Below are 72,089 nucleotides of genomic sequence, written 5' to 3'. Positions count from 1 at the left end.
GCACTGTTTATTTCCTTTCTCCCTCACTTCCAGTGGCCTGCTTGAGCCATTAATAGATAATCATACTCAAAAACATAGCCTCCCTCACCCAAAATACTCAAATTTTAACTAAAATGCTCCAACCTGTCATATAACTAAAATGCACATAAGGCCAGGGCCATTCAGTCAATTCCACTTGCTCTCCAACAGATGTCAGCAAATAGCTCCCTCCCCAGTGGAGCCCTTGCACATCTGCAGCTCTGGACCGCTCTTCCTCAATTTCATCAGTAGCTGTTTTGCTCTCTATGGTTTCACGCCACAGAGTTTACAGTAAGAAGTATTCTAGTGATTTTAGATGAGGTCCAAACCCATGGGCGCAATATTGTTTAACTTTCAACTTCAAGAAAAAATAAAAATAGCTGAAGGGTTGTCATTGAGAAACTAAACTGTAAAAAGAGTGAGTTATAGAGCAAGAATGGTGGCTTTTGTCTTGGATAAGCCTTAGTAGTACTCCAAGCCAGGAGCGATGGAAGCTCCCCAAACGTGGGGAGGCCACCAGCGTCTCAACCATGGCCCCAGCCCTGTGCCACCCCTTCCCCCTGAGGTCCTGCGCACTGCACTGTCCCTTCCCCCTGAGACCCTGCCCGTGCACTGTCCCTTTTCCCTGAGCTCCCGACCTCACGCCTCCCATTCTTCCTGAGACTCTGCCCTTGAATCGCCCCTTCTCCCCAAGTCCCCACCTTACACTGCCCCTTCCCCCCAACACCCCGCCACCTGCTCACTCCTCCCTGCCCCCCATCACTTGCCTTTGTAGACAGTAAAAAGTGGTGGGGCCCTTATGGATCTCTCCAATCACCATCCAGATGTTTGGAAGGTAGATATAATGTTTCTAGGTGGTTTGGGCCTTTAACTGTTACTTCACAAGAACACAGATATCAGCAAATTTTTAGGCCGTTTATCTGCTAAGTGTTGATAACTGGACTAAACCGGCCTCAGATGCATGGCTTTTCAGCCTTTGGGGGTGAATTATGCTGCCCCCATCATGCATGTTCTCAGTGCTGACCCTGGCTACCCTAGCCAGATTGTAGGAACTAGATTTAGCCATAAAGTAGAACTCTCTTAAATTACTTGCCACAGCACATTGCTTGGTGTTTTCTACCTATCCATATTGTATTATAATCTCAAATTACCCTGTAACTAACAAAATAAATATACATTCCAAAGTAAAAATGTCTTGCAACAAAATTGCAAAATCTGAATTTGCCAAAGAATTACACAACACACATAATTCTAACAAGTTATAAGAAAACACCGTCCAAAATCTTCGACTAAGTAGGTTATACCAGAGATGAATGTGGTATTATTTTCCTATATTATCATCATCACCTGAATATAATAGATGCACTGTTGTGTAATCTCGCTAAGACTTGTATTTTTATTTCTTCATTAATGAGAGAAACTTTAAGACTGTAGAATAAAACAAAGAATCCTACCCTTTCATACAGTTTGGGGGTTAAGGTAATCCAATAAGCAGGAACAGCTGTGACTTTAATCACATAAGAAATAAACCCTTTCATTATGTCCTGCTGTATAGAGAGAGACAGAATGTGATAACTAAACACCAAAAGGCAGGAGGCAATCAGTGGGGTATTTATTTCCTTTTTTTTACGTGGTATCCTAATTTCCTTTAAATTTTTAATTTATTGTTGACTTAGAGGCAGATAAATATTCATCAGCAAAATTCTAATGAGTATTTTTGGAACATATAAAGGTTAATATCTTATTCTTCTACAGAGTTTTAAAAACCTATCTTCCCTTTTAGTTCTTTGTACATTAATTTAATCATTTTCTGTACCCTTATTTGCATGTTGTTGGTTACAATGAATGAAAAGAGAAAACACTTAGGTAAATGGAATATGTTCTTTGGATTTCTTCATGTTAAACCTTAAGTGGTAAAACAAATATGCCTCTCATTAGGCTGAGAGAGAAGAGAGTGTGAAATGTTCACAAATACAAAGCCAGGTCCTGCAAAGGCTTGCTCCTGCTTGTATTTCTTACAAATGTGAGTAAGTAGTCCCTTTGAATTTGCTGGGGCTACTCACGAGTAAGGACTTGCAAGATGTGACCCATAAATTGAGAAATTACTAGGTGTGGTGGAAAACCTTTCCTGAGAGAGAGAGAGAGAGAGAGAGAGAGAGAGAAAAGAGGAAAAAGGAAGATTTGAGTTTATGGAGTTGGGTGGTTAGGATGTGAAAGGGGAAGCATGTTTGTTGGGGGTACATGGGAAATAATATAAATAATCATGATTCTTAGCATTGGTATATCACTCTTCATGAGCAGATCTCAAAGTACTTTACTAAGGTGGGTAAGTATAATTATTCCCATTTTTACAAGTGGAAAAACTGAGGCACAGAACAATGACTTGCATAACATTGCAAAATGAGTCTCTGAGAGTGCTAAAAATAGAACTCCTGTCTTTTTTCTGATGTTTTGCCATTGGAGTCCACTTTTGATAATACTGAAGAAAAGAGCATCAGATTGTAGGGCAGTGGTGGGCAACGTGCAGCTCGCGCTGCTTACCGCAGCTCCCATTGGCCAGGAATGGTGAACCACAGCCACTGGGAGCTGCGGGCAGCAGTGCAAATGTAAACAAACTGTCTCACGGCCCACCAGTGGATAACTCTGATGGGCTGCAGGTTGCCCACCATTGGTGTAGGGAGTTACATATAATGGGCCAGATCACTGGTACATTCTATCTGTAAAATACATCCTATCAACAGATCAGAACTTTCAGCTGAGTCAGTTCAGCTCTCTTAGCTTGTCAGTAGTTACATTTTTAATCATAATATATGCTTTTAAGAAGTTGCCTATCTTTCAGGCCAGTTGGCAACTCCTACCTTGTACATATGCACTTAGGGTAAAATTGTCAAAAGCAGCTATGTGATGTAGGAGCTCATCTTAGCTAATTATCCTCTCACAGTTTGTATGGCAACTTCCAACTTATCTATATGTATATATATATATATCTTCTTACTATATGTTCCAGTCTATGCATTCGATGAAGTGGGCTGTAGCCCATGAAAACTTGTGTTCTACTAAATTTGTTAGTCACTAAGGTGCCACAAGTACTCCTGTTTTCAAAAGTTACTTAGGCACTCAGAAGCCAGAATTTCAAAAAGTAATGAAGACAGGGGCCCACCATGATTTTCAAAAGAGACTAGGTGCTTCTGAAAATCCCACTAAAGGCCTGTCTGCACCTAAAAATATCTTTCAAAATCTGGGCCCTAAGTACCTATGGCACTTTTGAAAATTGGATTTAAGCTACTATGTCATTTAGGTGATTTTGAACATTTTATTCCAATGTCATGAAACAATCTAGGACATTTTTTTTTCCAAAGACATGTTTCAAATGGGAGTTGAGATCCCAAGGGATTCTGAAAACCAGTGTTTGGTTGTGCCAAAATTGTCTGAGAGCCTTGGGTGGGAGGTTAAGGCCTGCTGAAGTTTGGCCCACCTATCCCCCATTATGACAGGGGGACAAAGGGGCGCTATGAACTGGTGAATGAAGGACAGGCTTGCTCCAGCCTCCCTCTCTAGACTTGCTCTTCCTCCACACTAGATGGGTGACCCACCCTTGGGGAAAGCCATGGACAAGTAAAATAGTCAGAGACAAACAGAAAAATCATGGTATCCATGGTATGACATTTTCACTCATGATAAATCTGCAGTCCTGCCTATGAATAGGCAATGGCAACACCAAAGTCTACAGGAATTCTATACCATGGATAAAGAAGGGCAATTTTTTGTTAGACAAATAGATTATTCAACCAAAAAATGCAGCTTCAGTTGACCTGAAACTATTAGCAAAGTTGACACAAATAATTTCAGCCATTCACAAAATGGCCAGAGAAGAAGAGGAGGAGAAGTTCATAGTGGTTTTACTGCTCTCCCCTACCAAAAAAAGCCAAACAAAACCAAATGAAACCAAACAAAGAAAATGCTTCTGCCTAGTCGTTAGGACACTCACCGTGGATGTGGAAGATAGAGATTCAAATCCCTGCTCTGGAAGATATGTAATGGAATTTTTTGAATTAAAATTCCAAAAAAGAATAACTATATCTATATCTATATAATGTATATTTCTTTATTTATTGGAACTGCCACTGACCATAAAATAAACTATTCACCCAGGTCTAGCCATGGAAAACTTTCCATCTGCATTCCACACATTTCCCACTGGGCAGATAAAAGATAGACAATGCAAGCTATGAAAATTGAAAACTGACTTATCCCATTATTATGTTGACTGCATGATGCAAAGATGGTTTTCAGAGCTGTGATGGCTAGATACCGAGTATAATGGCATGACTCCTGTATCCCGCTATTATCACTCCCAGAATTTACAAGCCAAGCTCTAAACTTGGGCTTTGTGTTAGAAGAGAAGATTTTTGAGTGCCTGAAAAGCATAGCAATTATATAAAAGAAAATTCCAGTGGCCAGGCACCTAGCTGAACATGAGCACCCAGACAGCATGGTCACCCAAGAATGAGGACAGATCTTCAAAAGAAGTTCTATTCACATTCTGATTTGACAATGCTCATTTTTGTCTAAGTGTTCAAAACTTGAGCTTCCAAATCATCTGCCAAGCACCCAAAAGAGGCCCTTTGAAAATTCCACCTGTAGGTAAATGGCTATCAGATAAAACCCTGACATAAAGCAGATTGACTGTCATAAAAGTTTCTACCACTTTGGCTCTTAAAAGCCATTTCAGTGCCTTGATGTATACAAATCTCGTTTTCCACAGTATCTCATTTCCTTTGCCTGTTAGTGTCATGAATAACCATCCTTCATCTATATCCTTGAATATTTGGCCTGTGTGAAGATTTGTGGTTCCTTGTTTATCATCTGTCTTTTCATGCCCTTCTGGGCATACACTTATTCAAGCTGAATTCTTTGCTTCTTTATTTGATGAAAATATAAACTACATCAATCAAACTGGATTGTTCCCTTGGTGACTATGCTTACAGTTTTAGGTCATACATGTTCTGCAGCTGTTTAATTGTAAATTTTGGTTTTGGTTGCCCTTTCTCTGTAGGCCTTGTTACATATAGAATTCAAAGGATTGAAGAACAGTAAGTATATCAGTTACAAGTAGTGTATCATTTTGGTAGGTTCTTTGTAGAAATGTTCTCACTGAAAGAGTTTCATCGGGTTGCTTTTAATAATTCTACAGCAATGTAGTAAAAGAAGTTCATTGTTAGATTTGTAGAGCTGGGGAATCCATTCAGAGACTGGAGAAAAATCTGTCATGTACTTTGTTGACTGACATGTTTCTTTTTTTTTTTTTTTGCTAAATGTTGGAGAACAATGTTTTCTTGTACACTTCTGCAGCAACTCTACTACACTTTCAGAATCCTCTGCAATGTTGTAGGTGTGACAGGGCAACTTCCTGCAATATCTTTGGATAACCACATTGTATTAAGTGTATGAATGGTTTCTGTATCATTGTGGGCCAGGGATTGTATGCACTCCACAGGGGAGGGTTACCACAGCTCCTCCAGAAAGTGAAAACAGTAGGAGATGGTTAAGGCAAATAACTCCTGTTATAACACCTCCAGAGAGGCACCACTTCTCTTATTCTGGTTCCAACTAGATTCTCCAGAAACCAATAGACAAAGAAAGGACTTTTGGATAAATAGCATGAGTTTAAATTAACTAAGGGTCTTCATTCTAGTTCCTGTTCTGAAGAGTGATATGAACTTATAACCAGAGGGAAAACCTACTTGTTGGGTTTGAAGGACAGACATACCAGAACCCTATGATGGAGCTGGGGGTGAGCATGCTAGGTTCTGCTATTTTTTTATATGCTTCCTCTGTAATGCTTAAGAATAAATGTACTTGCTTAAAAAGAGCTGGGTGGTAAATTGTGACTGCTAGCAACACTCTGGTCATAGCTTACAGAGAGAAAGCAAAACATAGGCACAGGCTTTTTAGGCAGACTGGCTTGCTGGGGATATCACAGTGTAGATCAGGGAGCTGTGCAGCCTTCAAATCCCTGCTCAAAAGAAAAGGAGACACAGGAGAGATGACAGCTGGGAGCCGGAAACCTTTAAGTGGATGCCCACCAGGGATCCCACAGTGAGGGAAATACAGGTACAGTTACTCTGAAACTGTGACAATGAGGAGACTCCTCTTGGCTGTCTGAAAGTGAAGGAGGCTTTTGCTAATCACATTTGTTTATATATATTTGAGAAAATGGGCTATGGAATCGATACGTAGCCTCCACTTTCTCCCTCTCTTCCCCTTACAGGACTGAAAACCAGAGCTCCTAGTTTCTGACATCAATTCATAAATATTGCAAGCACTTTCCCTGCTGTATATAAGCCATTTTAATACCCTTACAATATAAGAGGGATTGAAAGGTGAACTGATTACTCAAACATGGAGGAAATAAGCATTATAATTGTCAGAAATTCAGGCATATATTATCCTATTACCCTTATAAAACCAAAAGGATGACAAGATCATGGCCTTTATGCCTGGTGCTCACTGTATTCTGGAGTTATTATATACCAGTACCAGTCATCGAAAAATCACAGTAGGCCTATATGGAAGGAAATAAATTCCCACTTTTTTGAGGACAAGGAATTTGATTGGAAGACATCCCCAGGTTCTCTCTGTTGGAAACTGATGTTTGAAATAGCTATATCCTTTTGTTGACATGCTGGGCCAGATCCTCAGCATGTATCCACTGAATGGAAAAGGAATAAATTGGTTGACACCATTGGAGGATCTACCCCACAGAAGTTAGTGTACTATTCCAAAGTCACTGTAAACTGCGTGGCTGCCCAGCTGCCCAGCTGCCTATTAAGCTCCGTACAGGAGTTCAGGGCTGCGGCAGGGAGAGATGCCTCTCCCCCAACACTGACCTGCCGCAGCAGGGAGAGGTACCTCTCCCGGCTGGACTCAGCACTGACCTGCCACGGCTGGAGTGGTGCCTCTCTCCACCCACCCCAGTGCGGACCTGCTGCAGCTGGGAGAGCTGCCCCTCCTGCCAGCCCCAGTGTGGACCTTCCCCAGACTTGCCACAGCTGGGGGAAGGAGCCCCACACCTGGCCCAGCCCCACTGGAGCTGCCGCATCCAGGGATGGGCACCTCTCCCCCGCCCCAGAGCTCCTGCAGTGAGAGAGAGCTGTGGGGAGTTCTCTCTCCCCACCGCAGACCCAGGACAGCCAGCACCCCAAAACCCTCATCCCCAACTCCATCCCAGAGCCCACACCCCATCCGGAGCTCTCATCCCCCCACACCGCACCCTCTGCCCCAGCCTTGAGGCCCCTCCTGCACCCTGAAGCCCTCATCCCCAGCCCCACCCAGAGCCTGCACCCCCAGCCAGAGCCATCACCCCATCTTCACCCAAACCTCCTGCCCCAGCCCTGAGCTCCCTACCACACTCTGAACCCCTCGGCCCCACCCCCACCACATGAACTTTGTTATGTCCACCAATCACCTGCATATTGGTGCACATAAAAAAATTCATTCCGCACATGGACATAAAAAAATTGAGGGAACACTGACTGTGTTTTGTCCTTGCTGGAGATTGTGGCAATAGCAAGATGGTTGTGGTGTAACTGAGGTTTGACATAATTTTTTCTGAAGTGTAGATGGGACCATATCTAAAGTGTATTAGCAGGGGAAGGCCATTTAGAAAAATACCAGCAATCCACTGCATTAGTAGCCATACTTAACTCAGTATGGAAAAGCTCCTCAGGTTTTCCCCGAATATGGTGAGAAACAAACATGATTGTGCAGAACAGTAGGTGTGAGATGGTGCCACTTTGCATTTATATAATGTATTTCATCAGAGATTATCAGAGCACTTTAAAAATATATATTAACCCTCACAGCTGCACTATGATTAGACAGGGGTTATTATGTCCATTAAAAATGAGCAAACGGAGTCACCAAGCAGTTAAGTGAACTGACCAAGGTCACACAGTAATTGAGAGGCAGACCTAGGAAGGAAAACCCTGATCCAAGTCCTTGGCTTTCCCCTTTTATTAGCATTTGCATAAATCTAAATAAGTAAGAACAAGGCATCATGCTCTGTGTGTAGTTTAGATGACTAAGGTGAGGAGGAACTGTGCATGTCTCATGAAAGTTACATCAGAAACCTGTTTTACACTGTCAAAATGTCACGTGTAGTAGCCAAGCTGTATGAAATGAGAGAACTGAGAGTTTGCATATCCCAGAAAAAGTGTTAGATTTTTGAGCCAAATTGGATCAAAATGGCAAATATAATAACTACAGTTAATATTGACAGGTTTCAGAGTAGCAGCCGTGTTAGTCTGTATTCGCAAAAAGAAAAGGAGTACTTGTGGCATCTTAGAGACTAACAAATTTATTAGAGCATAAGCTTTCCGATGAAGTGAGCTGTAGCTCACGAAAGCTTATGCTCTAATAAATTTGTTAGTCTCTAAGATGCCACAAGTACTCCTTTTCTTTTTACAGTTAATATTGTTTTATTTGTGCGACAAATTCCTTTTAAACTAATGTTACCTCTCTAAGGTATCCAAACCCCACATACAGGGCAGTGCACAGCTGTGCTGCCCCAGGAGCAGATTGGGAAGCAGTAAGTCTATGGCAATGCTGGGACTAGAACTCTGGACTCTTGGTATGATGCCCTGTTCACTGGATCACAGTCTCTTATATCCCTGCTCTATGTAGAGAGTGCCCCGAGGCCTGAAGGCTGGAGCACACAGGGAAAAAAATTAGTGGGTGCTTGGCACCCACTGGCAGCCAGCTTCTCCCACCCCCATAGTGCCTCCTGCCAATCAACTCCTCCCCCTCCCTCCCTGTTCTCCCTCCCGCTGTGATTAGTTGTTCCATGGCATGTAGGAGACAGTGGGCGGGAGAGGGATGGGGTGTGCTCGGGGGAAGGGGCAGAACTGGGTGGGAAGAGGTGTGGTGAGGGTGGGTGCTTGGAGGAAGGAGGCGGGGCCTAGGGTGGAGTGGAGAGTTGAGCATCCCGGGGCCTTGAGGAAGCCGGTGCCTGTGGAGGACTGTAAAGAATCAGAGTACTGCTAGTTTCATATAGTGGCCAGCCAGATTTCCTCTTGCTCCAAGGAAGATGTATGCTGTGCCAGACACCTGAAAAAGTGTGTGCCTCCTATTGCCTGGTGTATTAGAGGTGGAAGCTAGGTTGGATACATTCTTGAATGCTTCCTACCCACTCCCTGCTCATATGCTCATGTGGAAAGCTGAGGGGAGACAATTATGTAGAGGCTATTCATCTCTTTATGCGGCTTCCCCAGTATGGATAGCTGGCATAGGGAAAGAATGCGGCATCTCATGCCCTCTTACTCCTCTGGGTCAATGTACAGGATGGGTCACAATCAGGCTCTAAAATATAAGCACAACCTATTCTAATATTTTTTACATAGCATACCTGGGAAAGCACTGACTCCAAATAACAATGAAAACAAAGATGTCTTTGCAGAATTTTTAATACCACTACCATTATACTTTAGACATATTATTTGAAAGGGTTTTCATACAAAAATAGCATTGTTTGCTATTGTTAGTTAACTCTGTTACTATTTATGGGCAGATACATCTGTATGCTCCGGCTGCTTTCCACCACTCCAGCATCTCTAAGTAGCCATAAAGTCAAAGTTAACTAGCTGGTTATTACTGCTGCTCTGCATTACCAGATTAGTTCAAAACAGCCAAAACATACACAAAATGTAGATATTAATGCTATTGGGTTATATCCTGAGCTAATGTAAACTAATGTGTTTCCACTGACTTCAATGGAACGACAGCACTTCATACCAGCTGAGCATCTATATGGGGCCACCTAATTTCGAATTAGACAAAATCTCAATGTAGCTTTTTGGATAGATGTATCACTGTATGAAGGACACCAAATTCATATTAACTAGTTTTACTTCAGTTTAAGGGACTACAGAGTGTATAAACTAAGTTCTACTTTATTACCACTAATTAAACATTAAAAGAGATAATACAAACCATTGGTAGAACACAGTGATTAGAAACAATTCAAAACATTTCATTTCCAGTTCAAATCAAAAAAAGAAGAGAGTATAGGTTATCAGGGCATAAAACCTATTCAGCACATTAGATGAAATGCATCCTAGAATACTCAAGGAGCTGACTGAGGAGATATCTGAGCCATTAGCAATTATCTTTGAAAAGTCATGGCAGTCGGGAGACATTCTAGAGGACTGGAAAAGAGCAAATCTAGTGCCCGTCTATAAAAAGGGAAATAAGGACAACCCAGGGAATTACAGACCAGTGAGCTTAACCTCTGCACCCAGAAATATAATGGAGCAAATAATTAATAAATCAATTTGCGAACACCTAGCAGATAAGTGATAAGTAATAGTCAACATGGATTTGTCAAGAACAAATCATGTCAGACCAACCTGATAGCTTTCTTTGACAGGGTAACAAGCCTTGTGGATGGGGGGAAAGTGGCAGATGTGGTATATCTTGACTTTAGTAAGGCTTTTGATACTGTTTCTCATGACCTTCTCATAAACAAACTAGGGCAATACAACCTAGATGGAGCTACTATAAGGTAGATGCATAACTGGTTGGAAAATCGTTCCCAGAGAGTAGTTATCAGTGGTTCACAGTCATGCTGGAAGGGCATATTGAGTGGGGTCCCCCAGGAGTTGGTTCTAGGTCTGGTTCTGTTCAATATCTTCATCAATGATTTAGATAATGGCATAGGGAGTACACTTATAAAATTTGCGGACAATACCAATCTGGGAGGAGTTGCAAGTGCTTTGGAGGATAGGATTACAATTCAAAATGATATGGACAAACAGGAGAAATGGTCTGAAGTAAATATGATGAAATTCAATAAGGACAAATGCAAAGTACTCGACTTAGGAAGGATCACAAGCTAAATATGAGTCAACAGTGTAGCATGGTTGCAAAAAAAGCAAACATCATTCTGCGATGTATTAGCAGGAGTATTGTAAGCAAGAGACAAGAAGTAATTCTTCTGCTCTATTGTGCACTGATTAGGCCTCAACTGGAGTATTGTGTCCAGTTCTGTGCACCACATTTCAGGAAAGATGTGGACAAATTAGAGAAAGTCCAGAGAAGAGCAAAAATAATGATTAAAGGTCTAGAAAACCTGTGAGGGAAGATTGAAAAAATTGGGTTTGTTTAGTCTGGAGACGAGAAGACTGAGAGGGGACATGATAACAGTTTTCACATACATAAAAAGTTGTTACAAGGAGGAGGGAGAAAAATTGTTCTTAACCTCTGAGGATAGGACAAGAAGCAGTGGGCTTAAATTGCAGCAAGGGCGGTTTAGATTAAACATTAGGAAACACTTCCTAACTGTCACAGTGGTTAAGCACTGGAATAAATTGTCCAGGGAGGCTGTGGAATCTCCATCATTGGGGTTTTTAAGAGCAGATTAGACAAACACCTGTCAGGGATGATCTAGATAATACTTAGTCCTGCCTTCAGTACAGAGGACTGGACTAGATGACCTCTTGAGGTCCTTTCCAGTTTTATGATTCTATGATTCTGTGATTTCAAAGTAACCAACCAGAATGCATTTGGCCAAATCCTCAGTCAATATAAATTGTTGTGGCTCCATTACAGAGGATTGAGCTACACAGATTTGTGCAAGTTGAGGATCTTGTTTAATAGTATATACACACTTAGCATCCCTGCTTTCTCTCATAGTGTTATTTATAATCTTTTTAAATCCCTGTTTTTTGCCACTCTTAAAATATCCAGTAAATAATCTCTCTATAGATTAGTGAGCAAACAATTCTCAGTTTTAAGTGACTGATTCCTTTACTCAGGATCTGAGTTTTTCAACACTCTCTCATTTCACGGAAGTTAGCCAGTGCTAATTTTTTTCTCTCTCCGTATTTCAGTCTTTGATTTACATGCTTCCAGTGAATGTACAGAAATAACGGGCTACTATGAAATCTTTTTCTGAAGCATTTACCCGAGGGCTAAGGTTAATGACAATGCTGTTACCAAAATACACTCTCCTTATTGCTAGGATGCCAACCTTTGATCTGCACTATTGTTATGGAACTCCTGTGCAGGAGTACTTATGGTAAGTGAATACTTTTTGTATTCCTTCTATAATTCATTTAGAACAAAGGCTGTAAAGTACTGTAACAGGAAAGTGATAGCTTTGCCTCCTAAGCCAAAAAAATTATCTAGCCGCAACTATGTATTTTGTTTCCCTCTGAATGGTAATTTTTAAGCACAGAAACATAAAATTATCACTAAATGTGTGATAAAGGGTTGTCGTATTCCCCCTCCTGAAATGGGACTGAATGAGGTGATGCCTTTATATAAATAGCCCTTTAATAGTAAACTGATTCCCCCTCCCTCCTCTTCTCTCCCCGGCTCCCAACAAATGTGTTTACTAGCAAAAAACTGACATAACCTTGAAAAAGATCCTCCTTTTGTCACCAGAAGTGTTGAGAAGGCCTTTCTTTTACCCCTTCAGTGGTGTTGTCCTGACAGCACAGTGAAGCAGGAGAGAAGGTAGCTCTGTAAGGCCATATCTCAAATTCTGGTGGAGAAAAACTCTTGTCTTGTAGGATTGAGCTGTAGCAAGATCAGAAGCCAGGGATTCCCCATTGCCACTACACCAGGCTAAAAACTCCTTATCTCCTCAACAAGAGCAGAAAAGGACAGGGAAGTGATAACTCTTTGGAATGTAATGATTATCTTTTATTTGGCAGGTGATAATTATTGTGTTTCCTCGATATTAGCATGGTAGGATCTGATTATAGGAGACTGAAATTTCTATCTGTGGAAGAAAAAACAATGAGGAGTCCTTGTGGCACCTTAGAGACTAACACATTTATTTGTGGGCTAAAACCCATTTCATCAGATGCACAGAGTGGAAAATATAGTAGGCAGATATAAATAACAGCACATGAAAAGATGGGAGTTGCCTTACCAAGTGGAGGGTAAGTGCTAATGAGACAATTCAATTAAGGATGGAAGTGGACTATTCTCAACAGTTGACAAGAAGGGGTGAATACCAAGGGAGGGGGGAAAAATCACTTTTGTAGTGTTAATGAGGGCAACGTAATCAAGGTGGCCCATTTCAAACAGTTGACAAGAAGGTGTGAGAATCAGCAGGGGGAAATTAGTTTTTGTATTGACCCATCCACTCCCAGTCTTTATTCTGGCCTAATTTGATGGTGTCCAGTTTGCAAATTAATTCCAGTTTCTCGTTGGAGTCTGTTTTTGAATGTTTTTGTTGAAGAATTGCCACTTTTAAGTCTGTTATTGAGTGTCCAGGGAGATTGAAGTGTTCTCCTATTGCTGTTTGAATGTTGTAATTCTTGATGTCTGATTTGTGTCCGTTTATTCTTTTGCGTAGAGACTGTCCTGATTGGCCAATGCACATGGTAGAGGGGCATTGCTAGCACATGATGGCATATATCACATTAGTAGATGTGCAGGTGAACGAGCCCCTGATGGTGTGCTTGATGTGGTTAGGTTCTGTGATGTTGTCCCTTGAATAGATATGCGGACAGAGTTGGCAACGGGGGTTTGTTGCAGGGTTCCTGGGTTAGTGTTTTTGTTTTGTGGTGTGTAGTTTCTGGTGAGTATTTGCTTCAGGTTGGGGGCCGCTTTCCCCTTTTCCCAGGCCTTGCCCACCCTCTGACGGGGTCACAGGATCTGCAATATTGTTGGAGAGAATTAAAGACTCAAGGCCAGTAAAAGTTCTGTTGCAGCCTCTGCCTGGTACACTGGATTCCCTGGTTTCCTGAGAAAGGGATGTCATGGGCCAAGAACAGTAGCTTGCGGCAATATTTCTGGGGGGACCACCAGCTGCCTCCAGATCCCCCACATCTCCACTTCCCCTGGGAGAGCCCATCTCAGTATAGGAATCCCTTCTCCCACAAGAACCTCTCCTGGCAACCTCTCCCCATGATCTGTGCTGCACTGAGGCCAGACAGGTCCCTTAGATTCTGCAAGGAGGGATCTTTCTGCAACTAGGTCTGGAACTCAGCAGCTGGGGAAGGGATGGGGACCTGCTTCCTCTTGCCGGCTGGGTCTGAAGCCACTTGCCTCTCTGAGTCTTGTCCCTGGGCACTCCCTCCCCAGCAAGGTAGGGTCCTGAGCATCCCGTGAGGTACTCTCCCCGGTGTCAGGGCATAGTGCCCCTCACTGGCTCTAGCTACAGGTCATGACTAGGGTGTTCTGGGGGTTGCTTGGCCAATCCTCTAGGTCACGCCCCATCAACACCTCAGTAGGTGCTGGTGCACCCCCACGTCCTTGGGGCCCTCCTTGGCTCCACATTTCAGATGTACTCTCACCACGGGCACCTTGAATGAGGTCCTGCCCACACCCGTCACCCGCACTGAGGCCACCATCTCGGGCCGGGTCATAGAATCATAGAATCATAGAATATCAGGGTTGGAAGGGACCCCAGAAGGTCATCTAGTCCAACCCCCTGCTCAAAGCAGGACCAAGTCCCAGTTAAATCATCCTAGCCAGGGCTTTGTCAAGCCTGACCTTAAAAACCTCTAAGGAAGGAGATTCTACCACCTCCCTAGGTAACGCATTCCAGTGTTTCACCACCCTCTTAGTGAAAAAGTTTTTCCTAATATCCAATCTAAACCTCCCCCATTGCAACTTGAGACCATTACTCCTCGTTCTGTCATCTGCTACCATTGAGAACAGTCTAGAGCCATCCTCTTTGAAACCCCCTTTCAGGTAGTTGAAAGCAGCTATCAAATCCCCCCTCATTCTTCTCTTCTGCAGACTAAACAATCCCAGCTCCCTCAGCCTCTCCTCATAAGTCATGTGCTCTAGACCCCTAATCATTTTTGTTGCCCTTCGCTGTACTCTTTCCAATTTATCCACATCCTTCTTGTAGTGTGGGGCCCAAAACTGGACACAGTACTCCAGATGAGGCCTCACCAGTGTCGAATAGAGGGGAACGATCACGTCCCTCGATCTGCTCGCTATGCCCCTACTTATACATCCCAAAATGCCATTGGCCTTCTTGGCAACAAGGGCACACTGCTGACTCATATCCAGCTTCTCGTCCACTGTCACCCCTAGGTCCTTTTCCGCAGAACTGCTGCCGAGCCATTCGGTCCCTAGTCTGTAGCGGTGCATTGGATTCTTCCATCCTAAGTGCAGGACCCTGCACTTATCCTTATTGAACCTCATTAGATTTCTTTTGGCCCAATCCTCCAATTTGTCTAGGTCCTTCTGTATCCTATCCCTCCCCTCCAGCGTATCTACCACTCCTCCCAGTTTAGTATCATCCGCAAATTTGCTGAGAGTGCAATCCACACCATCCTCCAGATCATTTATGAAGATATTGAACAAAACGGGCCCCAGGACCGACCCCTGGGGCACTCCACTTGACACCGGCTGCCAACTAGACATGGAGCCATTGATCACTACCCGTTGAGCCCGACAATCTAGCCAGCTTTCTACCCACCTTATAGTGCATTCATCCGGCCCATACTTCCTTAACTTGCTGACAAGAATGCTGTGGGAGACCGTGTCAAAAGCTTTGCTAAAGTCAAGAAACAATACATCCACTGCTTTCCCTTCATCCACAGAACCAGTAATCTCATCATAAAAGGCGATTAGATTAGTCAGGCATGACCTTCCCTTGGTGAATCCATGCTGACTGTTCCTGATCACTTTCCTCTCCTCTAAGTGCTTCAGGATTGATTCTTTGAGGACCTGCTCCATGATTTTTCCAGGGACTGAGGTGAGGCTGACTGGCCTGTAATTCCCAGGATCCTCCTTCTTCCCTTTTTTAAAGATGGGCACTACATTAGCCTTTTTCCAGTCATCCGGGACTTCCCCCGTTCGCCACGAGTTTTCAAAGATAATGGCCAAGGGCTCTGCAATCACAGCCGCCAATTCCTTCAGCACTCTCGGATGCAATTCGTCCGGCCCCATGGACTTGTGCACGTCCAGCTTTTCTAAATAGTCCCTAACCACCTCTATCTCTACAGAGGGCTGGCCATCTCTTCCCCATTTTGTGATGCCCAGCACAGCAGTCTGGGAGCTGACCTTGTTAGTGAAAACAGAGGCAAAAAAAGCATTGAGTACATTAGCTTTTTCCACATCCTCTGTCACTAGCTTGCCTCCCTCATTCAGTAAGGGGCCCACACTTTCCTTGGCTTTCTTCTTGTTGCCAACATACCTGAAGAAACCCTTCTTGTTACTCTTGACATCTCTTGCTAGCTGCAGCTCCAGGTGCGATTTGGCCCTCCTGATATCTTTCCTACATGCCCGAGCAATATTTTTATACTCTTCCCTGGTCATATGTCCAACCTTCCACTTCTTGTAAGCTTCTTTTTTATGTTTAAGATCCGCTAGGATTTCACCATTAAGCCAAGCTGGTCGCCTGCCATATTTACTATTCTTCGACTCATCGGGATGGTTTGTCCCTGTAACCTCAACAGGGATTCCTTGAAATACAGCCAGCTCTCCTGGACTCCCTTCCCTTTCATGTTAGTCCCCCAGGGGATCCTGGCCATCTGTTCCCTGAGGGAGTCAAAGTCTGCTTTCCTGAAGTCCAGGGTCCGTATCCTGCTGCTTACCTTTCTTCCCTGCGTCAGGATCCTGAACTCAACCAACTCATGGTCACTGCCTCCCAGATTCCCATCCACTTTTGCTTCCCCCACTAATTCTACCCGGTTTGTGAGCAGCAGGTCAAGAAAAGCGCTCCCCCTAGTTGGCTCCCCTAGCACTTGTCAGCCTCACCTCAGCGCCCATGTCCCAGTATCCATTGACCTTCCTCCCATCCACCTCCTGGGGAACAAGGCACTCACTCCCCGCGCCCACCCTGTAAACTGAGAACCTTTAGTCTGGAGCATCCAGCCCCCCAGGGGAGCTGGCCTGGGCAACTCCTCCCTCCTGAGCAATTGGTAAGCAGCCAGCCCCTCCTGCCTTGGAAGCCTGCCCCTCCAGCAGCTGGGTCCCCACCCAATTAACCCTGTGGGGATTCAATTTGCTCAGTTTGTCCTTGAGCTTGGGGTACTGGTTCAGTATGTGGCCTCTCTGTCCACAGTTTTAAAAAGTCACATTCCATTGGTCCCCTTGAGCTGGTTGGTTGGTCCTGATGCCGCTAATTCTCCTTGAGAGGGAGTTCTCCACATTCTCCCTTTTGGGGTTCCCAGCGTGACTCTCTCTCTGCACCGTGGTGGGCTTATTCTTTTGGGACTCCTCCTTTCCACCCCCTGACCAGCTATCCACAAACTCATCGGCCAGCTGCCATGTGCTTCTTTGTTTTTTTGACCACTAACCATATCCTCAGGTTGGATGGGTATAATGTTCATACAGGTGCTCCAGTACAATCAGTTTAACCAGGTCTTCCTTAGTCTGAGCCCCATCACCCTTCTTGTGGACATATCCCTCCATTTGGAGGATCAGTTCCAGATGTGTCCTCAGGGCTTTTAAGCTGACTCCGGAACCTTTTCCAGTACACCTCCGGAGTCATCCCAAACTTTTGTGTAGTAGGGCCCTTTTGAACAGTTCATAGTCTCCTGCCTCCACCCCTTCCATTCGGCTGTATATCCCCAGAGCTTTGTGGTCCAGTAAGGGGGTGAGAAAACGGAGGCTGTCTGCAGGGTCAACCCACAGGCCTTCTCAAAGGCAATCAGGAATTCATCTATGTCCTTCCCTTCCTTAAACTGTGACAGTATGCACTTATCAAAGCTCCATGGCCTATCTGTGGAAGGAAGCTTTTCTGTTAGGGGAAAGAAAATTCAGTGAAATGCTCTGAAGCAATTTCACTATTAATCTGGTTCAACTATGTACAGTTTGTATGGGATCTTTCTAGCTGAACTGTAACATTTATTAACATTATTTCAACAGTTAGCAACTCTTCCTAACTCAGGGCCAAATTCTGATCCCCTTACTCACGTTGAATAACACCTGTCACTCTATAGGGCAAGCTGAGCATTAGACGTAGGGTTGCTACCTTTGAGGTACAAAAAACCAGGGACATCTGGTTGTGTGTACTGAGCACCCTTACTGATTTCCCAGTACAGCTACCACAAAAAAGGGATGATCCTGAGGAAACCCAGATAGGTGATAACCCTATTTAGACTCCCTTTTAGTACCTCTCGGGTGCACCCATTTCAGGGACAGGCCTGGCTTCCTGCACCTCACTTTGGGTGGAACAATACAGTCCAACTACTATGGGTCTGGATCTCTGGGCTGCAGTCCCCTAGTTACCAACCTTGTCAACACAGGCCTTTATTAGTTTTGGCTGCTCTAGGATTTTCCCTTTGGGAGCCTGTGACAACATACATTTTGAATTACACTGAATAGCATATTTAAAACAAAGCACTATTTATTCAATCCTCATAAGTACAAAGCATTTAAGGAAAATGAGTTAACACAATGAAAGGCCTAGACACATACTTCCTTACCTAAGCTTAACGTCTCTATCTATAACCCAGGTAGGTCCAGTATATTCCTATCTCTGAGTTGAGAGAGCCAGTCTGTGATACTCTGGAGCATCTCTCTGTCAATCTGGATGTCAGTTTCTGACAGTTGAAACACACTACCTCCTCCTTTTGTCAGGGAAACTTTTTTAACTGGTTAGGGGATTTTGATCTGTATGATCTCAGCCTGGGTAAAACAAATCTTGTTAACTTTTCTTTAGTTCCTGGAAGTAGCATTTCCCAGTAATAGCCACATTGTTCTCTGAGCTGCTTTGAAGGCATGTACAGGAGGGTGTCTTCTCTTTGCCATTGTCTTATTTCCTATGGTTATCCTCCTTTATAGTCTCTCATTAAACTCCTGGCAGTCAGACCTGTTGATTCAAACAGATAACCTGTGGGGCATATGCTATTAATAAAAATGATACACAGCTCCCTCCTTCTCCAAAGCACCTTACTTCATGAAAGATTGCATGGGACTCACTGGAATTACTCATGGAATAAGATGTTATTCAACATAGAATCATAGAGGGTTAAGGTTGGAAGAAGGCTCAGGAGGCTACCTAGTCCAACCCCCTGCTCAAAGTAGAGCCAACCCTAACTAAATCATCCCAGCCAGGGCTTTGTCAAAGACATTAAAAACCTCTAAGAATTGAGATTCCACCACCTTCCTAGGTAAGCCATTCCAGTGCTTCACTACCCTTCTAGTGAAATAGATTTTTACCTAATATGCAACCTAGAACTCCCCAACTACAACTTGAGACTATTGATCCTTCTTCTGTCATTTGCCACCACTGAGAACAGATTAGCTCCATGCTCTTTGGAAACCCCTCACTCTTCTCTTTTGCAGACTAATAAGTCCAGTTGCCTCAGCCTCTCCTCATAAGTCATGTGCTCCAGCCCCCTGTTGCCCTCTGCTGGACTCTCTCTAATTTGTTCACAAGCTTTCTGTAGTGGGGCACCCAGAACTGGACACAATACTCCAGATATGTCCTCAAAAGTGCCAAATAGAAGGGAATAATCACTTCTCTTGATCAGCTGGCAGTGCTCCTACTAATGCAGCCAGTATGCCTTTAATCTTCTTGGCAACATGGGCACACTGTTGACTCATATCCAGCTTCTCAACCACTGTAATCACAGGTCCTTTTCTGCAGCACTGCCACTTAGCAAGTTGGTCCCCAGGCTGTAGCAATGCATGGGATTCTTCTATCTAAAGTGCAGGACTCTGCACTTGTCCTCGTTGAACCTCATAAGATTTCTTTTGGCTAATCCTCCAACTAGTCAAGGTTTCGCTGGACCCTACCCCTACCCTCCAGCATACCTACCTCTCCCTGCAGCTTCATATCATCTGTGAACTTGCTGAGCTGCAATCCATCCCATCATCCAAATCATTAATGAAGATGTTGAACAAAACTGGCCCCAGGACCGACCTTTGGGGCACTGTGCTTTATACCAGCTGCCAACTAGACATCGAGCCATTGATCACTACCTGTTGAACCTGATGATCTAGCCAGGTCTCTATCCACCTTATAGTCCATTCATCCAATCCATACTTGTTTAACTTGCTGGCAAGAATACTGTGGGAGACGGTATCAAAAGTTTTGCTAAAGTCAAGAAATATCATATCCACTGCTTTCTTCATATCCACAGAGCTAGTTATCTCATCACAGAAGGTAATCAGGTTGGTCAGACATGACTTGCTCTTGGTGAATCCATATTCACTGTTCCTGATCACCTTCCTCTTCTCCAAGTGCTTCAAAATGGATTCCTTGAAGACGTGCTCCATGATTTTTTTCGGGGACTGAGGTAAGGCTGACCTGTGTGTAGTTCCATGGATTCTCCTTCTTCCTTTTTTTAATGATGGGCAATATATTTGCCTTTTTCCAATTGTCCGGGACTAGTGAAGGTCGCCACGAGTTTTCAAAGATAATCACCAATGGCTCTGCAATCACATCAGCCAACTCCCTCAGCACCCTTGGATGCACTGCATCCGGCCCCATGACTTGTGCATGCCCAGCTTTTCTAAATAGTCCTTAACCTGTTCATTAACCACTGAGGGCTGCTTACCTCCTTCCCATGCTCTGCTGCCAAGTGCAGTAGTCTGGGAGCAGACCTTGTTTGTGAAGACCGAGGCAAAAAAAGCATTGAGTAATTCAGGTTTTTCTACATCATCTGTCACTATGTTGCCTCCCCCATTCAGTAAGGGTCCCACATTTTCCCTGACCTTTTTCTTGGTGCTAACATACCTGTAGAAACTCTTCTTGTTTCCCTTCACATCTCTTGCTAGTTGCAACTCCAATTGTCCTTTGGCTTTCCTGATTACACCCCTGCATGTTCGAGCAATATTTTTATACTCATTCCTAGTCATTTTGTCCAAGTTTCCACTTCTTGTAAGCTTCCTTTTTGTTTTTAAGCTGACCAAATATTTCTCTGTTAAGCCAAGCTGGTCACCTGCCATATTTGCTATTCTTTCTGCACATCGGGATGGTTTGTTCCTGCACCCTCAATAGACTTCTTTAAAATACAGCCAGCTCTCCTGGACTCCTTTCCCCCTCAGATTAGTCTCCCAGGGGATCCTGCCCATCGGTTCCCTGAGAGAGTCAAAGTCTGCTTTTCTGAAGTCCAGGGTCCGTATTCTGCTTTTCTCCTTTTTTTCCTTTTATCAGGATCCTGAACTTGACCATCTCATAGTCTCTGCTGCCCGGGTTGCCACCTACTTCTACTTCCCCTACCAATTCTTCCCTCTTTGTGAGCAGCAAGTCAAGAGGAGCATGGCTCCTAGTTGGTTCCTCCAGAACTTGCACCAGGAAGTTATCCCAAACACTTTCCAAAAACTTCCTGGATTGTCTATGCCTGGCTGTATTGATCTCCCAGGAGATGTTAAGGTGGTTGAAATGCCCCATGAGTACCAGGGCCTGTAATCTGGAAACTTCTGTTCGTTGTCCAAAGAATTTCTCGTTCACCTCATCCTCCTGGTCTGGTGGTCTATAGCAGACATCTATCACAACATCATTCTTGTCGCTCTCACCTCTAAACTCTTAACCCAAAGACTCTCAACAGCCTTTTCTCCAGTTTCATACTGGAGCACTGAGCAATCATATTGATCTCTTACATACAGTGTAACTCTTCTACCCTTTCCCCCATCACCTGTCCTTCCTGAACAGGTTATGCCCATCCATGACAGTGCTCCAGTCATGTGAGTTACTCCACCAAGTCTCTGTTATTCCAATCACATCCTAGTTCCCTGACTGTGCCAGGACTTCCAATTCTTCCTGCTTGTTTCTCAACCTTCTTGTGTTTGTGTACAGGCACCCAAGATAACTAGCCAATTGGCCTACTTTCTCAGTATGAATCAGGAGGCCTCCCTTGTTGCACCCTCCTCCTTGTGTTTTCTCCTGGTATCCCACTTCCCTACTTGCCTCAGGGCTTAGTTCTTCATCCCCCGGCAAAGCTAGTTTAACTAAGTTAGCAAGTCTGACTGTGAAAATGCTCTTCCCTCTCTTCATTAGGTGGATCCCATCTCTTCCTAGCAATCCTTCTTCCTGGAACAATATCCCATGATCAAAGAATCCAAAGTCCTCTCTCCAACATCACCTGCGCAACCATGCATTTACTTCCAAAATTTGTTGGTCCCTACCTGGGCCTTTTCCTTCAACAGGGAGGACGGATGAGAACATGACATGCGCCTCAAACTCCTTTATCCTTCTTCTCAGAGCCAAATAGTCTGCAGTAACCCACTCAAGGTCATTCTTGGCAGTATTATTGATGCCCACATAGAGAAGTAGGAAGGGGTAGTGGTCTGAGGGCTTGATCAGTCTCAGCAGACACTCCATCACATCCTGAAGTGTAGCTCCAGGTAAGCAGCACAGTTTTTGAGTTTCCCAGTGTGGATGGCAGATGGATGACTCCATTTCCATTATAAGGGAGTCCCCAACCAACAGCACATGTCTCCTCCTCTTGGGAGTGGTGGTTGTGGAAACCCCATCCCTAGGACAATGCATCCGGTCTCTTCCGGTTGATGGGGTCTTGGTCTGATCCCTTCCCTCAGATGATTCTTCCAAACTACAGTAGTGCCTGTGCAGAGATCCTGAAAATGGTTTCTTACCTCTATTTGCATTGGGGGTTCATGGGTTTTCCTCTTTCTCCTTCTGGAGGTCACATGCTGTCAATTTTTTCTCCTGTTCTGCGCTGCCCTCTGTGATTCTTCAGCATGGTCTGCCTGCAGTACCAAATGCTGACTTCTATCCAAGAAGTCTTCATTTTCTCTAATGCAACAAAGTTGATACTTGGGTCTCTAGTCCTTTAATCTTCTCTTCCAATATGGAGACCAGCTTGCATTTCCTACAGATGAAGTTGCTTCTATCTTTTGGGAGAAAGATAAGCATGGCACTTCCTGTGCAGGTCACAATAGCTGATCACTCACTATCCATATTGTTATCCTTCTAGAGACTCTGCAGATGTTGTATTTACTGTTCACAGAAGCCTGAAAGGCAAAATCTCTGTGGGAACTCCCCCGAGACGAACACCCAGGCAAACTTCCTCTGTTTGCTTCTCCTCTATTCACAGAGTAATGGTATCAGCATGAATAATGGTATCAACAACATGAGTATGGTATCAGAATTTAGCCCCAAGCATTTATTTAGGAGCTGGTTCTTCCACCTTACTCATCCCACTCATGTTAATAGAACCCCTTTACATAGTAAGGTATTACTTAATGTGAATGAGGATGGCAGAATCACAGCGTTAGTTGTTGAAAGCAAATAATAAATTATCTATTTTGGACCAATTTGGTATTTCTGATATTACGTGGACATAAAGACAACCTATTAGCACCCACAATTGTTTTTATTTCTGTCTCTGCCATATTTGTGCAGAAATTTGGAATAAAGTCTTAACTTACATTATCTGATATGTCATTCATTGTATATTTTAAGCAAAAAACCCAGAAAATTTAGATTTCAAAGATTTGATAATTTAGGGAAAGGGTCAGGGATCATTCTCTTCTAATGTGGTCTCCATTGTAGCTGAAATTAAGGAAAATGTTTACTAAGCTCCAGACATATGTCACTGATTAGAAAACTGCAAGGTTTGAGCACTGATTGGTGGGTTAATATTCTAATGAGATAGATTAATCAATGTAAACCACATAGCTCAGTTCCACTGCTGTTCTAAATTGCCAATTTCATCTTCATCCAGCGGAGAAAATGCCAATCTTTCTCTCTGCAGTAAAATCTTCTTGTTATAACAATGAAGCAAGTCCAGAGTTACTGTTATTGTGAAACATCTGGTAACTACAAGATGTGGCTCCTATGAGATAACCACATCCCTGGAAAATTAGAAGAACTTACTCAACTTAGTTGTATTTCATGTTTTGTAATACCCCTGAGCGCGCTTGCCTCATAATACTATAATCACTTTGCCTCTGCACCATAAATGAAACAACAGATGCTACACTTTGCTGTAATGGCCACTGCTTAACATAAATAAATGATCAAAATAACAATATTATGCATTTATAAAATATATACACCATGATAAATACGGTAGCATGGGAAACTATGATGCTCATGCTTAAATAGGTGAAGAAGGCATCATCAGGGACACATTTAAAAAAAAATTGGAGCAGGAGCTAGGGGACCAAAAGGAAGCTTTTTATTTACACAGCATAGTTTTTGTTTAATGTTTGGGAAGGTTTGTGTCCCGTTTCATTTTCTTGTTAGAATATTCTCACCTGGAACAGGTCAATATGGCATCTGTGGAGGAACTCTCCCTGACCCCATTTTTTGAGAAAAATGATGCAAAGTGTTTTGGAAGTATGTTTAAAAGAAATGAAGAGGGCAAAATAAACACAGAATTATAGCCCCAGAATCCTAGAATCCACAGCGTTACCTCGAGCAAGGCTCACAATCCTCCTCCAGCAACATCATTAAACTATGTTAGAATAAAAGGGAGAAAATTACAGATGTAAGCAGCTCATCAGAACAAACCAGTCCCTGTAATAATTATAGTAGTCACCCCCAGCCTGCTGTATTTAGCATTCACCTTGCCCTCTCACCCGGGTTAGGCCATGGTTGCAAAAGTAAACAGGTGTAAGAGCTTCAGTGGATAACTTCCTGTAACCAGGAAGACAGGCAACAGAAAATAAGTATAGGCAATTGGCAGGAAACTTGTATGTATTTTAAATTATCCAGAATTTTTACAAGGGGTGAGGAACAAAGAATCATTTCTGGGTGGGAAAGGATTGCTCTGTCTGCAGATGACACCTTTGCCATTATGGGATGAGAATTGCTATCAGTCCTGAGTGGTGGTATTCTTGGCAGGCAGTATTAAATATTTGAAGAATGGTTTTCCCAAGGATGGTACTAAACCCTCACTGCTTCTAAAACATATAGCCAGAAACACTGACAGTGAAGGGTTACTTGGTACTCTGAAAAAAAATCAGGTTGAATCATAGAAAGCAGAATCAAATATTTAAAATGTGTTGACATAGATAACACATTAGCAACCAGCTAACTGAGGTCTACCATTGCAACTCCTATGCACTTTGAGCCTGATTCTCCTCTACCCTGCAACTTGCAAAGTAATTTGCACCTGTTCGAAGTGAATGTAAAATACTCTAATTTTGATCTGACAGCATTTTACACCCACTTTGCACAGAGGTAAATGACAGCACAAGGAGCAAGGCTGTGGAAAACCAGGGCCATTGAGATGGGTTTAAATCTGGGATTTGGTTTCTAGTGTAAGTTTAATTAGAACATTTGATGGGCTAAAGTCAGGGGTCAAAGTAAGTTAGAGGACTTACCAGTATGCTGGAGTCCTGAGCAGGGGGCGTGGCCTCAACTGGAAGAGGCGTGGCCTTAACCAGAAGAGGCAGAGCCTTAAATCCCCGGGCCATTTAAATCTTGATTTAAAGAGCCTAGGGCTCCAGCTGAGGTAGTGGCTGCTGGGCACCTGGGGCCCTTTAAATCACCCCCCAAGCTACCAGCTGCAGAGGCGGCTGGGAGCCCCGGGACTCGGGGGCAATTTAAAGGGCCCAGGGCTCCAGCTGCCACTACTGCAGCGGAGCCCTGGGACCTTTAAATCACTGAGGAGCCCTGGGAGCTCCCGACTGCCACCTCTACCCCAGGACTCAGGCAGCAGGGCTCAGGCAGGGATTTAAAGGGCTGGGGCGGTAGTGGTGACCGGAGCTCCGGGGCCCTTTAAATCCCCACGAGAGTCCCTCTGCCGCTACCCCAGGGCTCGGGCAACAGGGCTCAGGTGGAGATTTAAAGGGCTTGGGGCTCTGGCAGCCGCTACTGCCCGGCCCTTCAAATCCCCTTCAGAGCCCCACCGCCGCTACCCCAGGGCTTTGGTAGCAGGGCTCCGGTGGGGCTGGGGTGGTAGTGGTGGCTGGAGCTCCGGGGCCCTTTAAATTCCTGCTGCAGCCCTGCCGCCACTACCCCAGGGCTTTAAATTGCCTACCGGCTTACTTTCACCTCTGGCTAAAGTTTACCTGAACTGCATGCCAGTGGGTATAACTGTCAAATGGCTTGCTTATCAGTGGGTGCTCAGAATCAGCAGGATAACTTTCTACATTGTCCTTGGGAGTAGCTCCCTTTGAAGGTGATAATACCAGGTGTCATAAATATAAAGAAAAGGGTAAACACCTTTAAAATCCCTCCTGGTCAGAGGAAAAACCCTTTCACCTGTAAAGGGTTAAGAAGCTAGGATAACCTTGCTGGTACCTGACCAAAATGACCAATGAGGAGACAAGATACTTTCAAAAGCTGGGGGGAGGCAGAAACAAAGCCTCTCTCTCTGTCTGTGTAATGCTTTTACCGGGGACAGAACAGGAATGGAGTCTTAGAACTTAGTAAGTAATCTAGCTAGATATGTGTTAGATTATGATTTCTTTAAATGGCTGAGAAAATAAACTGTGCTGAATGGAATTAAAATTCCTGGTTTTGTGTCTTTTTGTAACTTAAGGTTTTGCCTAGAGGGATTCTCTATGTTTTGAATCTAATTACCCTGTAAGGTATTTACCATCCTGATTTTACAGAGGTGATTCTTTTTACTTTTTCTTTGATTAAAATTCTTCTTTTAAGAAACTGAATGCTTTTTCATTGTTCTTAAGATCCAAAGGTTTGGGTCTGTGTTCACCTATGCAAATTGGTGAGGATTTTTATCAAGCCTTCCCCAGGAAAGGGGGTGTAAAGATAAGGGAGGATTTTTTGGGGAAAGACGTTTCCAAACAGGCTCTTTCCTAATAATAATAATACCGGTTAGACGTTTGGTGGTGGCAGCGAAAGTCCAAGGGCAAAGGGGAAGTTTTAAGCTAAGCTGGTAAAAGTAAGTTTAGGAGGTTTTCACGCAGTACCCTAGCGTTCAGAGTGGGGAAGGAACCTTGACACCATGATAAAGCCAAACTGTAAAAATCTCTGCTTGCTTTTCTTTTTTATGCATACTAAGGGTATGTCTACACTTCAATGAAAGTGCAGGGTTAGTGGGATGTGAATCAGCTGACCCTGGGTTTGAGAACACAGGACTTGAGCATCTGCACTGATTATTAACCCTAGATTAAGACTTTCCTAACCTGGGCTGAATCTGGGATTCTTATGTCCGTGCTCCAGCACGCAGCTCTGAGTCAAACCAACCATATCCCAGACTCCAGTCCCTAGCACCCTCCTGAGAGGTGCTTTAGCCCTTTGACTGTGGTGCACTGTGCAAAATCTTTCTCAACCCTGCATGTAACAGGAAGTTTGAACAGCCAGCCGACACATCCTACTGAGCAGTCATTTTGGTCTGTGCACTCCCAGCTACCAGAGCCAGCAACATGGAGGAGGTGCCTTTTGAAGAACTTCTCTTGCTTACACTTTCACTCTTCAGGCAGAAAAGGGACAGAGTTTCCATGAGACGTTGGTGGACATTTTGGCCTCATTTTCTGACCCACCTGTTAGGATATAGATATTCAGGCCTGTAAAGGCCTATACTTTAAGAATTTAGGTATATGTTTGGCATTTAGCTAGTAATTGAGGTATACAAGAAAGAATCTGTGTAAGGGCCTTCTCTCACTATGACACTCTGAGCTCTATTCTTAGGCCAATGCCTTTGGCTAAGCAGCAGAGGCAGCCATAAGCTGAGAAGCGAATGGTCACATCCTCACATTCCAAACTAGTCAATATGGGGCTGTTAGGAAGGCTGTCACCTTCAGAGAAAGGAAAGAGCCTAGAAGATGTAAAAGGAAATTTAGTTTGATAGTTTTCTGTCTGGTAAGAACTCACTTACCAATAGACACAGCTGGGAAACCCTTATGTCTTTATAGATGTAGTTGTGAAATCCTCACTTCTGTATTGTTTGTCATTATAGTTTCCACTTTGCTATTGTTTGTTTGCATGGTCTCTGTCTGGTTCTGTGATTGTTTCTGTCTGCTGTATAATTAATTTTGCTGGGTGTAAACTAATTAAGGTGGTGAGATATAATTGGTTAGCTAATCAGTAAATTTCAGTAGAATGATTGGTTAAGATTTAGCTAAGCATATTACTATATAAATTAGGGGCAAACAGGAAGTAAGTTGGGATTCGAAAATAAGGAAAAAGGAACTTGGATTTAAGCTTGCTGGAAGTTCACCCCAATAAACATAGAATTGTTTGCACCTTCAGACTTTGGGTATTGTTGCTCTCTGTTCATGCGAGGACCAGGGAAGTGGGAGAGTGAAGGAATAAGCTCTCTAATACCACCAAGGGCACCTGACAGAGCTTATCATGGAACAGGAGGAGAAGGAGGACACAGAAATGGCAGACTCAAACTGGCAGATGATTCTCAGAACACTTGGTATAAACACTGATGTCCTCTACATAGACCAGCGCTTCTGGAGCAGAGACACACTCACAGAATGGTGGGACCACATCATCATGCAGACCTGGGATGATCAGCAGTGGGTCCAGAACTTTTGCATGAAGAAAGCAACATTTCTGGAACTTTGTGAGCAGCTTGCCCCATCCCTCCAGCATAAGGACACATGCATGAGGGCAGCCATTCTGGTCCAGAAGCAGGTTGCTATAACTATTTGGAAGCTGGCTACCCCAGAATGCTACAGCTCTGTTGCCAACTCGTTTGGTGCTGGAAAGTCAACTGTGGTTAAAGTGGTTGTGGAGGTTTCTGAGGCAATCAGGCATGTAGTTTGCCCCAAGGTGGAAGCATAAAAGATATTCTTGAAGTAATTGCTGGCTTTGAGAGAATGGTCCAGGTGCCTTTTTGAAACCCCATTGGTTGGACTCATATGCCCATAGTTTGCCCTTCTCCAGGAGCTTGTATGTACATAAACCACAAAGGGTACTACTATATTGTTATGCAGGCCCTTGTGGACCACAGAGGTCAATTTACGAATGTCAGTGTGGTTGCAGTGGGAATGTTCATGATTCTCTGATGTTACTGGCAAAAATCTAGGGCACCCCACTTATACCCTACCAAAGGCTCAAAGCATGACCCAATCAATTTAGGCACCCCCACCCTTTCCCTTCTGAGGGCTCAGAGTATAAGGACCTTACCCCTGGGACTCAGGAAGAAACTTGGTCAATTTAAGAACCCTCCCCCCTTCCCTCGAGGCTCCAGGCTCTAATGGGTGTGCAGAACCTTTTCCAATTGAAAAAGTCTTAAGTATCGCATACACAGAATACATATACCAAACAAATCTCTGAAGCTCATTACTCCTAATATACAAACAAATTTCATCTGATGGCCAGTCAGCATCCATTCATCTGGGGGTTACCGACAATGCCTCTGCATGTCACGGTTGTGCAGAGGGGTCAGAGTTCCAGCAGCTTGATGTTGAACTGCAGTCCCAAAATGGTTCCCAAAGAGCATTGTTTTTTCATTTACAGTATACAGGAAAAATAGCAACCTCCTTCAAATTTACTAAACCTATCACATTATCTCACACTCCTAAATAACAAAAAAATTAACCAATTACACACTGGCACCTATGTGTCCTCCTTCCTGACCAAATATTTACATTTTATCTTTCATGCCCAAATTGTAACTTAGTTTTGACCTTCTCTGTTTATGCAGATGGTCAGCATAAAAATGCTGTTTAGAGCTTATCCTACCATTTGTTGAGTCTCTTTCTGTATCCTACCTAATTTCTCAGAACCTGGATGCCTCTACTTTACAAACTTGGCGATTATAACTCTCATTAGGGACATTGCTAAGGTGTGGGGGGAGGCTTTATCAGCAGCAGAACATTCTTTTTTCTATTTCGGTGGTGAACTCCCTGAGTTTCACCCAAAGCTGGGAGGGAGGGGCGATGAGTTGATCAGATCTCAGGCCTACAAAGGTTTTTTTTTTTTATCATTTGGGAGTTTATATTCATGGACAGTCTGGAACACTATTCCCACCAAATGACATTGTCATAAATGGACTTGTGATGGGCTCCCCCTGGGGTGCCATCTGAAACTGGGGTGCCTCTGAGCCTCCTGATCCACTAGCCTGGGTTCCCTTTAAACTGTACTGCTGTGATCAGCCTTCACTTTCACCAGCACACATACAGATAGGGGCACACCCAACTGCAGTTACATGCATATGCTGTGACCAGTCCTGCATGGGAAGGCTACGGCTAGGGAACTTCCCTGCTACTCACATGTGCACCACCTCTGAAGTGTAAATCCACAGATTATACCATCTTTCGCTGCACATGGAACAGTACAGCGTAAGCTCATTAAATTCGCCCCCTCCCTCAATGTGGAGAGGAATATAGAAGTGCTTTCTGCCCCAAGTTATGACTCCCACACTGGTTTTAGACAAAGCAAAAACAAGTTTATTAACTATAAAAGATAGATTTTCATTGATTATAAGGAATAGCAAATAGATCAAAGCAGACTACTTAGCAAATAAACAGAACACGCAAACTAAGCTTAATATACTACATGGATCAGATATGAACAGCAAAGTCTCACCCTAAGTCATGATACAAGGAGGCTGCAAACTCTTAACAGGTAAGCTGCACTTGCTTACACCTTGGAATCCCCAGGTGTTCCATTCACAGGCTAAAAATCCCTTTAGCCTGGATCCAGCACTTCTCCCAGTTCAGTCTTTGTTCCTCAAGTATTTCCAGGAGTTTCTTTGGGTGGGGTGTCAGTGAAGAACATGATGATGTCACTCCCCTGCCTTATATAGCTTTTGCATATGGCAGAAACCCTTTTTTTTCAAAGCTTGGTTCCCACACCAGCAAGTGGAAAAATACTGATAACCCAAGATGGAGTCCAGCACCAGGTGACATGGTCACATGTCTCTGTAGTGTCACAGAAGCCATTATTCAGACTGTCTGCAGCGTCCTCAGGAAGGCTCCCCTGGGTTCTCCTAAGGCCTATTGTTCTCCCAATTGGTTCACTAACTTGGGCACTCCCCCACCTAGCTTTTCAGAATGAAAGCATCTTGTCTACTGAGCATTCCCCAGGTGTAAACACATTTGTAATACAGACACATAATCAATATTCTTAACTTCAGATACAAATAGGACAATCATATTTAGTAAATCATAACCTTTCCAATGACACTTCACATGACTTATCTTGCATAAAGTACATTATGATTATGTCATAATCATATGATAATATTACTGTGAGAATATGGGGTGCAGTGTCATAGGAGTTACTAGCCCCACTGTTATTCTGGGGGCCCTGCATGCCCCCTTTTGTCTTGATTTCAGATGTCTTGACAAAAGATGGTTTAATTACACAATCAGCAGGTGTAGAAAGGTTGTTGAATGTGCTTTTGGCAGATTGAAATCCCACTGGGAATGTTTTCAGACCCATTTGGATGCCAGTGTCATCAATACTGTCTGCATTACTGTGGCTTGCTGTACTCTCCACAATCTTTGTAAAGCCAGAGGTGTGCCATTTCTGCCTGAAGAGACCTGTGACAGCAAGGGGCTGCTGAATTGATACCTTAAGCCAGAAAGTGCTGAATCTGAAGCATCCAGGTAATAGAAGTTGGGGGTGTTTTGTGCTTTCACATTATGGACTTGCATGGCCCAATGGGGCTTAAGTGCTTGCGGAGGGGGCATGGGTGGATTGTCATGCAGTGTACTTATGAATGACATGACCACTTATCAAATTGTGGGGAGAAAGGGGGGTTATTCACGGTATGGATTGATGTAAGGAAGTGATTGAAGTATGGGTTGATATAGATAACTGCACTGAGAAATAGAATTTGCATAGTAAATCCTAATTGCTCCTGATCATGTGTTTACTTGATAAAAATAAATAGCTTTATTTATGAATGTATATTAGAAAAGTACAACATTCACCCATTGCCATGCAGGCCAGCATTACCACACTAAACACCAATAACAACAGAATCTTAACAAACAAAACAAAATAAAGGAAAGTGCATGAACAAGTGCAAACAGTGAAACCATGTAGAAGACTAAACCCCTCACTGCTGGATGGTCCTTGGTCAACCCTCCATTCTCTTTCCCCTTCTTTCCCAGTTTGCCATACACTTTGCCTTGGGGGAGGGAGGTAGAGACATCCAAAGGAGAAGAGATGGATGGAGCAAAGTTGCCCTGCCCAGCCACTCATGGGGCCTGATTGCATGGACCACCCAGCCATCAAGTTTTCCAATCTATTTCTGGACTGCATCACAGGGTACCACGCAGGGGAATCAAGCTGTGGTGTGGGTCAGAAGCCTTGCTACAAAAGCTTTTTGTATCATTTCAGGCCTTCCACACTTTGGAGGATGTTATAGTTCTTGTGGTGTCTGCTTGGCAAAGGGAGATGTTATTCCAAGCTGCTTGTGGGAAACCAGTAGTGTACGCAACCAAAGTTTTCAAACCTATTGTGAATAAACAGCATATCTATAAATGGAGTGGTTTGGTCAGCTACTGAGGTAAGCCTGGAAAATACATCCTTCCCTGAAATGTGACTACCTATCCAGAGTCCCTGCTCCAGGAACAGTTTGCAGATATCAGGATTATTAACTACCTTTATTACCATTATTAACCAGGATGGGATCAGAATACATGAGGGAATCAGCAGGATAATGTGTTAGCTTCCATATGGCTTAGCTTGTTATGGTTGCATGCAAACACACAAAACTCCACAGTCATCCTCTTTTCCCCTCCCCCACTCCACCCACACATTTATGGAAAAAAAAGTCACCCTCCAGTCGAATTTGACACAAATGATTTTGTCACCTATGGATTGCATGGGCTACCTTTAACTAAAATGAACTAGATTTGTAAATGGAAAACTTCAACCTACCCGTCTCCTGCCCACAGTTCACTGTTTCCAGGTAGTTTGTTATACCGCTGAGTGGGTACAGAGTGGGGTAGTTACAAGCATGGAAATGTAAGGTTATTATTTTTAAGGAAGAGTGATGCCCTACCTGCCAGGATTGTCCTGGAGTTTCCAGGAATTAAAGATTAATCTTTAATTAAATAATATGTCCTGTGATGAAAGCTCCAGGAATATGTCCAACCAAAATTGGCAACCCTAGGAAGTGGGGCCCCTCCCCACCTCTTCCCCTGCAATCCCCTCCTCCCTCCAGCGCTCCTGCTGGGGAGTGGGGTTGGGACCAGGGAGCTTCCCCCATTCCCCAGCAGGAGTGGAGGAAACCCCAGGCAGGGCAAGCCCCCATGTTCTGACCCCACTCCCCAGCAGGAGCGCTGGGCAGGTGGGTGGAGCAGGTTGGGGTGAGGGGTTGCCCATTTTCCTAGGGGTCCTTCAGTTGGTGGAGACACTGGGCACAGGCCTCCTTGACTCAGTGGTTAATCCGCCACTGTGCTACTGGATGTGCTGCTGCTGCCTCTGTTGTAAAGCACCATCTGGGACTAGTTTCAGTGACAGAGTCACTTCACAGTCCTCACTCGGCACCTGCTGTGGCTCCCATCAGTCTCCATGGCTGTCCATATCCCATTAGGACTATGAAGTGTAGATGGATGTGTTAGGCAGCCTTCTGCCTCCTCCTCTGCCTACCTAATCAAAACGGCCCTAGAAGAATATTCTGACCTGCTGCATTGTGGAGGTTGGGTTAGAAGAAACTGCCTCTCCTTCTCAGCTTCCCACAACACTGGTCTTTAGGTCTAAATACTTTAAACTGTTTGATAATATTATGGCTAGAATCACCAGGTTGAACCATTATACATAGTGTCACAAGTTCTTTTTCTTAGTTTGTGAGCCAAGTACAGTTTTGAACAAATGCTGTATTGTTTTTATGTTTGTGCTGCCAGTGCTTTTGGGGAAGCAAACACTAAGGAGTTTGCTGTCTGCCTTAAACTCTCAAACTAGAGCCAATCCTTGGTACAGACTTGCATCCTGGGAACTGAGAATATGTTTTGGGCTGAGATTCCTGGAAGAGGGATTTGCTTGCCTGCTATTTGTGACCACCTGTGTTGAAGAGCTGGTGTATATAGTTCAAATAAACTAGTGGTACCCAAACTTATATGTTGCTGCTTTTCCACCAGTGGGAAACTGACCTGCATGACCCCAACATATTCTACTGCTCAGCAGAAGGTCAACAATAAATATGTCATTCAAAATAACTACCACTTTGGTGGGCAGAACTAATATCCTCAACTGAAACTATTCAAGTACTGCTAGAATCTTTTAATATTGGGAGCTCCTTTGTGGAGTTTTGGTAATATTAATAAACATCTTGATTCCTGTCAGACTCTTTCATTTGCATATATTAAATAAGTCAGATGTCGAGGGGGTGTGTATATTAAATGCTTTGTACCTGATGTAAGTTTTCTAGTATTTTTTTAGGCTTCAGAGTAGCAGCCGTGTTAGTCTGTATTCACAAAAAGAAAAGGAGTACTTGTGGCACCTTAGAGACTAACAAATTTATTAGAGCATAAGCTTTCGTGAACTACAGCTCACTTCATCGGATGCATCGGATGTATTTTTTTAGCAACTGAATATTTGTTTGTTTGTTTGGCACAAAACTATGATGTTAAATGCGTGAAAGCAACGGAAATTTGGCTGGCATGCTTAATGGGCAATATGCTGCCTTTTGTACCAGTACGTATAAGCCATATAGCACACTGAAGTGCTGGAAACTCTTCAGGTGGAAGTTTTTGATAGTTGCATGTCTCAGAAGCATAGGGAAGTCCTTGAATTATGCGGAAGGAGGGGATGAATGTAGTCATTGATACCCTTCTGGGCTTTTTGCTAAGGTGGCAATGGACTTTATCCATAGGTCAGGTGCTAGTGGGATTTGAACTTCTTTTCTGTAAAACTTTATGCTCAGCAACTTCATGTTAGTTAGATACCATGGCGATGATGACATAAATATCTACAGAGATTATGTTTAAAATGGAAAGAAGAAGATACTTTGGATTTGGCTAGATCATCGGGCTCAATGGTTTGATGTCTAGTTGGCAGCCAGTATCAAGCAGAGTGCCCCAGGGGTCGGTTCTGGGGCCAGTTTTGCTCAGCGGCTTCATTAATGATCTGGATGATGGGATGGATTGCACCTTCAGCAAGTTGTGGATGGCACTAAAATGTGGGGAGAGGTAAATAATCTGGAGGGTAGGAATAGGGTCCAAAGTGATCTAGACAAACTGGAGGATTGGGCCAAAAGAAATCTGATGAGGTTCAACAAGGATAAGTGCAGAGTCCTGCATTTTGGACAGAAGATTCCCAGGCACTGCTACAGCCTGGGGACCAACTGGCTAAGCAGCCGTTCTGCAGAAAAGGACCTGGGGAATACAGTGGATGAGAAGCTGGATATGAGTCAACAGTGTGCCCTTGTTGCCAAGAAGGCTAACAACATATTGGGCTGCATTAGTACGAGCATTGCCAGCAAATCAAGGGAAGTGATTATTCCCCTCTATTCGGCACTGGTGAGGCCACATCTGGAGTATTGCTTCCAGTTTTGGGTCCCCAACTACAGAAAGCATGTGGGCAAATTGGAGAGAGTCCAGTGGAGGGCAGTGAAAATTATTAGGGGATTGGGGCACATGACTTATGAGGAGAGGCTGAGGGAACTGGGCTTATATGGTCTGCAAAAGAGAAAAGTGAGGGCGGATTTCATAGCAGCCTTCAACTACGTAAAGGGGGTTCCAAAGAGGATGGAGCTAGGCTGTTCTCAGTGGTGGCAGGTGACAGAACAAGAAGCAATGGTCTCAAGTTGCAGTGAGGGAGGTCTCGGTTGGATATTAGGAAACACTATTTCACTAGGAGGGTGGTGAAGCACTGGAATGGGTTACCTAGGGAAGTGGTGGAATGAGGTTTTTAAGGCCTGGCTTGACAAAGCCCTGGCTGGGATGATTTAGTTGGTGTTGGTCCTGCTTTGACCAGGGGGTTGAACTAGATGACTTCCTGAGGCCTCTTCCAAACCTAATCTTCAATGATTGTATGATTCTATGATTTTCAGGAAGTTGTGAAATTACATTTTTTATCATCCTTTCCTTTGGGGATGGTCATACTTCTGAGATAACCTAACTCTTTGTGTACATCTACACATCGAGCAACAGCAGCAAGTCTCAGATCCCAGGTCAACAGACTTGTGCTTGTGGGGCTCATGCCAGAGTACTAAAAATGGTTGTGCAGATGTTGCAACTCAGGTTGGAGTTGAGCTCTGAAGCTAACCCCGTCTCTTAGCTTCTGAGCCCAAGCACGTCCCAAAGCAGCAATATCTAACAGATATTTTTAACATGGAAGCTCAAGTCTGGGAATCCTGAATCTGTTGATCTCTGAGACTTGCTGCTGTGGGCTGTCATTCACCATGTAGAAGTATCCTCTATGCCTCAGTTTCCCCATGTGAAAAATAGGGGTAGTGATACTTTCTTTTGTAAATCATTTCACAATATATTGAAGCATTATATAAGAGCCAAGTGTTATTAGTACTAAACAAGCTATTTCTATTTAATTTGTGTTCCTCATAAGACAACTGTCAGAAACCATGAAAGGGATGGTCAAGCCTAGTAGTCAGAGTGGTGGCAGTCAAGTCTAATGATCAGAGCCAGAATTAGTAGTCCAGAGCAGGGCTGGAACAAAGCAAGAATAGGGCTAGAAACAATGCCACAGCAAGAGCAAGGCTGGAGCAGGAGTAGGAACAAGGCTGGAATAGGATTGGGTGCAGAGCTGGAGCTGGCTAATGCCTGTGGAGTCTGTTACCACTATCAAACGGGAAAGTTCCAAGACGTTAAGTGATGTTGCACAGACTGAGCTACCGTTTTTCGTGTAAGGCTTATATACCTGCCTTGAGAGTCAAAAGACCAGCTCCTGGCTTGTGGATTGGCTGGAGACTAGCACGGGAATGACTCATCACTGCATATAGTTTAATCAGGTTCTAGTTCAGTGATGACTCATCACTATACAACAAGGTTCAGTAGCTATACTTAATTATCTTTTTTGATGCTGTTAGATAATACTGTACTTTTCTATTATTAATTTCTTCTGCCACTGCATTGCTGTTCCCCTTTCCCTTAATTCTGTCCATCCATCGGGATATATATGCATCTTTACTTCTTAGATACTGTATGATTTATAGCAGATCCATGGCTCCATGACGGATCCACCTTGGAGTAGGTGCCAGTTGGAGGAGAATCTTCATCTTTTTACATCTCTGTACAATATAAAAAAAATCCATGTTTGATAAGGGTCATCTACATTAGAGCAATAGCATTGTCATATTTCTGATTTTCAACTGCCCGTAATAATGCTTCTTTTGGTCAACCAAACCAAATGATTGTAGCATGATTTTTAATGGCAACAATGATATAAGTGCCTCAAGAAATCACTAAGGGCTTGCCTTCACTACTGGCTAAATCAGTGGCATTGCAATTGATGCAGCGGTGTCGATTCAGTGGGTCTGGTGAAGTCGCAATAAGTCGATGGGAGATAATGTCAGTATCTTGCTACTTATGGTGGTCAAAGACCCTGCAACTGCTGGTATCATGGTTCCACATCTTCTGATCACAAAGAAGCTTGCTTGCAGCCTCAAGAAATGTGCTCGTTGCAGTGATATAGATCTGTATGGAAAATTCTCAAAAGGGAGATGTTCTTTCTGCATTCAGGCTAAAAAGGAGTTAAGCTCAGAGAAAAGTAGAGCAAGAAAATAGTTCTTTAAATAAACAAAGCAATGAGTTTTCCATACCAAAGGATAGTTTCCGGCTTTTCCAAAAAAAAGGCCCAAGCAGGTTATACTAAAAGAGCAGTATGGATGACCAAAATAGCAGTAAAAGCAGATTCTGGTGTGAGCATGTTTAATGCACTTGCTAATTGGTAAGTTTTCTCAGTGCCAATCTGCTTTTTGTCCCCTGTCAGTAGGGTGGATATGGATTCCACCAAAAAGCTAAGAGTGCTACATTTAAGTTTTTATGAAGTCCATTTCTCATCTTAACTATTTTCCAGCAAGATAACAATATCCCATCATATCCAATGAGTATTCATTTGGTCTAATACAATACAAAAAGGTTATCATATTAGCAACATTCATGTTATATTTAAGGAGAGGAGCACTAATACAATACAACACTAATTCAATATGATGGAAATTGCTATTATAAGACTTGCATTTTGTTTTACTACAGCAATGTCAATGCTGCGGTTCTGTCTCTCTTAAAATTGTCTACAGGGAACACCTTTTTATTGAACTAACCTAAAAAGTACCAGCAAAGCTTTCAACAGATAAACTGTCTTTTTAGTAGGGATGAGAGACTTAGGAACAGCTTTAGCTTTTTTACAAAGCAGAAAACCCTAGCGCTCTTCACAAAGGACCACATACTTCTTCAAAAGACGAAATGAGCTATTGAAAAACTTCTAAAATGTCTAAGATGCAATTATTAAGGACACACTTTGAAACATTATTCTAATTAAACTCATCAGTCTACATCTTGTGGCTGTAAATCTGAGCATCTATATTCATATAAGATTAAGATACATATCTATTTATCTTAGATTTACAGCCTACTTGGTTGAATGACTCTCTTAGAGTTGTATTCTTTCATGAAGCAGCTAAATGTAAGCGGGAGAATAGTCCCGCTATTGTGGGGAACTTTCCTGGCTTCTGCACTATCCCGGTGAAGTGGGCTAGTGAAAGGATCTGAGTCCTCACTCCCACTTCCTTTACCCAGTGGTCTCCCTGCCCTTGAGGACTCCCCTTCCACTCTCCTGTCTGGCAGAGTCCTCATAACCCCAACAAGGCTGGGCCCAGGATTCCTGGGGGGCTCGACCCCCAACCCTGCTGTGGTCACCTAGGACAGGGGCTAGGGTGTCACCACTCCGGCGTACTCTCTGACCCACTGACTATTACATACAAGTTAAAGCAAATGCAAGTTATTTAATCAACAATTAATTTTAAAAAAAATAAGGAAAAATGGGAAAGGTTAAAGGAAACACATCAACCCGCTCTGTGGCTGGGAACATCACAAACAGTGTCTCTGGAATGTCAGGGCAGTTCACAGTCTGTTCCTTGTAAGTTCCAGGTCTTCTTCTCAGGCCTGGCTTTGCTGCAGGGATGCTCTGGGTTGGACACTTGCTCCGGTGGTGGCCACATGCTCTCAGGCTCTAAGTGGTAGGACCCTTCTTCCCAGTGTTGGGATTATGATCCAAGCCTGGCCTGCAGAGCCTCTTGGCTGAGGCATCTCCCTGTGCTGGGCCCGCTGCCCAGGGTCCCCCTCACTCTCCGCAGCTGCTCACCGCACCCAGCTCCAGACTGCTCCAGCCCTAGCTCCACCACTCTGTCTCTGCACTGCTGCTGCTACTCTGCCTCCAGCTCCCTGAGATGCTTTTTTGGCCTCTCTGCCTTTGGTTGCTACAGCTCTGCTCCCAGGACAGGTCTGCTCTGCAGGCTGTGCCTCTAGCTTTGGGGCTGCAGCTCTTCTCCCAGGACAGGGTATGCTCTCTCTGGATCTGGCACAAGCTCTGCTCCCCAGCTAAGCTCGGGCCCCTACTTTCTCCTTAACTCGGCCCCACTGTGTCTGACCAAGGCAAATCCAGCTCACATGGAGGACGGGACCTCCCTGGCCTCCTGACTCTCTGATTAGCCTGCTCACCCTGTCATTCAGGCTGACCTGGAGCATTGGCCTCTCCCCATTGTTCTGAGGGACTGTCAGTTTCAGGGTCCTGATTCCCCATTGACCCTTCCCTCTTTTTAGTACTGGGTTCTAGCAACTAAAACATACCCACTGAATGTTATAAGGGAGCAACAGTCCCCTTACATAAAGGCTAGATCCACAAAGGAAATTAAGCACTGACTGCCACTTTAGGCACCTAAATCCAAAATTCAGAACCTCAGAATTGATGCTCAGTTGCTGCCTCCTAATTCTGTGGGCACCTAATGTCCTAGGTGCCTCAATTTCTGCCAATAAACTGTCTTCGGAGCCTAAAAATCTGCAGGTAGGCATGCCCACAGCTACCTTAAGCATGATGCCATATCTCTCATCTAAGCCCTGGTGAGATCCTCAAGATAGGTAAGCCTGATCTAGTAGGAATTCTCAGAAGCCACCTAACAGATCATATTGGTCTCTGCATAAAGCACAGGAGGAGGAGGTGATGGTACTACCACATTCTAACCTTTAGTTCAGTGGTTAGGGTGGTCACCCAGAATGTGAGATACCTGGGTTCAGATCCCTCTGCCTGACTTGTAGCAGGGATTAGAACCTACATCTTCTATAAGAGTGCCCTCGGTCTGTGGGGTAGAATCGTAGGACTGGAAGGGACCTTGAGAGGTCTTCTAGTCCAGTGGTTCTCAAAGCTGGTCTGCTGCTTGTTCAGGGAAAACCCCTGTCGGGCCGGACCAATTTGTTTACCTGCCGCGTCCGCAGATTCGCCAATCATGGCTCCCACTGACCACGGTTCGCTGCTCCAGGCCAATGGGGGCTGCGGGAAGGGCGGCCAGCACGTCCCTTGGCCTCTGCCACTTCCTACTGTTCTAGTCTAGTGCCCTGCACTCAAGGCTAGACAATATTATCTAGACTTTTCCTGACAGGTGTTTGTCTAACCTGCTCTTAAAAATCTCCAATAATGGAGATTTCATAACCTCCCTAGGCAATTTATTACAGTATTTAACTACCCTGACAGGAAGTTTCCCAATGTCGAAACTAATCTTCCTTGCTGCAATTTAAGTCCTTTGCTTCTTGTCCTGTCCTCAGAGGATAATGAGAACAATTTTTTCCCCTCCTCCTTGTTACAATCTTTTATATACTTAAAAACTCTTTACATATCCCCCTCAATCTTCTCTTTTCAAGACCAAACAAGTCCAATTTTTTTCAATTTTCCCTCAGAATTTTTTTCTAGACCTTTTTCTAGATGTTTGTTGCTCTCCTCTGGATATTTTCCAATTTGTCATCATCTTTCCTGAAATGTGGCACCCAGAACTGGACACAATATTCTAGTTGAGGCCTAATCTGCGTGGAGTAGAGCGGAAGAATTGCTTCTTGTGTCTTGCTTACAACATTCCTGCTAATATAGCCCAGAATGATGTTTACTTTTTTTTGCAACAGCGTTATGCTATGGGCTCATATGTAGCTTGTGATCCATTATGATCCCCAGATCTGTTTCCGCAATACTCCTTCCTAGGCTGTAATTTCCCATTTTGTATGTGTGCAACTGATTGTTCCTCCCTAAGTGGAATACTTTGCATTTGTCTGTAGTGAATCATATTTACTTCAGACCATTTCTCCAGTTTGTCCAGATCACTTTTAATTTTAATCCTATCCTCTAAAGCACTTGCAACCCCTGCCAGGATGGTATTGTCCTCAATTTTTATAAGGTATTATAGGAATACCTTTATAAGGTATTCTGAAGCGAGTGGTCCATCAGTCTCTCATGCTGAAACTATTCTGTTTTGTACAAATAGTCACTGGGCCACAGAAAGCACAGAAGAGTTCTGTAACCCAATAGCTAGGGCATTCAGCTCTGATGTAGGAGACCAAAGTTCAAGTTCCTGTTCTAATGACTATTTACGTCAAAGTCTTTCCTGGATATCCTAGGCATATGCTAATAACCACTGGAATTTAAACATTGAGAGGATCAGGATCAAGAATAGTTCTGAGCAGTGTGAGGAAAAAAATAGCATATGGTGTTATTGACTAAACTGAGTGATCAAATGGAGATGTCAGATTTTATTGTCAAAATGGCATGCTTAGTTTACTAAGTGATAGAGTTGGGTGGATACTGCTGTTCATTCAGCTTGGGTGGGAATGATGCCAGTATGGATATAGCCATTTACACAGATGATGGTATAATAGAGACTGTGATTTCTGATTTATATGAGGAGACTAGGGTTACAACAAACCAGTTTGTATTTAAGCATAGAGTGCAGGAGATATAAGTGAGTACTTTGTGTTAGTGTCTGTACTCTAAATATATTTGCTAACATGGGGTTCCTAGACTGCGTATGTGTCCAGCTTTCAGCTGGGCCTATGCACTAGATTGCCAATATTGTTACCCGTTCTTGGGACCAGCCAGGAAATAACCACAGACAAATGGTGAACTCGCGCAGTACTGAGGGTCGATTTATTGCTTTCCTTATTGTGCAATTATACTCTCACACACACACACACATCACATTCATGCTGGTAGGCTGGAGGCATGGATGTTGGTTTCAATTTCGGTGACTGAGGCTGCCCAGGTGACAGCTACCCAGAGATGGAATGCAGGATGATGAGAGTCCCCGGAGTCCCTTCAGATCCATGGGAAGGCTCTACTGCTTCCAGTCCAGTCCCGAGTTTAGCGCGCTGGTACATTTCCTTGTTGGTAACTTTGACCTAGCCGCCAGTCTCAAGATTTATACCTTCACCAAGAAAATACCATGTTTCCATAAAAGGTGATATTTGCTTTGCCATTGGCTATCACTCACACAATTTCACTCATTCCTTACATTAAATTGATTACATATTCATAAGCATGAATACAATTGATAGTATAGAGCAATACAGCTTTAAGCAAGCAACTAACATCACATCAGGACTTCTTCTGCTGTTTGTGGTTTTGTAACAGCATAACAGGAAACTGTGTAAACTGCTTGAAAGGGTACATGCGGAGGCTGGGGGTGTGTCTGGCTACAATAATAACAGCTGGAAAAGATCTCTTAATTATTTCCTCCATCCCACTCCCAGTGCAGGACTGTTCCCTCTTCTATTAATATTTTGTTACAATTAGTTCTTGCAGTGGAGATTATTCCACTGCCTAAGATTGCTTACTACCAGGATGGTATTTCTGACATTGGGTCACATCATCAGCTGGGTAAAATGGCATAGCTCCAATGACTAGTTGTATTTTACACCCGCTGATGATCAGGCTCATTCAGTTTATATATTTTGTTTCTGCATTTAAAACATGAATCCCAGTTATATCCCTTTTACTTTCCTAATTCCTCTCCTTCAGTGGTGTTTACACTCTTCAAATATTTGTACAGAGGTCTGTGATGGGTTCCCCTGCCCTTTGGGGTGCCACATGGAACTGGGGTAGCACTGAGCCTGCCTGACCCATCAGCCTGGGCTCCCTTTCAACCTGTAATGCTGTGACAAGCTCCAGACATGCTCCCAGTCTCACATTTTCACCAGCACACAGATAGGGACACACCTGGCTGCAGAAACACACAGACACTGAAATTAGCTCTGCATGGTAAGGCTCAGCTAAGAAATTGCCCAGCTTTCAAGAGCACACCCCTCTCTAGAGGATAAATCCCAAAATATACCATCTTGCACTGCACAGAGTGTTTTACTGTGCATGCTCATGAAATTTGCCCCATCCCTCAATGTGGAGAGAGATATGCAACAGCTTTTTGCCCCCCCAGATATGAATTCCACACACTAGGTTTTAGACAAAACAAAAACAAGTTTATTAACTACAAAAGATAGATTTTAAGCAATTATAAGGGATAGTAAACAGATGAAAGCAGATTACCCAGGAAATAAAAAAAAATGCAATCTAAGCTTAAAATACTAAAGGAACTGGTTACAAGTAATAATTTCTCACCCTAAATATTATTTTAGGCAGATTGCAGAGATTCTTGAAGGCCAGCTGCACTTGCCTGCAGCTTAAACCTTCAGATATTTCATTCACAGGCTAGACAAACTTCCAGTCTGGGCTCAGTCCTTCTCCCCTCATTCAGTCTTTGTTTCTTAGAGTTTACAGCAGTCATCTTGGGCGAGGATGCAGTGAAGAATGAACCCTGGTTATATTACTCCCCTGCCTTAAATAGGTTTTACATATGGCAGGAATCCTTTGTCTTCCAGTGTGATTCCCACCACCTGTCAGTGGAAAAATACTAATATTATCATGGTGTCCAGTATCTGGTGACTTGATCACATGACCCTACAGCCATAACTCAGAGACTGTTTGCAACATCCCCAGGAAAGTGAATCCCAGTGAAAGATTAGCATCTTATAAGACCTGTTGTTCTTCCTAATGGCCCTTTCCAGCCAGCAATCTAGACTGATTGCATTCTGTCTAGTGGGTGTTCTCTAGGTGTAAACATGTTTGTAATAGGTGCACAGACAATATTCCTAACTTCAGATACATGTGTACAAATATGATAATCATATTTGATAAATAACCTTTCCAAAGATATCTCACGTGCCTTATCTTGCACAAAATACATCATAATTATGCCACAAGGTCATCATTAAAAACACAAGTTCCTTTTTCAAGGAATTAATGTTACTTTGGTATTTATGGAATTCTAACTACTAAGTCTGTAAAACGATATTATCTAGTCAAAAAGACAAATGTAAGAATTATTTATTTTCTTCGTTCTATTTTCCTCTTCTAAGGGGTGATATTGAAGGTGGATTTTTAAAATTATTTATGTTTGCTAATCTATTTACTTTATTACTGAATAGAGAGAGAAGGTAGGTAAGGTAATATCTTTCATTGGACCAACTTCTGTTGCTGAAAGAGACAAGCTTTCAAGCTTACACAGAGGTCTTCTTCAGGTCTGGGAAAGTACTCAGAGTGTCACAGCTAATCAGGAAATACTATTAAGCAAAATGGAACAGAATGTTAAGTAAAAATATTTAACATGTATTTCAAGAGACCATTCAAGGTGAAGAGGGGATGCATGGGCAGCTCATATTCAGAGATTCTAGTAAAATTTTCTCTGGGATCCTCTATTATCAATCTCAAGGTCCTAAACAAGATGCAGTTGTGTTCTTCTCATCATGATAATTGTCCTGCATTCCCTAGTTTAAATATTCATGTAGGTGTATGGATAACTCAAGATCTTCCCCAAGGGTTCCCAAAGCCTCTCCCTGCTAAATGTCACTCCATTCACCAAAAAAGAAAAGAAAAGAAAAGAAAAGAAAAGAAAAGAAAAGAAAGCTAGTAATGTCACATGGGAGGCTCTCAGATGTGCTCTCTGTAGCTTCCCATGTAACCTCTAGGGATAGTCTTTTGTCTGCACAGGAGTCTGGCTCTGGTTACGGGAGGTGGTGGTAGCACGTGCTTTACATGGCTGCCCAAAGGAAGTTGGGACACGAGACTATGTCTGGATCTGTGGGGAAAATTGATGGAACTCGGTGTATCCCGATGGTCCGCTACTGCTGTGTCGCCTCTGCCAACTGCTAGTAGTGTTTCTTTCCTGCTAGGGAAGAGTTGTTATATTCTATGTTTAAGAGATTTCTAATCATAATGGCTTTATTGGAACAACAGTAAGGACAATTTCATACCGGCAACACAATTGTCTCCTATACAGACCATTTCCCTTGGATTTGTTTCCGGATCAGTTTAATGATTTCTTTGTTTTCTGGTTTAATCTCCATTTAAAATTCACTGAATCCTTTCTAACTCTTAACATATCTCCTATTAAGTGACAAATGTTTCTTTTATTCTACCTTTTCAGAAAATTCTATTGTCAATTAGTAAACATTTTTCTTCACCATGTTTGATTCTAAAACCTAGGAAGGTTCTTGGCATTTCTGTTGGAAAAGTAATTTAACACCCAATTAGGAACATTTTCTTTCATACTTTCTTTCTTCTAAATTTTTTATCTCAGTGAGAAAAACTATTGATTTGTTGGCACTGTGACATCACTTCATCATAGAGTCATAGATTAGAGTTGGAAAAGACCTCAAGAGGTCACCTAGTCCAATCCCCTGCTCAAAGCAGGACCAACCCCAACTAAATCATCTCAGCCAGGGCTTTGTCAAGCAGGGTCTTAAAATCCTCTAAGGATGGAGATTCCACTACCTCCCCAAGTAACCCATTCCAGTACTTCACCATCCTCCTAGTGGAATAGTGGTTCCTAATATCCAACCTAACCCCCCACCATCCTCCCACTGCAACTTGAGACCATTGCTCCTTGTTCTGTCATCTTCCACCACTGAGAACAGCCTAGCTCCATCCTCTTTGAAACCCCCCCCTTCTCTTTTGCAGATGAAATAAGCCCAGTTCTCTCAGCCTCTCCTCATAAGTCATGTGCCCCAGTCACCTAATCATTTGTGTTGCCCTCCGCTGTACTCCCTCCAATTTGTCCACATGCTTTCTGTAGTGGGGTGCCCAAAACTGGACACAATATTCCAGATGTGGCCTCACCAGTGCCAAATAGAGGGGAATAATCACTTCCCTCGATCTGCTGGCAATGCTCCTACGAATGCAGCCCAGTATGCAGTTAGCCTTCTTGGCACCAAGGGCACACTGTTGATTTATATGCAGCTTTTCATCCACTGTAATCCCCAGGTCCTTTTCTGCAGAACTGCTGCTTAGCCATTCGATCCCCAGCCTGTAGCAGTGCTTGGGATTCTTCCATCCTAAATGCAGGACTCTGCACTTGTCCTTGTTGATCATCATCAGATGTCTTTTGGCCCAATCCTCCAATTTGTCTAGGTCCATCTGGACCCTACCCCTACCCTCCAGAGTATCTACCTCTTCCCCCAGCTTAGTGTCATCTATGAACTTGCTGAGGGTGCAATCCATCCCATCATCCAGATTATTAATGAAGATGTTGAACAAAACCGGCACAGACCCCTGGGGTATTCAGCTTTATACTGGCTTCCAAGTAGACATCAAACTGTTGATCACTGCCTGTTGAGCCCGACGATCTAGTGAGATTTCTATCCACCTTACAATCCATTCATCCAATCCATACCTTTTTTAACTTGCTGGCAAGAATACTGTGGAAGACCATATTAAAAGCTTTGCTAAAGTCAAGATATGTCATGTCCACTGCTTTCCCCATATTCACAGAGCCAGTTATCTCATCATAGAAAGCAATCAGGTTGGTCAGGCATCACTTGCCCTTGCTGAATCCATGTTGACTGTTTCTGATCACCTTCCTCTCCTCCAAGGGCTTCAAAATGTATTTTGCCCGGGCACTCATGCCTGTCCCCAAGCAGGGATAGCACCAGGGGCCTCCACCAAGAAAACCCTGATGTAGCTGGGATCCATCGTCCCTTTCTCTGTACCTCAGTTTCCCATTCTCAAGGCAATAGTCACAGTCCTGTCCCTGCTCCTTGTATCAGGGGTGACCATCTATGCCCACATACTCCACCACGTGTTACAGTGTGCAGACTCACCACCGCTGGCGCCTCCTGCTGTTTGCTCCAAGAATTAGCTCAGTCCAGCTTCAGAGAACCCTCTGCAGGTGGTGTTTTGCCCATTGTCTGCTCTACTCTGCTGTTTTGGACTGTGTTGCTCCCCTGCTCAGTGGTGTCCTCTTCAGAACACTGCCCTCCAGCAGTGCCCACTACTTCTTTTTCACCCCCCATCTGGTGGTCATGGTGGTCCTTTGGCTTGCACCCGCCGCAGGGACCAACCACAACCTAAAGTCACTTCAGGGTCAAGTTGCGTCTGTATTGGCCATGCTCCTCTGCAGCTAGGTGCAGTGCCAGGGGGAAAGGGGGACCCAGGCCCACCCACTACTGTGGGTCCCGACCCAGGGACCCTCTAGTGGCAGCCTCCCTGACCTCCTTCTCTCCCCTTGTCTGCCTATCATCCCTGGGCCACTTCACCTTGGCTCTTGCACCTTCTTGGCCCTTTCTGGCAGGGGCCTGCAACCTAGCAGGTAGAATAACTCACCCTCCACCCCCCTGAGGCTGCCCAGCACTGCTCTATCTTAGGTGCTTTACCTGGGAGCCAGTCCTCCTCCCTTGTTTGTAAGGGAGAGACTCTCCTTCAGGCAACCAGGTCCATCTCTCTCCAAGGCTGGAGGGAGACTGACTGCCTTCTGGCCCTGCAGCCCTTTTATAGGGCCCAGGCTGGGCCTGATTGGCTGCCTCCCAGCCTTTTCTGATTGGCTTTCAGCCCTCTCCAAGGGCTGGCTTTTAACTTCTTCTCTAGTCTTTGTTTAATCTCCACGCACAAGCAGCACCTTCTTTCTAAGAGTTAAAATGGCTTGAAATCCCCATTAGCTTGGGGATACTGAAGTCATGTCATTGTCCCTAGCCATTTCCAATTTTCTTTCAGATAATTTTTGAATCCTCTTGAAATGATTTGGGGTCAGTTGCCACACATAACGGAGAATGGTAATTCATGTGTCAGAAGAGCTTAATCCAAACACTTTATAGCTCTGTCTGATTTGCTGTTGTCATAATAAACATTTCACAATACCTACTGTAGTAGGAAGCTACAAGCCTGAGGATAATGGTGGCAATGCCAGTCTGTGCCTGAATGCCCTAGGCCTTCAAGTGAATGCAAGCTCATGTCTATCTCAGACTGGAGTGTCACACTTTAAATATGGGATACCTACACAACTGCTTTGTTCCTTGCCTTGGTGTTCTTCCTAACTTGATCTCAAAATGGGCACTTTCCCTTTTTGTGGTTATTTCATATAGTTGTCTGTTTTCCTCTTGGTGGTAATTTCCTATATGAGCTTACATTTAATAACTGACAGTGATCTGCTTTTAATTCAGTTCTCAACTAGAGAAAGTAATTTCTTAGGCGTGGTCTACACTATGGGGGGGGATCAATCTAAGATACACAACTTCAGCTACGAGAATAGCATAGCTGAAGTCGACGTATCTTAGATCGACTTAGAATCATTTACTTTGCGTCCTCGCGGTGCGGGATTGATGGCCGCCGCTCCCCCATCAACTCCGCTTCTGCCTCTAACACTGGTGGAGTTCCGGAGTCGACAGCAGAGCGATCAGGGATCAATGTATCTCATCTACACTAGACATGATAAATCGATCCCCGATAGATCGATCACTACCTGCCGATCCAGTGGGTAGTGTAGATGTGGCCTTAGTTTTGATGGGCTAACAAACACAATTGACAAATTTCTTTGTTTTCTTCTACCAGTCGCTCACTTTCTGCAAGGAAACATTTATTATAGCAGAACTAGTATATAGTCTGATAGGAGCCAGCATTTTCTTTAGTTATAAACCTCACTTTCAAGAGGTTTATACTTTAGTTATTTTAATTTGCTCCATTCTGGAATTTGGCATCGAATGATTCATTGCCAAGGGTAATTTAAATTTTATAAAATGAATGCACATTTATTTACATAATTTTAAATCATTCTTTGCTTACACACTTCCAAGTTAAATACGAGTAAATTCATTTGGATTTTGACTTGGATTTTTGGTTACTTTGTTCTAAATAAAAAGTAGCTTAATTTAAATAAAGTAATAAACAATAAAATGAAAAATGGTTGCTTATTTTTAAGTAAAAGAAACCAAAATCCCCAGCTGTTGCATATATGAACCAATTAACTTTCATAACATTCTTATTGTTCATTGCATTCCATCTCACATGTTAAATGTTATGTACCTACTAATCCTGCTCCCACTGTAGATGGTATGAAAACATCCATTGACTTTCATGGAAATAGAATCAGGTCCTAAAGGCATAATATGGGTACCATACAAAACACATTTGTTTTTGATGGAAATTCTTGTGTACAAAGTAAAAATTTATGTAGTTAGTGTTCCCTGTGGTGTTGGAGAATCCTTACATATCAATATGACTGTCAGATATGAGTGCAACATTCTTATTTCTCTGAATCCCAGGAAAGGATAGCTATTATAAGGTGACCTGAAACAAATTACTGTACATCATTTCTGTTGCATTACATCATTATATCCTTGAAACGTGCCACATGATGTCAGATGCTACATTGAGAAAAGTACTCTCAGAAAGCCTCAGGCTAGATAATTTGTTTCATGGACATTTGGGAACGTGGGTTAGTCAATTTAGCTACTTCTATTTTAAAAATGTTCATTGCCACAACCAGTACGGATATAGCATACACCATACCATCATGCTAAGTACTAAATCTATTACTGAGAAACATTTCAACATAATCTAAACACTTATATAGTATTGACTGTTTGAAAAAAAATAGTATTAAAATATATAGATTAATACAAGTGCTCGTTATTGCCATAAATATGAGGATTTAGCTGGGATCTCATATTTTCAGGACTAAAGAACCAGTATATTTGTTGAGTTCTGTTTTTCACTAGGCCAAAAGAAAAAAAGGAAATAAAGTATAATTTACTTGTGAAAAGTCCATTAGTTTTGGGTGATTTTAGATTTATTTCCTAGTGCTGTGTGAGGGAATGTTCTGTTTAAGAACATGTAGAAGTGTTGATCCGACCATGCATATGTATTTACATGAATGTCTTCATTTCGATTTCACTCTGTGATTTTCTTCTGTTGACTCCTGTATACCTGATTATTAAAATTAGATGAACATCTTATCTGGCCCTTTCTTCCTTTTGTACAGAGAACGGTAATTATACAAGTGTTTTCTAATTCTTGGTTAAGGTTATCTTCCCCAACTCACTCACTCTCAAAATGGTCTCATTCACTCAGTACTTCCCTCCCTATTATCTCCAAAAGCCTAACAGAACACGTAAGGCTGAAGGTCATCTTGGACCTTACCGTAAAATAAATAAAAATGAAAGTGCATCTCAGAGTCGAACAACCCTCACTGAAAATGCACTGCCGCCAGTTTCTTCCTAGTTGGACCCTGGGGCTGCATCACTCAGGGTCCCACAGGGAGGAACCAGATCTTTAAAGTAGCTAGGATCCAAACATTATTGGTCAAACAAACATTAAAATATTGAAATAATTTGGCAGCTAGTACAGAGTACAGAATACATGGTAGACTGTCAGCTACATTCTGCTCCAGCTGCAATTTCCAAACAGTTTTAAGGTTCAGGCCCATATAGAGTGTTTAATAATCTTGGGGTTCATTAAATAACAAACAGTAAAAGAGAAAGGAATAAAACTTTTATTTAAAAAAAACTAGAGAGTGTCTGTTGTTGTCAACGTTCCTTCCCCACTCTGAATTCTAGGATGTGGGGACCTGCATGAAAGACCCCCTAAGCTTATTCTTACCAGCTTAGGTTAAAAACTTCCTCAGGGTACAAACTTTGCCTTGTCCTTGAACCCTATGCTGCCATGACCAAGCGTGTTAAACAAAGAACAGGGAAAGAGCCCACTTGGAGATGTCTTCCCCCAAAATATCCCCTCAAGCCCTACAGCCCCTTTCCTGGAGAAGGCTTGATAAAAATCCTCACCAATTTTGCATAGGTGAACACAGACCCAGACCCTTGGATCTTAAGAACAATGAAAAAGCAATCAGGTTCTTAAAAGAAGAATTTTAATTGAAGAAAAAGTAAAAGAATCACCTCTGTAAAATCAGGATGGTAAATACCTTACAGGGTAATCATATGCAAAACATAGAGAATCCCTCTAGGAAAACCTTAAGTTACAAAAAGACACAAAACTGGAATATACATTCCATTCAGCATAGCTATTTTACCAGCCATTTAACAAAAGAAAATATAATTGCTTACTAACTTTTTACAGGCGTTCTGAAGAGCATTCCTGATCTGTTCCCGGCAAAAGCATCACACAGACAGACAGACCCTGTGTTTCCCCCGCCCCCGCTCAGCTTTTAAAGTATCTTGTCTCCTCATTGGTCATTTTGGTCAGGTGCCAGCAAGGTTATCTTAGCTTCTTAACCCTTTACAAGTCAAGAGGTTTTGCCTCTGGCCAGGAGGGATTTTATAGTTCTGTATACAGAAAGGTGGTTACCCTTCCGTTTATATTTATGACAGTTGTGAACTGCTGTACATGGCTACACTGTGTTCTCTACCCGCTCTGCTTCCAGGGCATGTCTCAAAATTCCTATATTCATAATACTGTCCCATCTGAGGGCCTGTCTAAATTATAATCTTTTATAAACATATCTCTACATCTTCTCTCCTAAAAAAACCCCTCATATATATAAGTTATCAACTATCCAATAATACATTCAATTCTCAACCCAACTAGTATATTTCCACAAACTACAATCCATAAACCAACGTGTCAACTCCCTAGAGAGGAGAGTTAGTCTTTTCTACTCACTTTCCTCAGATACACCTTCTCCAGGCAAATCTCTATGAGTTTTCAGGACATTTGATCTCTGTCTCTGATCTTCTCAATATCAGCCTTTCATTAGAGTCTGAGTTGTTCTTTTGTTGCCAGAGTCTCATTTGTCTGTTGATGATAGTATCATAGAATCATAGAATATTAGGGTTGGAAGAGACCTCAGGAGGTCATCTAGTCCCCTGCTCAAAGTAGGACAAATAATCAGTTGGTAAATTACAGATTCCATATCTACAGTTAATATTTTGGAAATGTCTGGGATTAGTTTTAGATAGCTTCAATTATGCCAAATTGTGTCCCGTTGATCTGTCTGGACTACATAAGAACTTGGGGATGCAGTTGATCCTTAATGGTACCCCTTTGGCCCCAAGTATTAGAGATGTGATTCCTCAGGCACACTCTATTACTGTCAGAAACTGGGATGGAGATTGTCTTACCTAGTGGCTGAAGCTGGAGTAGTCATGGCTAGTAGTCGGAGCCAGAATCAGGCATCCAGAGCATGAATGGAAAAAGGCTGGAACACGTCTTGGAGGAGGCCAGTGGTGAGAAAAGGGATGGAGCAGGACTAGGAACAGGGCTGGAGCAAGAGCCAGGCTGGAGCAGGCTAAGGCATGGAGAGTCTGTTGCCACCATCAGGCAGGAGAGCGTTCCAAGCGCAAGAGTTGAACAAACTGAACTTTTGTTCCTCCCATGGGGCTAATATACCTGTTCTGGGAGTCACATGAACAGTTCCTGGTTTGTGGATTGGCTGGAGACTAGGACAGGAGTGACTCATCACTTTATGATCACCTGGGTTATGAGATTGTGCTTCCACTTTTTTCTTTCTTAGATTCATAGATTCATAGATACTAAGGTCAGAAGGGACCATTCTGATCATCTAGTCCGACCTCCTGCACAGCGCAGGCCACAGAACGTCACCCACCCACTCCTATGAAAAACCTCACCCATGTCTGAGCTATTGAAATCCTTAAATCATGGTTCAAAACTTCAAGGAGCAGAGAAGCCTCCCTCCAGTCAACCATTCCCCATGCTACAGAGGAAGGCAAAAAAACCTCCAGGGCCTCTCCAATCTGCCCTGGAGGAAAATTCCTTCCCGACGCCAAATATGGCAATCAGCTAAACCCTGAGCACATGGGCAAGATTCACCAGCCAGATACCCAGGAAAGAATTTTCTATAGTAAATCAGATCCCATCCATCTAATATCCCATCTCAGGGGATTTGCCTATTTACCCTGAATATTTAAAGATCAATTACTTACCAAAATCCCATTATCCCATCATACCATCTCCTCCATAAACTTATTGAGTAGAATCTTAAAACCAGATAGATCTTTTGCCCCCCACTGCTTCCCTTGGAAGGTTATTCCAAAACTTCACTTCTCTGATGGTTAAAAACCTTCGTCTGATTTCAAGTCTAAACTTCCTGGTGGCCAGTTTATATCCATTTGTTCTTGTGTCCACATTGGTGCTGAGCTTAAATAATTCCTCTCCCTCTCCTATATTTATCCCTCTGATATATTTATAGAGAGCAATCATATCTCCCCTCAACCTTCTTTTAGTTAGGCTAAACAAGCCAAGCTCCTTAAGTCTCCTTTCATAAGACAAGTTTTCCATTCCTCGGATCATCCTAGTAGCCCTTCTCTGTACCTGCTCCAGTTTGAATTCATCCTTTTTAAACATGGGAGACCAGAACTGCACACAGTATTCTAGGTGAGGTCTCACCAGTGCCTTGTATAACGGTACTAAAACCTCCTTATCCCTACTGGAAATGCCTCTCCTGATGCATCCCAAAACCGCATTAGCTTTTTTCAGAGCCATATCACATTGGCAGCTCATAGTCATCCTATGATCAACCAATACTCCAAGGTCCTTCTCCTCTTCCGTTACTTCTAATTGATGCGTCCCCAACTTATAACTAAAATTCTGTTATTAATCCCTAAATGCATAACCTTACACTTCTCACTATTAAATTTCATCTTATTACTATTACTCCAGTTTACAAGGTCATCCAGATCCTCCTGTATAATATCCCGATCCTTCTCCGAATTGGCAATACCTCCCAGCTTTGTATCATCTGCAAACTTTATTAGCACACTCCCACTTCTTGTGCCAAGGTCAGTAATAAAAAGATTAAATAAGATTGGTCCCAAAACCGATCCCTGAGGAACTCCACTGGTAACCTCCCTCCAACCTGACAGTTCGCCTTTCAGTAGGACCCGTTGCAGTCTCCCCTTTAACCAATTCCTTATCCACCTTTTGATGTTCATATTGATCCCCATCTTCTCCAATTTAACTAATAATTCCCCATGTGGCACGGTATCAAACGCCTTACTGAAATCTAGGTAAATTAGATCCACTGCATTTCCTTTATCTAAAAAATCTGTTACTTTTTCAAAAAAGGAGATTAGGTTGGTTTGGCACGATCTACCTTTTGTAAAACCATGTTGTATTTTGTCCCATTTACCATTGACTTCAATGTCCTTAACTAATTTCTCCTTCACAATTTTTTCCAGGACCTTGCATACTACTGATGTCAAACTAACTGGCCTGTAGTTACCCGGATCACTTTTTTTTCCTTTCTTAAAAATAGGAACTATATTAGCAATTCTCCAATCATTCGGTACTATTCCTGAGTTTACAGATGCATTAAAAATTCTTGCTAATGGGCTTGCAATTTCAGGTGCCAATTCCTTTAATATTCTTGGATGAAGATTATCTGGGCCCCCCGATTTAGTCCCATTAAGTTGTTTGAGTTTCGCTTCTACCTCAGATATGGTAATATCTACCTCCATATCCTCCTTCCCATTTGTCATGCTACCATTATCCCTAAGATCCTCTTTAGCCTTATTAAAGACTGAGGCAAAGTATTTGTTTAGATATTGGGCCATGCCTAGATTATCTTTAACCTCCGCTCCATCCTCAGTGTTAAGCGGCCCCACTTCTTCTTTCTTAGTTTTCTTCTTATTTATATGGCTATAGAACCTTTTACTATTGGTTTTAATTCCCTTTGCAAGGTCCAACTCTACTCGACTTTTAGCCTGTCTCACTTTATCCCTACATCTTCTGACCTCAATTAGGTAGCTTTCCTTGCTGATACCTCCCATCTTCCACTCCCTGTATGCTTTCTGCTTCTTCATAATCACCTCTCTAAGATGCTTGCTCATCCAGCTTGGTCTACAACTCCTTCCTATGGATTTTTTCCCCTTTCTTGGGATACAGACTTCCGATAGCTTCTGCAGTTTTGATTTAAAGTAATCCCAGGCCTCCTCTACCTTTAGATCCATAAGTTCTTCAGTCCAATCCACTTCCCTAACTAATTTCCTTAATTTTTGAAAGTCAGCCCTTTTGAAATCAAAAACCCTAGTTGCAGATTTATTTTTGTTAATCCTTCCATTTAGTTTGAACTGAATTAGCTCATGATCACTTGAGCCAAGATTGTCCCCTAAAACCATTTCTTCTATGAGGTCCTCGCTACTCACCAAAATTAAATCTAAAATGGCATCCCCTCTAGTCGGTTCAGCAACTACTTGATGAAGGAATCTATCAGCTATCGCATCTAGGAAAATCTGAGCCCTATTATTATTACTAGCACTGTTCCTCCAGTCTATATCTGGGAAGTTAAAGTCTCCCATGATCACGCAGTTTCCATTAGTATTTACTTTATCAAAGACATTAAAAAGGGTTCTATCCATATCCAAATTAGATCCCGGAGGTCTATAGCACACCCCAAGCACTATCGTAGGAGAGGCTTTACTAGTTTTCTTCCCCAATGTAATTTTTGCCCACACGGACTCTGTCTTATCCATTGCATCGCTTCTTATTTCTTTACATTCTACCTCATCATTGATATACAATGCTACTCCACCCCCTTTACCTTTGTTTCTGTCTTTCCTAAACAGCACATACCCTTCAATACCTGTAGTCCAGTCATGACTACTATTCCACCATGTTTCTGTTATCCCTATAATATCTGGTTTCACTTCCTGCACTAGTAGCTCTAGTTCCTCCATTTTGTTACCTAGACTCCTCGCATTGGTGTACAAACATCTTAATTTTTGCTGTTTGGACTCGCTCACATTTTGTACCCTATTAGGCACAGTCATTCTACAGCCAGTATAACCTATTAGACTAGTATCCACACCGCCCTCTCTCCTTATATACATTCTCCTACCCATGGCTGTATCCTTTCTTACTTCATCTTCTTCCCTCTCAATGCTAAAATCTGGCGTGGAGATTTTCTGGACATCTCCCATCCATCTCCCCCCAATTCCTAGTTTAAAGCTCTCTTCATCAGTTGTGCCAGCCTCGATCCTAGAAGTCTATTTCCTTCCCTACTCAGATGAAGTCCATCCCGAGAGAACTGATCTCTGTCCGTGAATGCCTCCCAGTGGCCATACATCCCAAAGCCCTCCTTATAGCACCACTGCCTAAGCCATCTGTTGACAGTCATAATCTTATCAGACCTTTGTTGCCCTTCTCTAGGAACAGGAAGGATCCTGCTAAAGATCACCTGAGCCTCAATTTCCTTAAGTGTTTCTTAAGTATTTCTTCTTTCATATGGTTTCATTGCCATGAGATTTCAACAAATTATGAGTGATTGGTAAATTAGGTCTGATCCTTCTCCATATTAATAGCTGAGCTGGAGAAAAGCCATTCTTCAGAAGTGTACTACAGTAACCCAATCAAGCTTTCTGCAAATCATTCCAACTGTCAAAAGGTTTTTTAACAGGGATCTTTACTGTCCATATAGACCTTACCACAAGTCCATTCGACTGGAGGGCAAAATCTGTTGCAGAATCAGTGCCTGCCTTCTCATAAGGCCTTTGTGGAACCGAGTGAGGTCTCAGAGTCTCTGCCTGTTGGCACGGCTTGTATTTCAAGCATGAAAAGCAGTTTCTCACCACATTAGTAGTGTTGTATTTGATGTGCGGCCAATATATCACCTCTCATGCTCCTTGTTTGTACTTCATAAATCCTAAATTACCCTCGTGGATCTTCTGTAGCATTTTTTTCCTTGCTGCCCTTGAAAATCACCCCATCTATCACAATAAGTTTGTGTCTGCAATTACAATAGTTTCTTATACTGGACAGCAACCACTTATTTCTTTTGGACACTTCTTTAAGGATCCCCAATGATTCATCTTTCTCCATTTCCCCTCTTATTTGTTGCAGTTTTTTGTTAGCTATGTTTGTTGACTTTTCAATTAGATTTACATAGGCTTGTATCTCTTTCTTTAAAGTCTTTTCTGGTTTCATAATGGAAGTAACCACTCTGGGAAATACATCCACAGTAAACATGAATTTACTGGCCATATAGGTCACAATGAAATCATACTTTCGCAGCTTTATCATCATTTTTTTAATCCTTAAGGTACAGTCATTTAGCGGTTTCCCAAATAATGCTATCATGGGCTTGTGGTCTGTTTCAGCATCCTCTGTTTCACCATAAATATATTGATTGAATCTCTCTCAGGCACACAATATTCTTAAAAGCTCCTTTTCAATCTGTACGTATCTGGTTTCTGCACCAGTCAGTTTTTAAATGCATACACCACTGGTTGCCAAGAAGCATCATGTTTCTGTCAAATCACTGCACCTAACCCAAACTATGATGCATCTGCTGAAATTTTTATAGGCCTGTTTGGTGCATAGAACTTCAACATTGGCTCTTGTATCAGTTGTTATTTCAAACCTACCCATGATTCCACCTGAGCTGCACCCCTGTACCATTCATTTTTATTTTCTAGGATGATGATGTCATCCATTGTGTTGACACCATTAATATGTTCATAAATTATATGTATGGTTTTGTGCTACAGTCCTGGTGCTGAAGCTATGCCAAAGGGTAGGCATAAAAATCTGTATCTTCCAAATGGTGTGTTAAATGTGCCTAATTTTCAGCTTTCTTCATTTAATTTTGGCTATCAAAATCCTGAGGAGGCATCCAATTTACTGAAATATTGTGCATTCACAAATTGAGCCCTAACCTCCTCTCTGGTTCACAGTTGGAAATGTTGTCTTCTTATAGCCTTGTTGAGATCTCTTGGATGTAAGCAATGCATAAATGGCCATTATTTTTCTCCACAATGACTAGAGATCTCATCCATTCCATTGGCTCCTCAGCTTTTTTTGTATTACTTGCATTGCTTCCATCCTTGTGACCTCAGTCTTGAATTTATCACAGAGTACAAGTGGCATCATTCTACGTGGATGGTTAACAGGAGAGACCTGCTTGTTTATCTGGATGGTATGTTCACCTTACAAGCAACCCGATCTTTGAATCAGATCATGAAATACTGTTTCAGTATGATATTGAAAGCACCTGTTTTACCAGCTTAAGTTTTTCACAGACATCTAGGCCTAAAATTGGTGTCCCCTCTTTTGGTACTACAATGAATGGGTGTCTGTCTGTGATATTTTTTTATATTTGATGTTAGGAGTTCACCTCCCCTTCGGTGGTATATTTGTTCCAGAATAACCAGCTACTTGTATATTTGTTGGTCCCAATTTTGGTCTTATTTACCATCTCTCATAATCTTATTCAGACAGAATATTCATGTGAGCTCCTGTGTCGACTTGAGTTGAATAATTGTTTAATTGATTTACATTGGCAATATCCAGTCCTTTTCATCAGTTTTGTTTGATCCTAACATGTCTACTTAAAACTCCTTGACCAGGTTTTTTACAACTGCATGCAAATGACTTTCTGCATTTGGGATCTACAGTATTTTGCAAAATAATTATTTTTTTTCATATTTATGACAGTTTCCCAAATGAAAAACACTGTTTTGGGCTGTGCTGCAATCCACATGTTACACATAACCTTTCTGTACCAAGTCCCCCCTCCAGCAATGCTTTTCATAGCTGGTGGTTCTCCTTTTTGATTTGACCCTTTCTGGCTATATTTATTTGTACTTAATATGTGAATAACCCCTTTTGGTGAATTTAGCTTGTGCTTTGACAGTTTTTGCTGCCCTGCATATCTGGAGAGCTTTTTCTAAAGTTAAAGCTTCTACATAGAGAAACTTGTCTCAACACACTGTCTTTAGTGCCACAAATAATTCTGTCTCTGACCAGAGACTCTGTCAGCTCATTAAAATCGCAGATTTAACTGAGTCTTCTTAATTCTGTGACATATTGCTCTATGGCATCAGTTTTTTGCATGCATGTAAAAAAATCATGTCTCTCAAAGGTCTCATTTCTTTTTGGCATGTTCCTCAAATGTAGTCAGTATTTTACTTAACTTCATGCTTTCACCTTCTTTAGATTGAAAGTTGTTATAAATATCCAATGCTTCCTCCCCAACAATATGCAAAAAGACTGATGATTCACTTTATCATTTTTCTCCTCTGCCCCTCTGACTGCTAAATATAATTCAGATCTCTATCAGATTTTTTTCCAGTTCTCTGCAACATTGTCTGACAATTGCAGATTGGATGGAGGTTGCAAGCCTTCATTTTTACCTTTCTTCACTTCTTAAACTAGTCAAGCTACTACTGTGCTCAAAAAATATGTACAAAAACCTTTGTTCTTCTCTGTTTGCTGATCCATGAGCTCCTTGGTTCCTCTGCTTTCAGTTTCAAACACAGGCACGAACCACAAAATTACTGCAATCTCTTTCAGATTCAGCACTTCTGATACCTTTAGCAATCATAGGGCTCATTAAACAACAAACCAGTGAATGAGAAAGGAGTAAACCTTTTATTTAAAAACTAGAGAGTGTCTGTGTTGAACTGCTGTACACAGCTACACTATGGTCTCCAGCACTGTGCTTCCAGAGCATGTCTAAAAATTCCTATATTCATAATACTGTCCCACAGGAGGGAGCCTCTCTGAATTATAATCTTTAACAAACATTTCCTACTGAGTGCATTACAGTAATCGAATGTCATACAGATAAAGCATGAATTACTGTGGGAAAGGCTGCAGCTGAAATATTATATTGCAGTTTTCTTTCCAAGAAAAAAATATATGCACTTTTGACCACCAGTGCTATCTGGACATCTAGGAAGAACTAGGCATATAACAAGAGCCCCATACTGTGAAAGTGAGTTGTAAATAGAACTGGCCAAATGTTTCCAAATTTTGTTTTTTGAAGGAAACTTCCTCCCCATCCCTAGCCTCTTGATGAGCTCTCGTATTTGGGGTGGAGATATAATCTTTAATTTATTGTCATTGTGTTCCACTCCCTCCAAACATTACTTCAGTCTTAACTCATTGAGTGTCAGCCACTTAGCTCTCCTGTATGGACTAATTGTTGAGAATCAGACAAACTGTATGGGAAGGGGAAATACATCTGAATGTAATCTGCATTGTGAAGACTCCCTGAGAGCCCCAATAACTTCAAATATTACCTCATAAATTGCCTCATGAGTGCTTTTCCAAAAAAGGAAGATTTGAAATATTGGACAGAAAATCAAAGTAAAAAGCAATGATCTAAAAAGGATCTTCATTAGAGAACCTGGTATCTTACTGTCTTTCAGTGAACTGTTGAGAATTAATTCCAGTAATGGCCTCAATGCCACCTTGTGAGCCTTCAACAGAGGAAAAAGAATCAAAGTCACTTCACAGTCACCACAAACATCTGTAATTCAGTGAGAGACACTAACTGTAACTCACGCAAAGAAGACTGTGTCTTCTTCTCCAGCCAGAAAAAAGACCCATGATTCTGCTATCATAGAGAAAGTCAACTTTATTTGGATATAAATGATATTATCATCTAAAAAAACAATAAGAGGTCCTTGTGTCACCTTAGAGACTAACAAATTTATCTGGATATAAACTTTCATAGGCTATAGCCCACTTCATCAGATGCATGGAGTGAAAAATACAGTAAGTAGGTATAAATATACAGCACATGAAAAGATGGCAGTTGCCTTACAAAGTAGGGGGTCAGTACTAATAAGGCCAAATCAATCAGGGTGGATGTGGCCCATTCCCAACAGTTGACAAGAAGGGGTGAATATCAACAGAAGGAAAATTACTCTTTGTTGTGCTAATGAGACCAATTAAATCAGGGTGGATGTGGCCTATTCCCAACAGTTGACAAGGTGTGAGTATCAAGAGAGGGAAATTACTTTTTGTAGTCACCGAGCCACTCCCAGTCTTTATCCAGGACTAATTTGTTGGTGTCAAGTTTGTAAATTAATTCCAGTTCTGCAGTTTCTCATTGAAGTATGTTTTTGAAGTTTTTTTGTTGAAGAATGGCCACTTTTAAGTCTATTATTAAGTGTCCAGGGAGACTGAAGTGCTCTCCTACTGGTTTTTGAATGTTACAATTCTTGATGTCTGATTTGTGTCCATTTATTCTTTTGCATAGAGACTGTCCAGTTTGGCCAATGTACATGGCAGAAGAGCATTGCTGGCACAGATGGTATATATCACATTAGTAGATATTCAGGTGAATGAGCCCCTGATCATGTGGCTCATGCGGTTAGGTCCTATGTAGTGTCCCTTGAATAGATACGTGGACAGAGTTGGCAATGGGGTTTGTTGGAGGGATTAGTTCCTGGATTAATGTTTTTGTTGTGTGGTGTGTAGTTGCTGGTGAGTATTTGATTCAGGTTTGGGGGCTGTCTGTAAGCAAGGGCAGGTCTGTCTCCCAAAGTCTGTGAGAGTGAGGGATCGTCCCCCAGGATAGGTTATAGATCCTTGATGATGTGCTGGAGATGTTTTAGTTGGGAGCTGTAGGTGATGGCTAGTGGCATTCTGTTACTTTCTTTGTTGGCCCTGTGCTGTAGTAGGTGACTTCTGGGTATCCTTCTAGCTCTGTCAATCTGTTTCTTCACTTCACCAGGTGGGTATTGTAGTTTTAATGATGCTTGAGAGAGATTCTGTAGGTGTTTGTCTCTGTCTGAGGGATTGGAGCAATATATCTTAGGGCTTGGCTGTAGACAATGGATCATGTGATGTGGTCTGGATGAAAGCTGGAGGCATGTAGGTAAGTATAGTGGTCAGTAGGCTGAGGTTGATGGTGGGATGGAAATTGTTGAAATCCTGGTGGAATTCCTCAAGGGCCTCCTTCCTATGGGTCCAGATGATGAAGATCTTAACAATGTAGCGCAAGTAGAATAGGGGTGCTAGGGGACAAGAGCTGTGGAAGTGTTGCTCTAAGTCAGCCATAAATGTTGGCATTCTGTGGGGCCATGCATGTACCCATAGCAGTGCTGCTGACTTTAAGGTATAAATCGTCCCCAAATCTGAAATAGTTGTGGGTGAGGACAAAGTCACAAAGCTCAGCCACTCTGAAACTTATCTTCTAAGTTAGTTGAAAATTCTTTGCAATAAGCAATATTTGATTGTGTACTGGATGTAAACAACCCAGATTAACCTTGGCTGTTCACCCTCTAAAACTATTTTCCTGACTGAGTCTTTCTCTGGTGGAGGTGAAGCAAAATGTCTTTGTTTTCTGCACCGTCAAAGCATGAGATTTCAAAAAATGTAGTCACATGGAATGGAACGTCCCCTAGCACCACCATTCTAACCATTGTCTCTCCCAACTTCATCTGAACTGAGAGTGAAACTGGAGAAATGGAATATGTAGGAGCTATTGTAGTCAAGGACAGTTCATTATATAATCCTGCTGGACATAGACACTGTTAACATAAGAACATAAGAATGGCCATACTGGGTCAGACGAAAGGTCCATCCAGCCCAGTATCCTGTCTCCGACATTGGCCAATGCCAGGTTACACAGAAGGAGTGAACCCAGCAGGTAATGTTCAAGTGATCTCTCTCCTGCCATCCATCTCCACTCTCTGACAAACAGAGGCTAGGGACACCATTCCTTACCCATCCTGGCTAATAGCCATTAATGGACTTAACCTCCATGAATTTATCCAGTTCTCTTTTAAACCCTGTTATAGTCGTAGCCTTCACAACTTCCTCAGGCAAGGAATTCCACAGGTTGACTGTGCGCTAAGTGACAAAGAACTTCCTTTTATTTGTTTTATACCTGCTACCCATTAATTTCAATTGGTGGCCCCTAGTTCTTATATTATGGGAACAAGTAAATAACTTTTCCTTATTCACTTTCTCCACACCACTCATGATTTTATATAGCTCTACCATAGCCCCGCTTAGTCTCTTCTTTTCCAAGCTGAAAAGTCCTAGCCTCTTTAATCTCTCCTCATATAGGACCCGTTCCAAACCCCTAATGATTTTAGTTGCCCTTTTCTGAACCTTTTCTAATACCAGTATATCTTTTTTGAGATGAGGGGACCACATCTGTATGCAGTATTCAAGATGTGGGCATACCATGGATTTATATAAGGGCAATAAGATATTCTTCATCTTATTCCCTATCTCATTTTAAATGATTCCTAACATCCCGTTTGCTTTTTTGACTGCTGCTGCACACTGCGTGGACGTCTTCAGAGAACTATCCATGATGACTCTAAGATCTTTCTCGTGATTACTTGTAGCTAAATTAGCCCCCATCATATTGCATGTATAGTTGAGATTATTTTTTCAAATGCATTACTTTACATTTATGCACATTAAATTTCGTTTGCCATTTTGTTGCCCAATCACTTAGTTTTGTGAGATCTTTTTGAAGTTCTTCACAGTCTGCTTTGGTCTTAACTATCTTGAGCAATTTAATATCATCTGCAAACTTTGCTACCTCACTATTTACCCCTTTCTCCAGGTCATTTATGAATAAGTTGAATAGGCTTGGTCCTAGGACTGACTCTTGGGGAACACCACTAGTTACCCCTCTCCATTCTGAAAAGTTACCGTTTATTCCTACCCTTTGTTCCCTGTCTTTTAACCAGTTTTCAATTCATGAAAGGATCTTCCCTCTTATCCCATGTCAACTTAATTTATGTAAGAGCCTTTGGTGAAGGACCTTGTCAAAGGGTTTCTGGAAATCTGAGAACGCTATGTCCACTGGATCCCCCTTGTCCACATGTTTGTTGACCCCCCACCCAAGAACTCTAAAAGATTAGTAAGACATGATTTCCCTTTACAGAAACCATGTTGACTTCTGTGTAACAATTTATGTTCTTTTATGTGCCTGACAATTTTATTCTGTACTATTGTTTCAACTAATTTGCCCAGTACTGACGTTCGACTTACCAATCTGTAATTGCTAGGATCACTTCTAGAGCCCTTATTAAATATTGGCGTTACATTAGCCATCTTCCAGTCATTGGGTACCACAGCTGATTTAATGTACAGGTTACAAACCATAGTTAATAGATCCATAATTTCACATTTGAGGTCTTTCAGAACTCTTGGGTGAATGTCATCTGGTCCCGGTGACTTGTTACTGTTAAGTTTCTCAATTAAATCCAAAACCTCCTCTAGTGACACTTCAATCTGTGGCAATTCATCAGATTTGTCACCTACAAAAGATGGCTCAGGTTTGGGAATTTCCCTAACATCCTCAGCCATGAAGACTGAAGCAAAGAATTCATTTAGTTTCTCTGTGATGACTTTATCATATTTAAGTGCTCCTTTTGTATCTCGATCTTCCAGGGGACCCACTGTTTTTTTAGCAGGCTTCCTGCTTCTGATGTACCTAAAATCATTTTGTTATTACCTTTTGAGTTTTTGGCTAGTGGTTCTTCAAACTCCTTTTTGGCATTTTTACATTTAATTTGGCAGCGTTTATGCTCCTTTCTATTTACCTCACTAGGATTGACTTCCACTTTTAAAAGATACCTTTTTATCTCTCACTACTTCTTTTACATGGTGGTTCTTTTTCAGTTCTTTTACTGTGTTTTTTAATTTGGGGTATACATTTAAGTTGAGCCTCTATTATGGTGTCTTTGAGAAGTGTCCATGCAGCTTGCAGGGATTTCACTTTAGTCACTGTACCTTTTCATTTCTGTTTAACTAACCTCTTCATTTTTTCCGTGTTCCCCTTTCTGAAATTAAATGCCACAGTGTTGGGCTGTTGAGGTGTTCGTCCTATCACATGAATGTTAAATGTTATTATATTATGGTCACTATTTCCAAGCGATCCTGTTATAGTTACCTCTTGGACCAAATCCTGTGCTCCACTCAGGACTAGATTGAGAGCTGCCTCTCCCCTTGTGGGTTCCTGTACCAGCTGCTCCAAGAAGCAGTCATTTAAAGTATCAAGAAATTTTGTCTCTGCATTTCATCCTGAGGTGACATGCACCCAGTCAATATGGGGATAATTGAAATCCCCCACTATTATTGAGTTTTTTATTTTGATAGCCTCTCTAATCTCCCTTAGCATTTCATCGTTACTATCACTGTCTTGGTAAGGTGGTCGATAATAGATCTCTACTGTTATATTCTTATTAGAGCATGGAATTACTATCCAAATAGATTCTCTGGAACATGTGGATTCATTTAAGATTTTTATTTCATTTGATTCTACATTTTCTTTCACATATAGTGCCACTCCTACCCCCCACAACCTGTTCTGTCCTTCCCATATATTTTGTACCCTGGAACGATTGTGTCCCAATGATTTTCCTCATTCCACCAGGTTTCTGTGTTGCCTATTATATCAATATCCTTCTTTAACATGAGGCACTCTAGTTCACCCATCTTTTTATTTAGATTTCAAGCATTTGTGAACAAGCACTTTAAAAACTTGTCTCTGTTTATTTGTCTGCCGTTTTCTGATGTGTCAGATTCTTTATGTGAATGTTTCTCGTCTGATCTGGCCCATACTTTATCCTCTTTCAGCCTTTCCTCCTGACTAAAACCTAGAGAATCTCTATCAATAGACTCTCCTCTAAGAGAAGTCTCTGTCTGATCCACGTGCGCCTCTGCAGCAATTGGCTTTCCCCCATCTCTTAACATTAAAAAGGTTGCAGAGCAGTTTTTAAACTAAGTGCCAGTAGTCTGGATCTGCACCCTTCCTCTATAGGCTTCCCCTATCCCAAAAGTTTCCCCAGTTCCTAATAAATCTAAACCCCTCCTCTCTACACCATCATCTCTTCCACACATTGAGACTCTAAACCTCTACCTGCCTACCTGGCCCTGAACATGGAACTGGAAGCATTTCTGAAAATGCCACCATAGAGGTCCTGAACTTCAGTCTCTTTCCTAGCAGCCTAAATTTGGCCTCCAGGACGTCTCTCCTACTCTTCCCTATGTCATTGGTATGTACATGTACCACAACCACCAGCTCCTGCCCAGCATTACACATAAGTATATCTAGATGCCTTGAGAGATTTGCAACCTTCGCACCAGGCAGGCAAGTCACCATACGGTTCTCCTGGTCATCACAAACCCAGCTATCTATGTTTCTAATGATCAAATCTCCCTTTATTAACACCTGCCTCTTCCTAATGACTGGAGTTCCCTCCCCTGGAGAGATAACCTCAGTGTGAGAGGATACCCCAACATCATCTGGACGGAGGGTCCCAACTATCGGAAAGTTTCCCTCTGTACCCGTTAACTATTCTCCTTCTCTGGGCCTTTCATCCTCCTTAACAGCACAGAGGCTCTCTGACAGGAGGTGGGACAAATCTACAGTGTCCCGGAAAGCCTCATCAACATACCCCTCTGCCTCCCTTAGCTCCTCCCGTTCCACTACCCTGGTCTCCAAAGCCTGTCTCTGAGGGCCAGGAGCTCCTTGCACCGAATGCACACATATGCCACCTGCCCACAGGACAGGTAATCATATATGCTACACTGAGTGCAATAAACAGGATAGCTCCAACCATGCTGCTGGGCTTCTGCTGCATTTTCTCCTACAGCTACCTAAGTTAATGATAGGGTTTTTGTTTAAATCAAGAAGTTTTGATTATAGTTAGTTTAAAGGTTTTAAAGAATGGTAAGTGTACCTCGCCCCTTTTCCACTCCCCTTCCAAACTCCCTTTCTAAACTTTCTGTTAGTGATCCCTGGCCTCTTGCTCACTACTTTATAAAGCCCTGGCCTTCTTGATAACCCCACCCCCTGTCTAAAGCTCGCCCAATGAACAGAAGCTTCTAGGTTTCAAACCTTGTTTAGAAGCTCACAGCTTTCAACTGCTGGCCAAAGCACACGATCCTTAAAACAAACAAACAAACAAACAAACAAACAAACAAACAAACAAACAAACAAACAAACAGACAGACAGACAGACAAATACAAGCTCAGCACACAGCAAGTAACCCCCAAACACAAACATACTGGTGGTAAAGGAAGAGAGTATTCCATCTCACAGCCTTTTGTGCACGAACAGCATGTATTAGCCTGCAAGTGTGGACAACAAAGTTGGTTAAAAAACCCAGAAAACATTATTGAAATATTTTTAATGTGGTCATTTTTAAATTTTGAATTGTAAAAATTCAAAATTAATTGAAATTTTGACATTTGAATAATTTCAATCAATTCTGTACTGTGAGCACTGTTGACATTTGCCCATTTGTTTTTTTTAATGACTTTCACATTTCAAAATTGCGTCAAAATTATGAAATTCAACAAATTAAACTATGTCTAGTGTACAGGTCTTTTGTCTTCAAAGGAAGGTGCTCCCTGACCTTTGAATGGAGGAGATAATGGTTTGCAGATCACATGTACATAACATTCACACATCAGCTTACCTTACCTTCAATCTGAGTCCAACATGAAAATCAGGAATAAGAACATCTGTGTGAGTTGAGCCAGAAACCACCTGTGTGAGTTGAGCCAGAGTTTGAAACTGAGACCATGAGTCCCTGTAGTAGTCCAGGACAGTCATCATACACCTGGACACTTATGTCACCAAGACCAATCAGTTTTGGCTACTCCAATGTCATCTGGAAGAGGAACCACGTCAGCTTAAGCAAAGACTCTTCAATATGGCTGGATGATCTGAACACAGTACAGCAAAGTACAACTTGATTGAATCACATGTATATGTGGATGCATTTTTTTGTACTTACAAGAAGATGGTGTGACCCTAAGCACAATGCAGTGCCACCTGGCAAATGGTTCATTGTTCTGTAACAGCAACTCCGAACATGCCTGACAAACTCACTATACCTAGTAGTATTTCTTTCATATTATTTATCCAAAAAGGGCAGTGTGAGGTGTCTAACAAAAACGTATGTCTCACCGATCCTCATAATCATTGTGAGATGTATGTACAGATGTTATTTAAGGAATTGTGCGTATGTACTGGAAATTAATTTTAGAGTTTGTATCCCAGGCAGGATTGACAAACAGATTTTGCCAGAGAAAGGAATGTATATTCACCTGTCTGCCTAGATTGATATGGAGATTAAGTTGACAACACAGTGGAAGCCCGTTTTGCATAAAAGTCAATGTGAGTATGTGAATACAATTTGGAGGCAGAATACCAGGAAAGAAACCACTGTACAGGTGAGACTTTGGCAAACCATTAAAGTGCCTGGGACACTACTGCCTATTGCGAAAAGTAGCCAAGTCAGCAGGCCGTAAATTGGCCATGGAGCAGGCATAACCAAGGCAGGATGGGAGGGGGTTTTGGCTGCCACAGAAAGGGCAGTTTGACCCCACATCCTTCCTGATAAGAATTAAGTTGAAACTGCTGATATATGCATTTTAGAAAAACAGGAAGCTTGTCTATATCTGCCCTCAGGTTACTTGATGATCAAAAGGAAACCTCTTGCTTGACTTTTGAAACTGCATGCTTAACAAGTTTTCTTTAAGTGACATGTCATTGTATTAACTAATGTATAAATAAGGGGAAAAAGTTTGAGGTAGTTGAACTCTCCAGAAAGGACTCTTCAGGAACTCTCCCTCTGGATGCATCTTGTGGTCCCCAGTCTGGGAGATGGAAGATTGGCCATTGGAAGATTGTCATTGTGACACTCAAGAGCCACATTCAGCTTCAGTAATTATCGAGGGTTTGGAGCGTTTTACTAAACTTTGCAGACGTGTGTAAGTGCTTGAGACTAAGTGAAGTTTAGCTTTAAGTGAAAGTACTCTTGTGTTGTCCTGTTTGTGCCAGCCATCTATCGGTCAGACGGTCGTGTCTCCCTTGATTTATTTCCTGACAGCACCTCACACAGAGTAAAAGTTACCAAGAGCTTTGGGTTGAAAGAACCTCAGGTAACACCAGTGGCTCCAGAGACAAAACAATGAGTGTTCAGACAAAACAATGAGTGTTCCTTAAGGAATGCATTTTGAAGTACTTGGAGGAGAGGAAGGTGATCAGGAACAGTCAACATGGATTCACCAAAGGCAAGTCATGCCTGACCAACCTGATTGCTTTCTATGATGAGATAACTGGCTTTGTGGATATGGAGAAAGCAGTGGGTGTGATATTTCTTGACTTTAGAAAAACATTTGATACGGTCTCCCACAGTATTCTTGACAGAAAGTTAAAAAAGTATGGATTGGATGAATGGACTATAAGGTGGATAGAAAGCTGGCTAGATTGTCCGGCTCAATGGGTAGTGATCAACGGCTCAATGTCTAGTTGGCAGCCGGGATCAAGCTGAGTGCCCCAGGGGTCGATTCTGAGTCGGTTTTGTTCCACATCTTTATTAATGATCTGGATGATGGAATTAATTGCACCCTCAGCAAGTTTGCAGGAGAAACTAAACTGTGGAGAGAGGTAGATACACTGGAGGGTAGGGATAGGGTCCAGAGTGACCTAGGAAAATTAGAGGATTGGGCCAAAAGAAATCTGATGAGGTTCAACAAGGACAAGTGCAGAGTTCTGCACTTAGTCCTACACACCTGGAGAATTGCATCCAGTTTTGGTCCCCCCACTACAGAAGGGATGTGGACAATTGGAGAGAGTCCAGCGGAGGGCAACAAAAATGATCAAGGGACTTGGGCACATGATTTATAAGGAGAAGCTGAGCTAACTAGGGTTATTTATTCTGCAGAAAAGAAGAGTGAGGGGGGATTTGATAGCAGTCTTCAACTACCTAACGGGCGGGTTTCCAAAGATGATGGAGCTAGGCTGTTCTCGGTGGCGGAGGATAGAACAAGAAGCAATCATCTCAAGATGCAGTTGGGAAGGTCTAGGTTGGATATTAGGAAATACTATTTCACTAGGAGTGTGGTGAAGCACTGGAATGGGTTACCTAGGGAGGTGGTGGAATCTCCATCATTAGAGGTTTTTAAGGCCTGGCTTGACAAAGCCTTGTCTGGGATGATTTAGTTGGTGTTGGTTCTGATTTGAGCAGGGGGTTGGACTAGATGACCTTGTGAGGTCTCTTTCAGCCCTAATATTCTATGATTCTATGATAAGGAAAACCCTTCACTAAGGGAACAAAAAGGACGGTGCTTTTTGCATTCATATTCCAGTCATTTTGATCGGTGACACTGGAAGATTATTTTAGGTGAGAATCAACTTGAGACGGGGATTTTAGCCTGTTAAAGTTAAGTTTAGACTCTAAGAAACATATTATAGTGTTTGTTTTATATGGAAACATTTCTGTTTCCATTATTCTTACTCAATCTCTTAAATCTTTCTCTTTGGTAATAAACATATGATGGTGTTCACTAACACTATATTCCAGTGCTGTGACATTATAAAGGACCTAATTCTGAGTTGTACTAGTCAAATTGTATAGACTGTTCCCTGGGAGGCAGCAAAATGGCAATTTCTGTGACAGTGGCTGGATACTACAGGGGGACACTTTCAGAGGGGTTTGCAGGCTGAGGTATACCTATTGTTACCTGCAAGGCAAAGTAAGGGCCTCCGCCCTGAGGAAATTGTCTGGGTGGCTAACAGACTGGTGGTATCAGGGAGCTGACAGCCGGCTAAGGACAAGCAAGTCTCTCTCTTTCACTAAGGTGTGTGAGTGAGGGTAATAAGGTGACTCACAGCCCAGGGCACTCTGAGAAGCTGTCACAGATAGACTGTGGTATTCTGCATACCTTGGATTAGGGAAACCTAAAACTTTTCAAGATATAATTTTAAAGTGCATTACGGTTACAAGTCATAGGTCAATTTGCTTTAGAATAAACTATTAAGCTACATTTATAGAGTAAAAAGTATAAATAATCTCAAATACTTTTGATCTATCTCCAAATTAAAACCAAATGTTAAGGATACAGTTCCCCTAATATTGATGGTACCTTTTTGATATTTTAAAAAATATAGCTATTGAACACGTACACGAACTGCAGGTAAACTCATAATGTTTAATAACTCACTCAAATGCTTGCAATACGATTCTCTACGTTGTAAGATATAAAAAGATGACAAATATCAGGAAATAACACACTGCCCTTCCCTGACCTGAGTCTATCCAGACAACTGAGAAGAAAGGAATAAATATATGACATGTTAGACAGGCCGTGGTAGAATAAGGAAATGTAGTTCTGTTACACACTAAAGCTTCTAGTCATATATGAGAGAAAAACATTCCTTCTGACTAAATTGTCTCTTTGGGAGTTTCAGATGTGGAGCGTATTCTAAAACCTCTGCGATCAAAGATGCAAATGCTTAAGGAGAGCATGACTAAACTTTCACAGTTTTTCAACTTCGAGTTGACATCTCAGATAGATAGCTATACTCAAAATAATTATTCTCTCTGAGGTTTTTCTCTATTAGACAATCATCTCACTGAAAAGTTCCCTTTAATAGGACATGTGGTATATTTACTAGACAGGATGATTATTGTGTAGTGGTTGGACAATCCTTTTTATTTGTTTTCTTCTTTTCTTCTTCTATCTTTTTTTGTCCATAAAGATTTAATATTACCACCTTACTACATTGTGCTACCTTGAATTATTTTTAAACACATTTTGTTTGATTAATGTCAAGCATTGTTCCTGTTTAGTTCTTTATTTCTGTATCTGTGAATATCTCTTTTGTTTCACTGCTTATCTTCATAACAATTGCCAGACATTGGCAAAAAAGACTGCTTTTAGCTTCAGCAATGTCTGCTTTCATTTTTATTCTTTACAGTCAGATAAATCCAGTATTTAGACAGTTGCACACTTCTTATTGCTTCTGTTTGCACTGGGGACCAGAAAAGTAGATTGTCATTTCCTTTCTGGTTAGTGTTCATTATTATCTGCCATTAGGGTCCTTCTGCAACAATATTTGTAAGTAGAAATGAAATCTGTTAGATGAATCTTTCTGCGGATTAAGTTTTTATAACATATTTGCACAGATTCTCATATTCTGCATCTTTATTTCTGGACTGATCTGTAAAAATCAATAAAGTTCTTACAAAGGAAATTAAATCACAAATAGTTTCATTAAAATATTTATTAAGGTTGAGACACAAAATCACAAAGGCAAGGAAATTCTGAGCAAGGCAGGCAATGGCTGCAGACAGCATCCTTAATTCAATTTCTACTACTATACATTGTTATTATTTAATAGCTCTGTATAGTAACATTGGAGAATGATGAAAGGGTTGCTGACCCAAAGTATTTACAATTTAATATCTGTAATGTACAAAGCAGTTAACAAGTTATTAATTAATTTCCTGGTTTGGATTTCATCCAAAGCATGGGGCCTGGGCGGAGGTTAGCATGAAGATGCCATATAAATAACAT

Source organism: Dermochelys coriacea, chromosome 1 (assembly GCF_009764565.3).
Source record: "Dermochelys coriacea isolate rDerCor1 chromosome 1, rDerCor1.pri.v4, whole genome shotgun sequence".
NCBI lineage: Eukaryota > Metazoa > Chordata > Testudines > Dermochelyidae > Dermochelys > Dermochelys coriacea.
The sequence above is the reverse complement of the archived record's forward strand: the minus strand, read 5'-3'. Positions refer to the sequence as shown.